The following is a 72,089-nucleotide window of genomic DNA, read 5'->3' as shown; positions in this document are numbered from 1 at the left end:
CGATCGCAGCTGGGGCTCACTACATCAGCATACCCGCCAGTGCCGCCCACACACTCAATATGTTGATGTCCCCTGGTGCGGGCGCGGGGCAATGGCATGCAGTTTCTTGGGCGTGGAGCCCTCGCCACCTAGCCATGCAACAGATGCAAGGGCAGTCATTATGAGCGTGCACCGCCGCCTCGTAATACCTCTCCGCCTTTACCACGATGCGTGTGTGGCAGGCTGCTGGTATCACAGAACTCCACAGGCCACCATTAATATCACAGGGACCTCAGCTGCAATGCATTCCTCACCTCAAGGGCATACAGGTATGGCAGGGAGCGGACAACCGTGACTCCTGATCCATCAGTGGGGGCCAACCACTTCAACCACGTTTCGTGGCCGGAACGTTTAGGCAGTGTACATCACTAGTCTACCGGCGAGGGGGGGGCACTTTCCCCGATCACACTGCATGGACAGCTGCAGCTCATGTTGGCCAAGCAGGGTCTGCTCACGTCGCGCTCTTCGGCCACCCTTTCAGTTGGTCACCGTGTTGTGCAATATCAGAGCCCGGATGTTCGTGGGCAGCACCGCGGGGGCCCCAGCCATTCTCGGGCCGCTGCCGCCAAGTAATCAGAAGAGCGTCCTGTAGGGGTGTGAGTGTCCGCAGCACCGCTTCAGCGGTCGAGAGCCGCCTACCATAGCTCCGCCACAGGGTGAATGGCCACACAAACCAGCCGGTATCCGCCACCGCACACAGCCCTCCTTTCTTGCAGCACAGCGAACAGCAGGCAGATCAGGTCTGCAGAGGGAGGGGCAGCGGGTAGCACGGCGGGGGCCTCACCCAACTCTCACCATCCATTGGCGGGCACCGAGACGTCAGCCGCAGTCCAAGCCAGCCACCGTTCGTTCACTGCAGCTGCACCATTTCTCGCGGCCTTTTGGGTGGGGCCAGACCCCGGGCTCACGTAGTTGATGTCAGCCTCACCAGGGTCATGTAGTAGGCAGCGTCTCCGGTCAGGGGTTTCACACTAGAGCCTGGGCGATCTCAAATTTACATTGTTGCTGCATGTGGATAGTGTCCTGCATTTGATCCTCTAGGTTGCTATCCCCAATAATGGCTGCATCCGGAGGTATTAGCCTGTCCAGGGGAGCCTTCCGCAGAGCTCTATCCAAATATGTCTGCCTCCATTTAGGCCGCAGCAGCCACGCCCCCCACCACGGTCATTTGTTATACAGTGCGCGTGATTCGTATTTGCAGTGTTCCTTTAGTAGCACAGTAGGCACTGCACCAATTCTTTGGCCACACATCAGTGATACACTGCTTTTTCAACCGCACAGGGGTGCTGCTGTGGAAAAACAGCTGTTGAGAGTCGATGCATGGAATTTCTAGTTTCTTAGCAGCCAAACCACCTCCAAATGGCCCAAAACGGGAATTGACACCCCTTGTCAGCTCCGAACTCCCAGCAGAGGAGCTCAGGGGCTACAAATGAAGACTTTTATGACCCTTAGACTTCTTAACAGGAGGCAAGCATGCATAAGCGTTTGGAGAACCTTGGGAAGTAGGATGTAGAAAGAAAATGTCCTCTTAGTCAAGAAGTGTTTTGAAGTTATGGTGTAACAGCTCCAGTTCTTATGCCAGTTTCTACCTTCGAAGTAGGCAAACTTCAACGGAAAGTCTTCGTTGAGCACAGGACCCTACCTTACTCTGACCTGGCTCCAGACACACTACAGGGCATTGGAGACAGCTTTGTATGAGAGCATTTACAGTCCTATTCAGGTGTCATTGACAACTCCTTCCACCACTATAGCTCAGGAAGACCGATCCGGCTGGTGATTGGCCATCAACATATGCATATGCAGGGCACACCTCAACTCCCTTTTTTGTGACTGGCTAGAATGAATGGGTAAACAGTCCAACTGTCACCCTTCCTCAGACGTGGATTCCACCCACAGGAAGAGCCACACAATGTTAAAGCAAGAAAATATCCACGTTCTAAAAAAGGCATTTTCAAACACACAATTTAAAACCAAGTTCACTAAAAGATGTGTTTTTAAATTGACCCCAAACTCCAAAACATGATCTACTTCCAATGGGAAGTTACACTTGTACGTGGGCAGAAGGCATCTTCAATAGTAACTTCTTTCACATACAGTCCTTGCAATAGTGAAAAAAGAAATAAGCAGTATTCACTATTGTGACAAGTAAAAAACTCAAATACATTTCCTACCTTTCATCTACACTGCACCCTGCTCATTGGGCTACCTCTGCCCTACCTTAGGGGTATCTTACATTTAGTAAAAGCAAAGGTTTGGCCCTGGCAAGTGGGTAATTGCCAGGTTGACATGGCAGTTCTAAATGGCATTCACAGACACTGCAGTGGCAGATCTGAGACATGGCTGAAGGCCTACACATATTGGTGGCACTATCATTGTTGCAGGCCCACTGGTAGCATTTAATTTACAGGTCCTGGACACACAAAGTGTACTTTACTGCGGAGGCCAGGTGTTTGACATCCGGGGCAACATATCCCCGCGTATTCGCTGGATCTTCCCCCCATAAATAGCACCTTCAAGCCTATATAATCAAAACCCCAGAAAAGCCAAAGTTTGACCTAAATGTGCATAAACAAGAAAAGAAAAAAGATAAAAGATAAACAAATAAAAAAAAAATAGCAACATTGTTAAGAACTACTTTCTGCGCAAATGCAACTGCATGGCTTTCCCTAAAGAGAGGATAGATGTCCTTAGTGTTTTTAAGAGCATCCTATTACTGCTACCATTATTTATTTCCAGAGACTTCCTATAAGTAATTTTCAGCCATTATCTCCGAAACAAAGCTGCGAGTGGACCCTTTATATACAATTTTAATTCTGGCAGGAATCTCAAGTTATACATCGGCTCTGAGCTTTTGAAAAGGAGCAAAGAGCTGCCTGAACCTCCATCTGCTTTCCACTGTGGCATGAGCAAAGTCAGGTCTAGTGAAAAAAGTTATTCCATCACAGGATCTTGGATTCGTGGGCCTTGCCAGATCATAAAGAGCTTGACGGAGGAGAAATTTGACAAAAAACAGTAGCATGGCACGAGGATGTTGCTGCGCTGATGGGTTACGCTTGCCAAGTGAAAGAGGAAATCTGTGCACTCTCTTAACTTCTTTGTCCCAATCCCAGGAATGTAGCTTTTGAAAAGCCCCTTTAAGGAATAAGATCATGAAGCTTCTGGTGTACTCTTTTTCCACTCCTTCAGGTGTCCCTAGGAAGCCGAGATTGTTGCACCGCTGCCTATTTTCCTGCTCCTCCATCTTCCACATGAGATCTTTGACCACACTCTCATGTTCTTCTCTTTGGGTTTTAAGGGTGGCTACATCTTTCTCTAAATGCTCTGTCTTTTCCTCCACAGAAGCCATCCGATCTGCAATTTCAGCGCAGGTTTTGCCAACCCTTCTGACAGCACCTTTTAGTTTCTTGGCGGCCAGGCGTGATCTACGCCTGTCATCCTTGGCTTCCTCCTGGAAGCTTTTGATAGATTGAAGAACAACCTCCAGCGCAGGGTCGCGCTTTGGTCCTCCACTATCTCCATTTAGGCTATCTGTTATAGTTCTATTACCACCTGAGGTGACCATAGAGTCAGATAATACTGTAAGCTGAGTATCAGAATGATTCTAACTCAGATCTGTACCTCTTTCTTTGTCTAGGATCTCATGTATCTTTTTTCGGTGATCCTTGTAAGAGCTGCTGTACCATTTGGGACCGTCCTCTCTGCTTGACACAGAGATGTTTGTGTCTGACAGCTCTGATTCATCTGTTAATGAATAGTATTTGTCTTTATTCTCCGGTGTTTTTAATGAGTGGATTAGAAGAGAGTTGCTTGCAGCTTGTCGAGTTACTGCGGGTTCTACAATTCCACCAGTGATATTTGCACAATCCTTTGAGCTACTTCTTTTACTGCCAGATCTTTCTACTTTGACCTACAAGCAACCCTCATCTGGCTATCTCACAGGTGTAGAATCGACCTCCGGGACTTTTTTCTCACACTGATCTATAGGGAGGGGAGTACCTGGTGGCCCTATTACATATAACGCAGATGGCAAATTTGAGTCAGTCAGTGCTCCTTCAATCTGCCCCAGCTTTTCTGTTGTCAAGCTTGGATCTTCTTCTACAGACCTTTGCAAAGTTCCACCCCCCCCCCCCATTGTACCAAAAGTGCTTGTAATCAGCATTTGAGAATAGCTGGTCACTCTGTGTGGTTTAGCAGTCTCGATATTTTCGGGCTTGTTTTCTAATGTTCTGTTTTTATCCACGCACTCACCCTTCTCCCCTTTCCCTCCCCTTGCTTATCTTCTCGCACTCCTTGTTTCCAACCTTTTTTGCCTGGTAGCTGACAGCGCTGTAATGGTATGTGAGGCTGCTTGTGACTGAGCACTGGGCGCAAAAACATTTTTCCCTTTGAAGTTTTTACTCCCCCTGCCAGCCAACCTTACTTGTCTGTGGTGGTTTTAGACAATGCAACAAAGTACCACAGTTTCGATTTCAGTTCTCAGAAGATTGTAGACCTGTCCCAAGCACTGTGTAATCTTTGTGGCTTCACGTTTAGCAGACAGCGCGCTGAATGTCCTCTCTGAGCTCCTGAATTCTGATCGCACCGATGGGAGATCACGCAGGTCAGGAGTAATCCGAGAATCCCAACCCGTGCAGGCGTCCCCAAGTTTTGGAGGAAGTTAGAGCGTGAGTCTCTGCATGAAAACTATGGAAAGTTTTACCATCCTTCGTTTATTTTTCAGGTGCATTATATTTGCATTCCATGATACTGCATAGTTATCTGAGGAGCGTAGAAGGTATTCAAGACTGGTTTAGCAGTGATAGGGGTTTGCAATCAGGTGAGCATCGCTGCGAGGATGTTTCTTGAGCACCATCTTGCCTCCAACTTGTGATATTTCAAGTCCACCCTCAAAACACTGTATGTTTAGTTCCAAATGAGTCTGTGCCCAGGTCGTCCACATCCTGCCATTTTGTGGCCAATCCTGGTTCACCTAATCCCTCTAATCTGTGTTTATCTGGGAGGAATAAACAAAATCCAGCTGCCAACAACACCCATTCACATGGCCCAAGAGCAGGCAGCAGGCATCAAATGCTGCAGAAAAATGTGTTTATTCTAAAAGTTAAAGACACAGAGATGACAGACGGATTGCAGAGCGATTCAAACATTCTACGCCATTCAATAGATCTATTGTGTCACCACAGTTTGGACACATCCAAAAGCAAATAAGTCTTCACCCTGTGCTTCATGTGAACAGTCCAACATGAACTGCCAAGGCAGGTCCTCCCTTGAACATGAACAAGCCTCCTGGGACTAGTTTCGTGGTTTCACCCCTCATCAGCTAGGCTAACTTGAAGCCAGTGGCCCAGTGAGCCCAGGACCCATGTCTGGGCATAGCCGGTGCACTTAGGGCGAGGCAAAAGACACACAGATCATGTCGAACTGACAGTAAATTGGCAAGGGTAGGAGGCCACGACCTCGAAACCTGTCGGATTTGTGCGGCACGTCCGTGGCCAAAGTGCTCTGCTTTGGTGTAGTCCTGACAACTGCGCAAAGGGAGGCACTCCGTTCTCGGATGCGGGTTGATGCTGTCACATGGCAAGGGCACAGTCTTGAGGCGATCCACAGTGCACTAGGCCCCTTGCCCCTGGACAGCACTGAAGTTGACATCGCGTGCAAGACTGGCAAGGCTATTTGTGTTCCTAAGCCCAGTATGGTTAACAAGGGCAGTTGACAAGCCCCAAGAAGTCACTCTGGAGGCAATCCTTTGTGCCTTGCTTGCAGGGCAGATGTCCGCTGGCATGAGGGCGGCTCCACAAAGCAGGACAACAGTTCCAGTCAATAGTCAGACACAGCAAAGAGGCAATCCTTCCAACTCAGCAGCCTTTAGGGTAGCAGAGTTTCATGCAGGTCCAGTTTTTTTCACACAGATGTGGGTTTTGGGCCCTATTAATATATCCTGGTGCCCAGGTACTAGAAGAGACCAGAAGCTATTGGAGAGGGCTTTGAGGTTTTGGGGCTCCCCTGTCTCACCTGACTTGTCTGCCCTGACAAAGCAAAGTTGTAAAGCCTATTGTGTGGTGGCCGGCTCAGGCTATTCAGATGTGAGTGTGAATCATTACTCCCTCCTCTCAGCCCAAGAAGGCCATCAGATTGTTGATGTGGCAGCCCTTCCTGTGTTTGGGAGAGTGTAGGTAGTATGCAAGTATAGGACTGCTACCCTGGGCCAGACGTGTATTAGGGCAGGCAGCAGGTACACAGAGTTTGTGGAAGGACAGAGAAATGTCCACTTTCTGAAAGTGTCATTTTTGCCAAGAAGGGTAAAACCCAATACACCAACAGGGAGGAATTCTCATGATGATTCTAACCATACCAAACATGATATATCTACACCTTACTATGCAGGATTTATCACTTTAAGGGATATAAAGGCATTTCTAAGGCTGGACTATGGAGGGGTCCGCCCCACTGCAATGGCAGAGGCCTGATGCAGGATGCAGATTTGCCAATATCACCATATTTTAGGGTAGAGTAACCGAACCTTAGCAGTTGTAAGGTGCCCAGAGTCCTAAGTCCAACAAAACAGTATAGTCTGAAGTTGGAAGTGGGCAAAAGTTAGTGGGAGACCAGCCTAAGGCTGATAGGTGAAACACATTTCTCAGACACAAAACATGAAAAGTATTATTCTTCCCATTTAAAAGTTAGCATTTATTACATGTAATAAGGCAACCCTATGTTATCCTTTACAAGAGGTATGCCTCACAGTAATGAAAATTGATTTTAGGAGTTTTGACGACAAGGACATGTAAAATGTAAAAGCACATGTCCAAACTATCAATTATAATGAACCCTTAACTATGTGCTAGCTAGGGTCTAATTTATGGGTTACTTATATACAATGAAAGTGGAGTTTAAGGGTAGACACAGCTTATAAAACTGCAATCAGGCTGCAATGGAAGGCCTGGGACAGGTTTAAGGAGGCTACTTAACTGACTGGCACACTAAGAGCTGCTGCATGTCCTTGTAGCTAGAATGTGTATTTAGCATAAAAAATAAAACACAAGAGGCATTTTGCAAAACTACAACAGTTGTTTTTATTAATCGCATCAACAAGAGAACAGCAGCAGATTTGCGGTCTGAATCCGTCTCAAAGTAAATTGGTGTTGGCTCTTATTTTATACATTTTACAACTTGTTACGAAGCAATTTGTACATTATTTTTTAACAGGAATTGCGGGAATATTCACAGGACTGTATATTTGATATCCTGATAAGGAGTCCAGCTGGGTGTTAACCTTGCGTGCACACAATTCGGGACAAAGGGTAACATGACCAGATGTCCGTCACGGTGAGCGCCTGTTTTCTGCTGGCAGTGTAAATATGGTGTTCTGATTGGCTGAGTGTTCCTAAATAAATGTGGCATTTATCTTCATGGTTGTTTTGGGAATGTGCATCCCTCTGGCCAAACAAATGTTGTTGGGGCCAATCTTCTCAGACCTTTGCAGTGTTGCTACCTTCTGGCAGACTGATCTAGATTGTCCCTGTTCAATCATTTGTCTATGGGCTACGTGTCACACCACTTGTGATCTGTTATTCAGTTGCTCCAGACCTTGGTATTTCTGACTCAGGGTTGATGGGTAGGTCATATTGGGTAGATTTGACTACAGCAATGGTTGTTATTCGTAAATATATCCTGGCGTACATTGGCATCATATTTTTCTTTATTAACAACATCCTAGTAGATGGGGGCATGGCTGACTGCAAAGCATGGCTGCCGCAATTTGAGCAAGCTCCGCGCCCAGATTTGAAGAATCCTGGATAATCCTGGTGGTATTGGCTTCTGATTGACTCCAACTCTAAATACAAGAGAACCTCCTTGGACCGGGCTGGCACTTACACAGTGAAATCGCCGCTGCGTGCTGCCGGTCACGCCTGGACAATGAGGTGGGCTTTATTTATTTATTTATTTAATTTCTTATATAGCGCCAGAATCGACCCCCGAAGGGGTATCTCCGCGCTTGCCTTGGGAACCCGTCCTGGTTTTTCCCCTGTGAGATAGTCCCTACAGGGCATCCCCAAGGTGAAAGCCAGGCATCCCGCCGCGGGGGGGCCGTTGTGGAGATTAAGCAAGCTTAATGCCCAGAGTTGCAGAGTGTGAACCCATGATTTGGTCAGGCACCAAAGCGAGAATTATCGAGTCCGTGGACATTTGAGCTCAACACCCTGCCGCGTCGGGAATCGAACCCTGGTCCCGGGTCTGACTCTGCTTCAGGGTCTGCCTGCTCTAACCAGTGAGCCACACTTCTCTTGGCTTCTGGGTGCGGGCTGCTGAGCCAGAGGCCTGTCTCCGGGATCGAGAAGGAGTGCCGGAGGCCAGGATTAGAGCTACTGTGACAACCTGCGCTCCCGCTGTTGCTGTGAACCCCCCCCCCCGGAATGAGGAAGAGGTGGCGACCGGGGTGGAGTGGACGGCGCTGAGGACAGGACGGGCCTGCATTCTGCTGATGCCTGTGCAATAGGCTACCCTGCCGAGCCTCCTCTTGGAGGACCCCATGGCTGCTTGTAGAGCATGTGCAGCCCTGTGCTGTGGTGTGTACTGCCACTGGCAGCGGTGCTGTGGATCCCGTTGGTGGTCTGGGAGGAGCGGTGCTGCGAATGTAGCCGCGGACATCTGCCAAAGAAACTAGGCTACCTTGTTTAAAATTGGGTGTAACCAGACAACTTGTAACATGTTCACAAATGTAGGTTGCAAGTGTAATACTAAATATAAAAATGATGAAAGACAACAAAAGATAAGCCATACTTAAAATCTGAAATAGTTGTCCATTTAACTGTGTCTTTTAGTAGAACATGAAATAAAAATGTTTGCATGGAAACATTAAAACGTAGGCAGCTTATCATATTGGAAAATGCTAATTTAAAACATCGATTTTGAATCAAAGTTTTGAAAATATAAAATAAGTGTACACACTTCACACCTGACAATAAATCCACCTTATTAATGTACATTACTGAAAAATGAAATAACAGAGGACTGTAATTCTTAATTTTCTTATTGCAGATGACAAAATTCTACAAAAACATGAAGAGTTAAATAGATATGAAGCAGAACTTGTACTGATGAGAGGGTACTTCCTAGACTCCAATGATGATGAAGTAGATGAAGTACAAACATTGAAAAAAGTGAAAATGGGCGCACGGAAATAACTTTTTTGAAAAATTGTCTTGTTCATTACATTGGAAAATTAAATTGTATGTTTATGTCAAATGGTGTTTAGTATTACATGTAACTTTACTAAAAGAATTGTGTGAAACCTATTTATTAACTAAAATATAATATGTATAACTGTTTACTGTGGTTGAATTAAAAATAAAAGCTAAATAAATGGAGATATTTTTAGTAATTAGATAAAAATACAATGAAGATATTCGTTGTAATGCCTATTTTGATTATGCTTCATTTCAACATAGAATATTATTAAACAATTCACACAAAAAAATTGTATTCAAAAACAATAAGAATAGTATTGCACATAATTTTTGGTTAGATGAACATACAAATCAAAATGACTACCATATAGTGCAATTTTAACATTCGGATTCTACATCAACTACAATTTCATGCTATTACTAATTGAAAATGCTATTAATATAAAATGCCCTTAATTGCTGTGTAGATTTTTTCAAAAGGCTGGAAAATAAACCTAATGTCTGTCAAAATTAAAAAGGACAAAAAATGTAGTGGACTTTATGGAAAGAAACAGTTCAGTTTAAGAAAAAGAACTTGATTTTATCTTCAGGAAATGAACATCTTTTGCATTACATATACCCAAAGTCTTACCATATCAGTTACAGCTGGGTGTACTACTCTCTATCCGTTAAACCTGCCTCCCAGTTGTGCTCCTCCTTTCAATATGATGAAATGAGTTCATTGTAATTTGGCATATTTAATCTTACGTCTAAGCCCCTAGTGTTGTGCACAAAGTGTACCTAAGGCCTCCAAGTTAAATGTCACTGCTGGACTGTAGCACCGAGTGTCCCATCCACTAACCTTATGGTGTAAAACAAAGCATTGGGACTACCTGTAGAAAAGTGCAATAGAAAATATTGTGGCTGGGGAGCCTTAGCTTGTAATGTTATATTTATACCCCAAAGATGATCCTTGAATTTACAGTAATACTTCTTTTTTTCGGTCCTAGTAAGTAGAGTGGCTAAAATAAATCAGGCTTAACTAGAGGAACATGTAATTAACACAATTTGTAAGAAATCCGACATCAATCTATATAAAGTAAGGGTAATATTATCTTAATGTAGAGACAAAAAGTAACAGAATAGGATACCTATAATAATAGTTACAGATTTTTAAAGCAATAGTGAATCAATGCTGGAAAAAACATAGACAAAATAACATTGAAGTAAATTGCAAAATCCTCTAGTGACAATAGGTCACTTGCAGGTCGAGTCTGCAGCGGCTCCTCAAGCAAAGTGGAACAGAGTCACCCCACTGCTGTTTGAGCAGCGCAAAAAAAAATAGTAATACCTCAATGTTATTATCAGTAATTTTTCAGTGTGAACTCAGAGCTAGGTTAGGGTGGGGTGGGGCTGGGCTATCTGAGCCAGTGGGAGGAGAAAATATGTCTTTCATTAGTGCACATGCCAGTTTGGCCTGCAAGCCAGGTGAAGAACTGTCCTAGGCTTCCAGGCACTGCCTGAGCAGACAAACAGGAAGCTCAGACTAATCTCAATACTGCTGTGTTGCTGGTGACAGCAGAGTTGTGATTGGCTTAGGGGAGTGTGGAAGCCTGAGTGTTTCTGTTCTATGAAGCCAATAAGACAAGAAGAGAAGAGGATGGAGGAGAGGCAATAGCCGTACACAGGTAAGTATTTTTTTCATCCCACAAAACCCCAGTTCTGCAGCAGCCGCCACTGGGTCTAATCCCTTGGAACAAAGTAAAATGTAAGAAGTATCGGGCCCCAGGACTGGGACCAGGCCATAACAGTCAAAAACTTTTTACATAGCCCCAGGTGCATATTTGTCCTGGCGCTTTCTGGATGCAGAACAGGACACACTGTGTTACCCCTGATTTTACCGCTCAAGCAGAGCGGCAAGAAGGAAAATGCGAAAGCACAACAGGCACACACAGCTGATGTTGGATGTTGGTTGCTCACCGTTCTCTGTAGATACAGCGTAAGCTTTGTGCGTTGATTTGCAGATTGGTGACTAACATGTGTTGGCTGCAGTAAACACAATGTAAAGCCTCTGGAACCTCATTGGGTCAGTAACATAATGGTTTGAAACTTTGGGGCAGGTGAGACTACATATCCCACTATGCACTGGACCACCTTGATTTGGGCAATCCTTCAGAAGGCCCAATAGCAAAGAATTATTTGGATTCAGTGATTGTTTTTAAATGCAGTTTGTAGGGGAGTAGTTTTTCTAATCCAGGGTAGACTGAGGGTGTGTCTGGCTTCACCTGGGGCACCCATTTTGAGGGGTGTTGCGTTCTAGCCAAGGACGGGGGTCTTCCAACAAGTTCAACGTTTTTTGCCATTTGATTTTGGCTGGTGGGCAGAGTTCTGTTATTGGCAACACAGGCCTCCTCTTGGACCCTTTTAAAAGAAATGTGTACAGATCCAAGATTCTGGTGTCATGGGGGTCCCTGGAATCCTAACTTTAGGGAATGTAGGGATGTGGGAGCTAGGAGCCAATGCGTTGCTAGCCTGTGCAGCTAGTCTGCCCTTGAAGTGACCTCATCTGGTGGTGGAGGCCACCTTTTCTACCCAGAAAACACTATTCCTGCCCACCTAAAGATAAAAGAATTTAATTATAGGGGGACAGAACAGCTTTCCCAAATTAGAGGTATGGCCAGCTTTCCTCTGTGTGAGTGATTCCTGCAGAGCTAATTTACAAGCTTTCCCCATTGCAAGTGCGCCTGGGGCATGGGGAGTGTTCTTTCCTCCCAGCTGCATATCAGAGGAGGGGCAGACTTTGAAGCTCACAGTTCTGATGTGCCAATTCACTAGGATGCTGGGGATGGGGGAGATGTCACCTCCTGTCTTGGCTACATCAGGCAGGGTAAGCCAAGCACATTAGAGCTATGGGTAAACTCTAAGGTGCAAAATAGGTGCTTGCCACATGACCCAGGGCACAAGAATTGTGTCCGCAGTGAGAAGGCACTTTGTTTGCTACCAAACATTACTTATTCTAGTGGCACAAATAATGGAACAGCCAATCTCGATAGTGTCCAGTTGGCAGCCCATGTTATGCTATTTACCGCTAACATATATACTAATTTACAATGGGGAATGCTACTATTGGGACATGTAGGCTTGCCCTTATTTGTTCACACCTTTAATGCAATGGACCCTGATGCCTGGCCTGAGGGGCCCTACATTAAGGAGTGTCTGTGATAAAGTAAAGGCTATGTAGGTGTCTGTGCCACACATTGTGAGGGCACAGAAGAATTTGTGTACTTTGTACTGCTTCTACAATAACAGGCCTGCTGTCTTTAGTTTACATAGGTCACCCAGGGTGGCATAAAATGTGCTGAAGACCTGGTGACACCTCTACTACCAATGCCCTGGGTACTCTGGGTACCATATGCTTCAAAGTCATAAGGTGGTAAAATGTTTTCCAATTTTGGATTACCAAGTGGAAGATAGCAGTTGTAGAAGAGAGGACATGCACTGGTGTATAGGCACCAGACTCATGTTCACTTGTCATATCCGTCAGCCTTTAGAGCAATGAGGTTGGGGTGACTATACAGAAAGCGGCACTTTCCTACACTAGGATTATAGCATGCGTATGGCAGTTTAAATATTACAATTCAAACTATCAAAGTAACCCCTTTTCAATGGTCAGAACTTTCTTTCTAAATATTAACACATCACGCCTATGAAAGGCCATTCTACCCATAAAGAAGAATACAATGTTTTTAAAAGTAGGACATTTCAAAGTATATTGGCAGATTTTCATAAAAAATGCACACAACATAATGCAGCAAGAGAAGTTGTTGTGCTGTGATACAAGAATGAAAAAGAACAGAACAGTGCCACCTTACAAACATATGGCGCATTTCAGCTCTACGCAGGTGAAGTTGCACCAAGTCATACAGACTTGCACCAGGATGCAAAGGTGAATATAATATGGGCAGTTATTGTTTTTCTATCGAAAGACATACACCCAGCAGAAAAAAAATACTTAGAGGCATATTCCTTGTAATATGTGTGGTACAGAATAAAGCACATATTCAAAAAGGAAGTAACAAAGCAACATAAAGCTTTTTCTCACTATTACTGCTCTACCTGGCAGGTGCACGATTGTCACATTAAAACAAGTTCACTACCTTCAATAATTTAGGAATGCATTAAAATACAAGGGTTGGTGTATGGGAATGCTCATGGTCCACCCATTGTAAGGTCAACCCTTCACAGTGTACCCAATGTTATTTTTTTGTGTTAATATACAGAGTCACACAAGGTGAGGCAAATTGGTCCTCAAGTGGCTTTCCAATCCTAAATTGGATTTTGAAGTCTGAACCTAAACTTCTAAATGCTGTCCGTGAGATCATGAGACACTTGGATGAATTCTACTTCAATCTCTGAAAAGTGTGTACAGAAAATGGCTTTGAACTTCCTGCCATAGGAGAACTAAGACCATTCCATCTGAGCCAATCCCACAATATTGCGTCTTGACTGGGCTGAAGAAAAAGGTTTCTTGTGCAAGGAGCTTCTCTGCAGCAGCAAATCTGTTTCAGCTGGTCCTCTGTGAGAAGCTATGCACGCCCCATGTGTCCAGACTCATCATCAGATAGAACCTTTAGCCTTGTCAGATGGATGATTGTGCCCTTTGAGAAAAAAAAGACTTATGGATGGTTTTGAGATTGGCACCACCGTGGCAATGCCAAAGGACCACCTGCCAGATACACAATAACTATTAATCTTGCGTGTGGCCGGCTGTAAGGTATGGCAGTGTGGGAGGGGGAGGAGGTGTGGTGTCGTGCTCTCACGCCATCAAACTCATAATCAGGCACTAAGTACAAACTTATAAATCTTGAACCACCTAACACAATTACTTTCTTGCACGCAAAATTCGAACAGCTCCTACCTGGGCCGTTTCCCTCCAAAACCAAGAGCTTCAGCAGGACGGCGTACTAAAAACAATCAGGCTTCAGGAAAACTTTATCAGGTATGGTCTGCAACCTTAACACAGACAAGGTTCTCCACTTTCATTTCTAAGTCGTAAGGTAAAACCTTCAACCTGACTTAACCTATTGATATATCTGACTGCATTTTATCTCAGTAAACCTCAAACTACACCTAGGTCCAGGTCCTCCAAGAACAGTGAATTATTCTTGACACACTTTCTTTTGAAAATATAATATCCCAGGTTCCCTTTATTGGTATTTCATTATTTGGAAGTAAATCTATTTTTTCAATTTTAAATTATTTTTTCAAATTGAAGTTTGTGTTGTGTTTTAAACGGGCATATTGCATTCCAAACTCCTCCATCAAAATGAGGCGAACGGAAAGAAATCGAACTGACCCATTATGATGCAGCTCGCCTTTCGAGCCATATCGTAATGTGCCCCTTAGTGTCATGACTATGGTGTTGTTGACCATCAGACTATATGCTAGTGAATAAAGTGACACATATTACATTGTGGAACTTGACACAAACTTGTGCACCCAAAACGTTTTGATAGCAGTGTCACCTAACTGGTGATGCATGTGATAGATGGGTGTGGGTGTCAATAAAGCCACTAAGGAACGGTAGCTAAATTCTGTGTTCAGCAGAACACTACAATAACAAAGATACTAATATGTGATTTATCCTGTCTCATTGGATAACCTACATTTCCAAGTCTACCATAGATGTTGTGAACCTTGTTGCAGTGTTTCTCACCCATAGACAGCCATGACAGGAGAGTTTGCAGTGGCTGAGGTGGTGTGCGGTATCGGAGGCCTAGTGGGCAAGATGCTAGTGGAGCCTTCTGGACAGCAGCCGGAGCAGAGAACGACGGGCGCGGCACCGCCACTGTGCTCCGAGGGCGGAAGCGCTGGCCGAGTGCAGAACTGACTCCTGGTCGATGGCCTGGCGTGCGTGTTGTGGCAGCAACGGTGTATATGTGACCGGGAGGTCCCCAGTGGTGACCCGATGATTGTTGTTGATCATCTCCCCTCCACCCAGCTTCTACATTGATTCTAGAGGTCAGATCAGGACGCAGGGATGTGGTGTACCGCAGACTAACCGGGGGTCGGAGTCAAGTGAATTGCCTGCTGGGGTCCGAACAGCCTGTGGGGGGCCATTGGGACTGCGCCGGCCCCAATTGTAGGGCTGTGGGCCGGCTCACGTTACTCTGCTTACCGGCGGATGTAGCATTGGGGCCTGTAGTATAGGGACTGGCACGGGAGGTGTTGGGATCCACAAGGCATATATATATACTCAGTGGAGGGACACTGTGACCCTTTTTATGTACAATAGTGTTACGGCTTGAGCTTTGGTATGTATTGCCCATGACTGCAGGGGAAGAGTGCCATTGGAAGCACTGGGGAGCGGAGCGGAGCACAGGGCCCTTAGCTGATGTGAGGTAAAAAGAGCCCTGTGCAGCAGTGAACAGCCCTACATGGACATTTGTGGTTCTTGTGGCAGTGGCAAATAGTGGACCTACGGCATGAAGGCCCGCTTCTGATTGCTGGACACCATATATGCTACTGACTTTTACCAAGCAAAGAGCCAGGCCTAGGCTTCATGCACAATGTGGAATCCAATGCGGGGTGTGAGATATACTGCCCAGGTCGGCTGGAGGCAGCGCTTGAGTTTGCAGGGTGAAACCGAGTAGGGGGGACACAACTATCTGCGGAAGCAGGCGGGTTAGCACTCACTGCGTGGGCTCAAATGTCATGCTTCTAAGAAAGGATCTGTGGAATGCGGTGGAGCGCATTACTGAGACCGAGATCAGGGTCCAGAGAGTGGAGGATTTGATCGCTACCTTGCAGAAAAAAGTTGCGTCACGATCACCAGGGTTCTGCCCTCGTGGGTGAAAGACACGGAGGGCAGGGCTAGGAGTAAAAACCAACGCTTTGTGGGATTCCACGAAGAATGTGAATGGGGGACTCACCAAGCCAGCTCGCCGCTGCCGTGAGGGAAACGGCTTTATTCATTGCACCCTGCTCGCCGGACCCCCGCTGTTGCCATCATCAAAAAGGGAGCCGGCCGTCACCAGGACTACTGCTCACAGGGTGCCCTGCTGGTAGCTGTTTGAGCGCGTCAGCAGAGGGCGCCGAAGGGGCTGAAAGCCAACGTTGCTCTCCCGCAGGGCGGGCCTGTCTGCGCCCATTCGAGCCAGGAAGAGGCAGGGCTGGGCCTGGTCCCTTTCATCTTTCGTTATATGTTATAATATGTTATGTTATAAAAGGTCTCTTCTATAGCGCACGGCTACTCCACGGAGTGTCCCGGCGCTTTGGCAAAGAGAACTGAAAGGAAAAGAGCACACCACAACACCAACAACGGGCCGACAAAGAATTACTGGGAGAAAAGCCAGGTCTTAAGTTCCTTTCTAAAGGAAAGCAAACTGTTGGCTGTTCTCAAAGAAAAGGGAAGCTCATTCCAACAACGCGTTGCCAGGTACCGGAAGGAACGACCTCCGATGCGAGCACGTTTGATGTTAGGGACAGCGGCTTTCACCAGCATAGCAGACCTTAAAGTCCTCCTGGGGGCATAGAAGGCCATACGCTTCCCAAGATAATTTGGGCCGATAGAATGGAGGGCCTTAAAGGCCAGGGTCAGGACTTTAAAAGTAATTCTTTTAGAGACTGGCAGCCAGTGCAGTCTCTTGAGCAGCTCCGAAGCTCCTGCCCTTCGATTCAATCCAAAAATTGCTCTGGCAGCCGAATTCTGCATGACCTGCAGGCGTGCAATCAGGTATTTGGGGAGGCCAAGGTAGAGGGTGTTCGCGTAGTCAAGGCGCGAGCCTATCAACGCCTGGACCGTAATTTTTTTATGTTGCAGAGACAGTAGAGGAAGAAACTTCCGCAACATTTTCAGGACGCCAAAGCATTTCCCTGTCAGCCCTATGATCTGGGGTCTAAAGGAAAGATCATCGTCACACAGGATACCCAGATTTTTGGCTTTTGACGAGGCAGCATCAGGCGGGAACATATCACGAGGCCACCAAGTCTTCCAACAGGGATCAGACAGGCATCCGAAGAAAAGCAGCTCCGATTTATCGGAGTTGCACTTCAGACTATGCCTCTGAAACCATTCAAATACAGCGCCCACGCATTCCTTAATCCGTCCGCCATCAAAATCCTCACCCTTGTTACACGTAAAAAGGAGCTGGGTGCAGGGCCGGACTGGGAACTGAAAGCAGCCCTGGCAAATTTTGCCAGACCAGCCTCCGTCCGGCACGTAGCGAGCCGACCAAAATTGTTAATTTTACAACACTTTTTTCATTACATATTCAAATTGTATCAACTTTCAAAGCACAGTAAATAGTAGATGATGACCTTAAAGAACATTAGGTTACCCACCCAGTCATATGTACCCATAGCCATTCTTTCAGAGAGCGCTAAAAATAGACACAAGTAGTGAATCAGAGAGAACAAAGTAAAAGTGAAACCAGCCCCCACATGGTGTGTAGCGAGCAAGCGAAGTGAGCAACCACTACTAGCTGGGAGCATGAACAAGCACTGACTGCGGCAATAGGTCTGGCTCTGTTTTAACGTGGGGAGGAGAGGGAGACAGAAGAAGTGAAAGGGAGAAGTAGCGGGAGTAGAAGAGGAAGAGAATGAGAGAGAAGGAGTGAAATGATGGAAAGATGGGGAGAGGGATGGAAAGAGAGAGAGAGGGAGGGGGAGATAGAGGGAGAGAAAGGAGAGGGGGAGAGAGGGAAGGGAGGAAATAGAAGGAGAGAGATGAGAGATAGAGAGAGGGGAGAGAGAGCACGTGAGGGAGCGAGAGAGAGGGAAGGAGAAATAGAGAAGGGGATGGAGGGAGTGAGAGTGGGAGAGAGAGAGAGGGGTAGGTATAGAGAGAGTGAGAGGGATAGAGAGTGCCTGAGGGAGTGAGAGAGAGGGATTGAGAAATAAAGAGAGAGGGAGGAAGGGAGGGAGGGAGAGAGAGAGAAAGGGAGTGAGGGGCGAGAGAAAGAAAGTGGGAGAGAGGGAGAGAGATAGGAGAAATAGGGAGAGGGAGAGAAATGGGGAGAGAAATACAGGGATAGAAAAGAGAGGGAGGGATAGAGAGAGGGAGAAAGAAAAAAATTATAGAGAGAGAGAGAGAGAGAGAGAGAGAGAGAGGAACCGAGAGAGATATGGGGATAGAGGGAGAGTGAGAGAGGGATAGAGAGAGAGAGAGAGAGAGAGAGCAAGAGAGGGAGCGAGAAAGGAAGAGAGAGAAGGAGAAGGAGGGCGAACGAGAGGGGGCGAGAGAGAGAGAGAGAGATATCACACTGTTCCCTTTTCTGTCCGCATTTGTCTTTTCTTCTTCCTTTTATCTCTACACCCACGACTGGCTCTGCTTCAGCCACCTATGGGGCAACACAACATGCATGCTAGACAGAGCACGACTGTGCTACCTGTACCTCCCAATATTGACAGCAGGCAACAATTAAACCAAAAGCTCCATAGTCAAAGAGACGTTTTAAGGTAATGGACATGAGATAAAGGCACATCCACTGAGTCTGAAATGGAACACATTACACAGTCTGTGCTTATCCGAACACCAGCCAAGGATCCAGCCTTCCTGGACCAAACTTGGGCGCCTCTGAGTCAGCATTTCAAAACTTGTAAACTGCAGCACATCCAAAGGAAGAGACAACATTTTTTACATCACGTTTGTCAGCCTAACTTTCCTTTGCTCCTCAAAGTGCAAACAAATGTGTGATCATACGATTATCTCCAAGGTTTAAACACAACTGGGTTTTTAGTCAAAAATAAGTAGATTTCACTGTTAGGAGTAATCACTAAGGCGCATGATATGGAAATTGTTGATTACTAATATTAATCCAACCCATGTCTAGCCCGTGATTAAAGTAGGAAAACGAACAAAGCAGCCAGCCAGCCTGCTGCATTGCCTTACTTCAGTTCTCCTACTTTAATTGCGGCCTGCCGGCCTGGCCGCCCACTCCAATCGATTGGAGTACTTGCTGTTTTATGTACTATTTTAAAACTTTACATTTTGTTATTTTTATTATGTGTGTACCTGCCCTTCCTTCATTATTCGTGTTGACCTCCCACCCGCCCTCTGTCCACTGCCTATGTTGCCCTAACCCGCTCGCCCGCCAATGTCCTAGTTCACCCCACCTGCTCTCCCTTCATTGTCCAAGTTGCACCAATCCACCCTCCCTCAGTTGTCTCAGTCTGTGTTGCCCTCCACCCACCACCCCCTTGTTCTCCGTATTGACCCCCAACACACCCTCCACTCTGATGGTTGTGTTGCCTATCCATTTTCTGTGTTGTCACTGCACTCTATTGTCCATGTCTCAACCCCTCACCTGCCCTCTCTCTGACTGTTGCACATGTTAGCCATAACCCGCTCTACCTCCATTGTCAATGTTGTGCCTGCTCCACCGTTGTCTGTTTTGCTCCTCCACCCACAATAACAACAAAATGCACTATAACGCTGGCGCTGCTGCCCGCATCATAATTTTTTTCTCACACACTGCATTGTCTGTGCTGCCCTCCATGCTCATCCTTCCTCCCTCGTGGTCTCTCTTACTGCCCTATCTCTCACAAAAATAAAAGTACAATGTCCTATTGCTTTTCTTTCTTTTTACTTTCAGTCAAGCTGCCCTGCAGCCCCGCTGCTGTGTGACATGGCTAAACAACGTTGACAAAGCCAATACCTCTCACAGGCGAGATTGTCTCTATATTTTTCCATCTTAGAGATACGTTTAGTGAAGATGTAGATAGTATCACTTAAATTGCCAGGTGACGAGTCAGGTATCATCAAGGGAGGTCAAGGCAGCAGCCTTGTCGGAATTATGATAATTTCCATATCATTAACAGACTGGTTGATGTAGTGACGACAGCTGATGTAAGTCAGATAGGTAGCATGAGCCCTGACAAGAAGCGATCTATAGTTCTCCATGATCAATAACACTAGTTCTTCAACAGAATAATACTGTGCCAGCCCATTCGGGTCTCCAGCTGCAGGTGCATTGAGCCGCCGATCTACCTTACCAGCATACACGCTCACACGTTTATGAAGGGCGGGTGAGAGACTTCACTTCCCCGATGGCGGCCGTTACATTTGCCCCCTCACTCCTCCTAGTTTTGTATGCACCGTAGCTGGGGTAGGTAGGCATGCTCCCGCAGTCAGCACTGAGGCTGGGTGTACGCGAGACATGGCCAATCACTGTGTTACTTCATGTTCTTCCCATCACACACAGCACCAGTGATGGCCTTGCTTGTGAAGTTGAAGAGAGCAGTTGTTTTGTCTCTGCCACCCCAGCACAGGACGCGTGCTTCCAGGTCCTGCACGAGTGGCTGTTTTTTGTTTCTCTTTCTCTCTGATTCTCTCTCTCTCCGACCCACGCACACATTTGCGCTCTTGTTTCTCACTTTTCTGTCTCTCAGCCCCTGGCCTCATTCCCTATTTTTTTCCAATACTGAAAAAGCACCGTTGACAAGGCAGCAACGGTTTCTGTTAAAGAATTCATGGCCATTTGGGGAAAGTCACGCTCCCAAAAATCAAAACTCAACCTATAACAAACTATTAGGGATGGACAGGCTGGTGGCATTTAAAAGCAAACCGGGAAATGTTCCAGTGCGAGTTCACATAGAAATAGTAGTGGCTGTTGTTGACCCTGTTCTGTGGCCTTTCTCCCAAGAATAGTGAGACGTCACGCCATCCATTTTACGGCGCAGTTTTACAAATTCATCTGTTCTTAGTGTACAATGCATGCTTTGCAGTGATATGTGTTTCGCCACCTAGTCACATGCTTGGAAACCCACAGGGCCCATTCAGTCTTTCATCCCACCGAGGTCTAAAGAATGAGTAACCGCGCATTTTTTTTTTTCCTTTGGGTGAGGGCTTGTAAAGTCCTTAGGATTTAGGAGAGCACTTTAAGAACCGATTTGGGGCGATGTGAGTGACTTACGGGCACCGTGACCCGGTTACTGTTTCCGGAGCGGAGATTAGAACCATGCTTCATCACTCAGGCTGGGTAAAGACCAGGGCTGCCCGGCGAAGACAATAGGAGCATTGCCTGATCAAGAGAATGTGGGTAACTTTAGCTACTTGAAGAAGCAAGGAAGGCTGAACAAGGGCAGGCTCTAGCTGGCGAGCGGCATACCATACAGAGCTGTGCATATACGGTCAGTGCTGGTAACTGTCGGATTGAACTCTCCAGACCAGAGACCACCACCACTATGCAACGCCCGGCAACTGTTTGTGAATGTGAAGGCAAACATTCATCATGTCATGATTAATTGATTTGGTGCCGGGGCCAGCCCAGGGCGGAAACACTTAGTCAAGTCAAGTCAATTGATTTATATAGCGCGCTACATACCCAGAGGGTCTCAAGGCGCTTGAAGAAGGGTGGGGAATTACTTGTCGAATATCCAGGTTTAAAGTTGCTTTCTGAATGCTAGGTGGTTCTGAGTGAGGCGAAAGTGAATGGGAAGTGAGTTCCAGGTTTTAGCCGCCAGGTAGGAGAAGGATCTTCCTCCCATGGTGGTTTTGTTGATGCGAGGAACAGCAGCAAGGGCTTGGTTGGAAGAGCGTAGCTGGCGGGAGGGGGTGTAGAAGGAAAGTCATGTGTTGAGGCATTCGGGTCCAAGTTCGTAAAGTGCTTTGTGTGCGTGGGTGAGGAGGCGGAATGTTATCCTCCTATTGACGGGGAGCCAGTGGAGGTTTTTCAGGTGACCAGAAATGTGGTCTTTACGCGGGATGTCTAGTATGAGTCTGGCTGATGCGTTCTGGATGCGTTGGAGTTTTTCTGAAGTTTTGCGGTGGTACCGGCGTATAGGGTGTTTCCGTAGTCCAGGCGGCTTGTAACCAGTGCGTGGGTGACCGTTTTTCTAGTTTCGGTGGGGAACCAGCGGAATGTTTTTTTGAGCATGCGAAGAATGTTGAAGCAAGATGATGAAAAGGCGTTGACTTGTCTGGTCATCGAGAGTGAGGAGTCCAGGATGAGGCCCAGGTTCCGTGCGTGGTCCGTCGGGATGGGTGCTTTTCCAAGGGCCTCTGGCCACCAAGAGTCGTCCCAGGCGGAGGGGGAGGTACCTAAGATAAGGACTTCTGTTTTGTCTGAATTCAGTTTCAGACGGCTGTGCTTCATCCACTCGGCTACTTCTTTCATTCCTTCATGTAGGTTGGTTTTGGAGGTGTTAGGGTCTTTGGTGAGTGAGAGGATCAGTTGAGTGTCATCAGCGTAGGAGATGATGTTGAGGTTGTGTTGGCGTGCGATGGCCGCGAGGGGGCTCATGTATACATTGAAGAGGGTGGGGCTGAGTGAAGATCCTTGTGGCACGCCCCAAATGACTTCAGTGGCCTCTGACTTGAATGGTGGGAGGAGGACTCTCTGAGTTCTTCCGGCAGGTAACAAGGTGATCCATTCCAGTGCTTTTCCTTGGATTTCGATGTTTCTGAGGCGTTGTAACAGGGTGCTATGACAGACTGTGTCGAAGGCTGCGGAGAGGTCGAGGAGGATGAGGGCGACTGGGTCTTCATTGTCCAGTAGAGTTCGAATGTCGTCTGTTGCTGCGATGAGTGCGGTCTCAGTGCTGTGTTTGGCTCGGAAGCCGGACTGTGAGGAGTCGAGGGATTTGTTGGTTTCGAGGAAGGCGGCGAGCTGGTTGTTGACAGCTTTCTCGATGACTTTGGCCGGGAATGGAAGGAGCGAGATGGGGCGGTAGTTTTTGAGTTCGGTGGGGTCAGCTGTGGGTTTTTTCAGAAGGGCGCTGAGTTCGGCGTGTTTCCAGCTTTCCGGGAAGGTGGCGGAGTTGAGGGAGCAGTTGATGACGTCTCGGAGGTGTGGTGCTATGATGGAGTCTGCTTTGTTGAAGATGTGGTGAGGGCATGGGTCTGTGGGGGATCCTGAGTGGATGGAGTTCATCAGGCGGATGGTGTCCTCAGTTGAGATTCGGTTCCAGTCATTAAGGATGTTCAAGGGGTAGTGAAGGTACGGCAGAAGGTTGGGTGGGTTGGTCTCTGGATTGGTTGTCGAAGCTGTTGTGGATGTCTGCGATTTTGTCATGGAAGAACGAAGCTAGGGAGTCGCAAAGGGTTTGAGAGGGAGTGATGTCGTTGGAGTTGGCAGTGGGGTTGGTAAACTCTTTGACGATGTTGAATAATTCCTTGCTGTTGTGGGCGTTGTTGTCTAGTCGGTCTTTGAATGCGGCTTTCTTGGCAGTCCGGATCAGTTGGTGGTGTATGCGGGTGGCGTTTTTGAAGGCGTCCCTGGTGCTGGTGTTTGGGTCTTTTTTCCAGGCCTTCTCAAAGGAGCGACAGAATTTCTTGGATTTCTTAAGATCATCGTTAAACCAGGGGGCGTTTTTGCTGCCTAGTTTGATTTTACGTTTTTTCAAAGGTGCTAGGTTGTCGGTGCTGTTGGTTAGCCATTGAGTGAGGTTAATGGCTGCTTGGTTGGGGTTCGATGAGTGGGCAGGGGGGTTTTGAAGAAGCGATGAGGAGATCTGGTCGATGGTGATTTTGTTCCAGTTTCTTCGCAGAGTAGGTTGAGGATGATTGTGGGTTGTGGTCTTTTTGTAGACAAAGTGAACGCAGCTGTGGTCCGTCCAATGGAGAACTGTGGCATGACTGAAGGAGATATGTTTGCTGGAGGTGAAGATAGGGTCGAGTGTGTGACCTGCGTAGTGTGTGGGGGTATTAACAAGTTGTTTGGGTCCGAGGTTGGCGAGATTGTCCAGAAGGGTGGTGGTGTTGCTGTTGTTGCTCTTTTCCAGGTGAAAATTGAGGTCTCCCAATAGAATGTAGTCCTCAGAGGGGAGGGCGTGTGGGGTGATAAAGTCAGTGATGTCTTCACTGAATTGTGCACGGGGTCCTGGTGGCCTGTAGAGGAGGGTGCCTCTGAGTGTGGTCTTGGGGTCGGTGTGGATCTGGAAGTGAAGGTGTTCGGCGCTAGCGAGGTTGAGGTCTGAGCTGGTTGAGATGCAGATGGAATTCTTATGGACGATAGCGATGCCTCCTCCTGTTTGGTAGGTGCGGTCTTTTCAGATGATCTTGTAGCCTTCCCGGATGGCAATGGTGAAGTCTGGGGCTGAGGAGGCGTTCATCCATGTTTCTGTTAGGAAGGCGACGTCCGGAGAGATGGTGTCTAGTAGATTTCAAAGGTCGATGGCGTGTCTGTGGACCGAGCGGGTGTTGAGCAGGATGCCGTCTTGGTGCCGTCATACTTGCAGGAGTTGCATGTGAAGGGTCCATGGGTGTGTCCAGGTGCGGCTTGGGCGCAGTTGGGGAGTCGGCCGGGGTTTAGGGCTAAGAGGGTGGAGGCGTCGTATGTAGCGTGGGAGGGGCAGCTGGAAGGCGGGAGCGAGGTGGGGGGAAGGTGTGTGTGGACGGCCAAACAAACGAGATCAAAATGGCAGCAACAAAGCAAATGCTGCAGGGTAGGACGGGGTAATGCCGCTTGTGGGGTGGGAATAATGCAGCAGAGGTTTGCGAAAATAAAGCGCAATGGAGGACTCACGAGCGCTAGGATGATTGGCACTATTTTCAAAGCAAAGTTCCCTTAAGCGATCGGATTGTGCAGCCACGCAGTCGGGTCAAGAGGCGCTACAAAGATGGGTCAAGAAGCGCTACAAATACAGTTAAATACAATACAGTAAATGGCACACAGGCAGTGAGAACTCAGGAAGCGCTACAAAGTCGGGTCAAGAAGCGCTACAAATGCCGGAGATTCGCAGGTACGATACCAAGTCAGGGAGGAGGTGGTGGGAGCGACCGCTTCTGCCCAGGACAGGACGGTCACAGCTCTCACGAGGGCTCGGACGCCCTGTAGTTTCTGTGGATGGGAGGGGCAGCTGGGAGGCGGGAGCGAGGTGGGGGGAAGGTGTGTGTGGACGGCCAAACAAACGAGATCAAAATGGCAGCAACAAAACAAATGCTGCAGGGTAGGACGGGGTAATGCCGCTTGTGGGGTGGGAATAATGCAGCAGAGGTTTGCGAAAATAAAGCGCAATGGAGGGCTCACGAGCGCTAGGATGATTGGCACTATTTTCAAAGCAAAGTTCCCTTAAGCGATCGGATTGTGCAGCCACGCAGTCGGGTCAAGAGGCGCTACAAAGATGGGTCAAGAAGCACTACAAATACAGTTAAATACAATACAGTAAATGGCACACAAGCAGTGAGAACTCAGGAAGCGCTACAAAGTCGGGTCAAGAAGCGCTACAAATGCCGGAGATTCGCAGGTACGATACCAAGTCAGGGAGGAGGTGGTGGGAGCGACCGCTTCTGCCCAGGACAGGACGGTCCTTACCTCCTGCTGTTGGTGGCAGAGGCATAAAACAGGCTAGCCAATTAAATTATGGCCGCTCCGGTCTGCTTCTCTCGCCACTTGTGATGCTGCAGCCTGTAGGGCGCCAGTCACGCGCAGTTTTAATTGCCCAATGCGCAATCGCGCATGCGGGAATTACTTCAGCCGCACCCTAGAGTGGCGCGTAGATGCGCCGGAGGAGGAGATAGGGCATAATTCTGCGCGCTGCGCACAGACACCTCCTCCGAGCGAAGAGGAAGAGTTCTCCCAGTTAATTTTAGGTCCAGAGGGGGGAGATAAAAGTAAACTGAACAAGGGGGCTCCTCTAAAGACCTATATTTCTTTTACAAGGAATGAATCCTAATAAAGTTCACAGTAGGAGGATGCCAAAGAGCGAAACCGGAACCTTAGAGTATTATCAAAACATATATATATATTTTTTTTATATATATAAAAATTAATTTGAAAATATTTGTACATTTATACATTTCATTTGATCATATAACGTAATTAACAAAAGTTCATCAAACATTCATAATACAGTTTGTATAATAAGAAAAAAGTGCAGGTTAAGAAAACGAGAAAAAAGATGAGAGAAAAGATACCCCTAACAATCTAGTGTGTTCCTACCATACATACATCCATTCTTACATACCAGTCATACCTTTGCAATAGTATAAACACATACCCAACAACATAGATACAAGAACTGAACACAATAAGACAAAAACCCACAGGTGTACTTGATGGTTTTACAATAAGAACCTAGATTTAACAGTTCTGCCAATTAGTGATTGGTCTGAGTGTCATTGACCAATCTATATCCAGATTGTGGATGTACGGCCGACGTACGTTTCGGTGATGATGTCATCTTCCTCAGGGCCAGGAAAAAACATATAATAAACTAACATATACACATAATCTGTACACGAGTTAAAAGAGCAGGGGCATTGCAAGGAATTTTTTCTGAAAATGAAAAAAACATCTGTAAGTATTTAATCATTTAGTCAAATTTACATCAACATTAATAAGCTTTGGCATCCTATATACACAGGGCCTACATTAGACCAGTATATTTTCACAAACTTTACACAGACTGCTCTGGAGTAGCACCTATAGCCTTTTTATATAGGGTCTTAGTAGGGGAAGACTTAAAAGCAGAGCAGAGAAAATATGAAGTTAAGCCACGAAGGAAAAGACATAAAGATTTCACCCAGTGTGGTCTTTCTACTAATACCAAATAGTGCTCTGTTACCCAACGGTATAGAACAAAGGACTTACGTAGTAGGAACAAGGGGGCATTTTTACCTATTTGGGATTTTTTAGAGACACATGGTTTGGATATATGTGGAGAGCCGGTCATTGGATACTGCTACTAGCAGCCGGCAGCAGTGAAATTTTCTGAAAAGAATAATGGGACTGTAAGTAGATGTAAGGGATAAGACTGGGACTGTGAGTCAAAGTAATGATGCAGAGTGTTACCTTAGAAGCACGTAGTGCTTTCTGTGACATGATCCACAGGATGATAGCAAATAGTTTGCTCCCGATTGTGATGGTAAAAGATGTAAGGCGCTTGTATATCGATTATATGTAGCGTATAATAAATCTGCATAGATGAAAAAAAGGGGGTGCAAATAAGGACTCATATACCGTCAACAAATGAAAAATAATACAGAAGAGCGGAAAGTAGGATATACCTGGTTATTTGAATTGTTCGAATTTCATGGGTGGCAGCCACTACATCTGCAATACAATAATACACTCCAAGAAATCAATGATGAGATAGAATGATGAGATAGAAGAATTTGACACGTACCTCACCAAAAAGAAAATGGACAAACTGAAAAAAGATGTCCGATGGTTCTCACAGGAGAAAACTTATCCATACCTAAAACCGGACTTTTTTACCCAACAGCAAGAAGATACTACTGGAGGAAACAGATTGTATGACCAGACTCACTATAACCCAAGATACAACAAAAGAGTCAGAATTCAAAACTTCTCAGAAACAAACTCCTCAGACTCAGACCAAGAAGGACATATGGCAGAGGACGACTATGATTATGGCTACTCCAACAATAACCAAAGAGGCCACTTTTCTGGAAGATCCAATAGAGGCCCACGTCAACCTTTTTTATCGAGGGGCGGAGGACGAGGAAGACCCCGTTATCCAACGATGAACCCGAACCAATACCAACAGCCAAACCCTCCACATCCTCAACCATATGTACAAACGAGAAGACAGCAATACTGGAAACAATGAAAAACCATAACAACACCTCCATACCTATCTTCAATTTATCCTCACATACACTATCTACAGAGGAAATCAGAGTTTTAAGTAAAGGACTCTCCTATGTCCCCAGTACTGGAGCAAATGGGTTCCAAATCCATCAGGACATGTTCTTCTTCTTCAGAAAGATCAGATTGAAGAAATATTTTGCCCAGATTGAGGAAAATGATGAAGAAGAAAACCAATCAGGATGTAAACCTCCATCCACGTTCACCCCAACACGAGACATGCTTGGTCCAGAGGTAGCAATCTTTGAGAAGAGTGTACTTAAGGAACTAGACAGAGTGTTGAAGTACATCCCAAAACCCAACACTAATCTAGAAACAAACGAACAACTGGCTTTGAAAACAGTACAAAATAATAAAGACATTACAATTAAACCTTGCGACAAAGCGGGAGGAATTGTCATCATGAACACCAACCACTTCACGGACAAAATTAACCAGATGTTAAGAATAGAAGAGCACTATAAAAAAACAAACAGACGAGCTCTAACTGTCCTAGCAGAAGAAATAAAGGAAACAGTTTCTAAAGCCTACAGTGAAGGATACATCTGTCAGAAAGAAATGGACTACCTTATCAACACCAATCCAGTGGTCCCTGCTATCTATGGTGTGAGAAGTTGGCCTGGTATATAATGCTCACTAATTCTAGTGATCACTTTGTACCATGCCAAGCAACCCTTATGATGATGGTTGTAATTCAACCTTGTAGACCAGTTATCCTAGTGGTAACGTGGACAAAGCAGTCTTAGGCTAAACTCTGAAAGGCATGTGAAGCCAGCTGTTATACCATACACAATCCCCTTGAATACCAAATGAAAGGGACACCACACAGATATATATTGAAAATATATATTGATTTATTAACTATTAAAATCCCCTGGACTCTTTATGAGCACAGAAGCACAAGCGTTAAATCACAAGACAGTTTAAAATACACAAAAGTTGCACAATATGGATGAGCCCTAGGGGCCACCTAAACCATATACTAAATAAGTGGTATAAGAGATACCTAAAGGAAAGTGAAGAGGCCTAGGGCCTTGGGAATCGCTGGAGCTATTCGAGACTGGAGTTAACTAAGTCGGGAAAGGCCCACGGGACTCGGGTGCAGTGTTCAAAGTGCACGCACTTCTCAATACAAAGTCTATGGTGCGTAAAAAGCACAAAGTTAGAAAGTTAGGAACCTTCCGAGTGACCTACGGAGCTGAAACTTAAAACACAGGCCCTTGGGATGTGTACCAGTGCAGGAGCACCGGCGGAGCTGAGTTACCTCACCCACAGGAAGCGGGTGCACAGGGTCGAAGATGTGTCGGGTTTCGTCACGCTGGTCGATGGTGCTTGGAGCTGAAGATGCTGCAGGCGGCTCGATAAGAAGAGTTCCGGTGGATCCAAGGGTGGATCAGAAGAGTTGAAGACCTGAAAGCAGAGGGGACAGTGTTCAAAGTCACTAGCCAGTGACTGCCCTGGAACCAGAGTGGAACCAGGCGATGTCGGGTGCAAACAGGCGTTGTCGGGTAGCTTCTTTCTGCAGCCACGTGGATACCCGGGGTCGAGGACGTCCAGGAGTCGGTCACGAGCTGTCCCACGTAGGCTTCTCGCTGTTGGCGGTGTCGGCGACCTGATCGGAGCAAACAGGCCTTGGCAAATGCAAGCCACGCAGAAGTTGAAAGATGCTGTTCACTCGGACCAGCAAGGTCAGAGCGAGGGCTCCTTTTCACAGGAGCTTGGGTAGGTCTGGAGCAACCAGACCTGCTGTTTAAATCTTCGGGTTCGTCGCCAAGATGGCCGCTGACCACGTGGCTAGTGGCCGGGATGGCGCGTCGAGTGGCACAGTGCAAAAGGGCCCCACGCAGATCGTGGAGATGCTGGGGGGCTGATCTTCGGTGCAAGGGCTGCTCGGTGGTGGGGGTTCTCAATCCCCAAAGCACAACGTCGAGGATGCCTCAGAAGCTGCGCAGTCAGCTTTACGAGTGTCTTCCAAGAGGTCCGGTCCCACGTCACTCGGTGCCTCCACGGGTCCCTTCTTCGCAGGGACTGTGGATCGGGCTCTGAGAGGTCTGGGAGTCTGGTTCTTGTCGGGCTCTGGGCTCGGTCTCCGGCGGGAGGCGGCGGCAAAGCAGACGTCGAGTTGCTGGTTGGTACCTGTGTTCACAGGGTGGTCACTCCTTGGCCACAAGGGAGATTCTTCTTCAGTCTTCTGTGCAGCAGAATGTCGAAGTCCAGTCTTCTTCTTAGTTTTAAGTTGATTTCGGGATGATCTGCTGTGCAATGGCACTGCTCCCCCTCTTATTCCCAAACTGGGGGTGGATCACCTACTAGGTCCCTCCTCTGGGTGGAACCAGGAAGGGGGGCGGTTACACCCCCTTTCCTTTGTCCAGCTCCGCGCCAGGACTGGGGCTGGAAGGCCCCAGAACCGGTTTGGACTGGCCTATGCACGGGGACACCTTGTGTGCCCCGGGCATGTCTGATTCTTTTCAGCCCTGTCCTACCTAATACACAAAATCCTGTCTGGGGTGGTGCTCGCACCTCCCAAGGCAGGAAACCCTTTGTCCAGGCCACCATCTGCCGAGTTTCGGTCAGCAGCAGGAGGCCAGACTTGTGTCTGTGGTGGCAGCGTCCATTTTGTGAAGCTGAGGCTCTGTTTAACTTTAACCGGGGTTAAGGCTACGCACATGTCGTGTCCCTCTAGAAGGGTGGAATGCTATCCCCGTCGCCAGAATTGGCGAGGGGATAGTATTCCAATTCGTATGACACCTTACTCGACATGTTTTGATAAAGCCAAACCAAAGATAGCATTTAACCGCGAGGATTATAATGCACTTAAGAGTATATGGTATGGCAATATCCCGGAACGGCTTAGGGAGTTGTTCCCGACAGCTGCAGACAGGCTCAGCTCATGCCAGAGCACCATCTCACATATTTCCAAGCACTCTGCCTCCAGGATTGATGAGGCCTTCCATAGGAGTGGCTGATAGGAACATATGTGTCCAGTTTAGGGTTAGGCACAGACATACTGTACCTAAGTAAGAGGTGGTTACACCGACTTACCCCAGCTGAGTGATCAGCCAGTTGTGTCAAATATGGAGGCCAGGCCAGGGGTGGCACAATACGTGCTGCAGCCCCTGGTAGGCCTTGGATACACCTATGCCCTGGGCACCTATGGTACACTGTTACAGGGGCCTATAAGGTGAACCAATTCCAATTGTGTTATGCACCTAAGGTACATGGAGTCCATTTTAAGGAGAGAGCAATCAGCCTGGGGCCCTGAATAGCAGGATCCCAGGCCAACTAAGTCAAAAACCAGCTAAACACCAGGCAAAAAGTTTGGGGGTAACCATAGTCAGATATCCACCTTCCTACATAACCCCCCCCCAAACGAAAGGAGATAAGGCTATCCTTGACCAGGTAAGCCTATATTGCCTAAGTGGCCATATAAGGAAGTACCAGCTCTGGCTTGGTAACCCCCTGTCTCATGGTCCACTAAGCAACCCCTCACCCTAAGGGTATCGGAGGGTCTCCACCATAGGGAATCTCTACCTGTAGTGTGTCTTTGCAAAGTCAAAGGCTGGTGTTGAGATGGAGTACTGAAGTGAGTTTCCTCTGTAGGGCTCAGCTTCCTCCAATCACTCTCCACCATGTGTGCCTTTCTTTCTCTGACTGAGTTGCACTGTGCTCTCAGGGTCAACCTCTGGCTACCTAAAGCTGGAGGCTGGGTCCCTCTGTTTGGCTTACTGGAGGGACAGGTCAGGTTTGGGCCCTTAGGGTCCCAGGTTTGGCTGTGCCCAACAATATCCATCTGGGGGAGGTCCCTAACTACTTTTAAGGGGGATCCCTCAGGAGTTTTTAAAGCTTGCACCTCACTAGGGCTACTAGTTTCGGTGCCCCTAATCTGCTGATGGGGGTGCTTTATTTGACAGGGGGCCCTTTGGGTCTCACTGTCCTTCTTGTCCTCTGCAGCCCTGGGCTGAGTAAGGCAAGGTAGAGAGGGGCAGGTTACCTGCTCCAGACTGGGTCCCTCCTGAGAAGGGTCCACTGCCATCAGAGGCTCTGTCAGGCCAGGCCTAACAACCTCTGGGACAGTTCCTTCATCAGGGGTAAGATCAGTTCCCTGAGGAGGCTGATCCTTTCCTAAAGTCTGGTGGGAGGGAGATTTCTCTTCCTCCTCAATGCTCTCTGTTTGGGTGGAGTGATCCATCATTTCAGGCTTCACTACCCAGGTATCGGTTTGAGTTTGGGCTGTGGCCATCACAGCCCCACCAACCTTTTCAGGAGGAGACTCAGTTTGGGTATGGGCTGTTACTAGTACAGCCCTGCTACTCTTTCCAGGAGGGAAGTTATCTAAAGATGGGGCTGAGGTTTGCTCAGCCCTCCCAACCTTTTCAGGAAGGACATCTTGAATTGGGGCTGTAGCCATTACAGCCCCACTAACCTTTCCATGGAGATTTACCATTCTAGAATGGGTTTGCTGTTCAACCTCAGCCCAGGCTGAGATTTCCAAATCATTACCCAGTAGGCAATCTACAGGCAAGTTTGCTGACACTGCCACTCTCTTTGGGCCAGTGACACCTCCCCAGCTAAGATTGACTACTGCCATGGGATGATTGGATTCTATGCCATCAATGTTTGTCACCTGATATTTGGCATCAGGTAAAAGTTGCCTTGAGGGGACTAGACATTCAGCCACCATGGTGATGCTAGCCCCTGTGTCTCTGAAGGCCTCAACTTTCAAGCCATTGATGAGGGGCTCCTGTCTATACTTGCTCAAAGTGTTTGGGCAAGCTGTGAAATTGGCAAACCCCATGCCAGTCTCATAGACAAGAGTATCTGAGTTAGGGGACCTGGATAGGCCAGAGTCCACCTGTCCTCCAAAAGTAAACCCACCCAAATTCTTGGGGGTGCTCCCACCACCTGGGGGACCACTGCTAACAGTGACAGGAGGTGTTGGAGCCTTACCTGGAGGTATATTCTCCTTATTGCCATTCTTGGGACAACAGCTATCTGTTTTGTAATGCCCCACCTGTTTACAGGTATGACAATAAGGCTTTTTCTGGGATGTAGAAGTGTCTTGGGACCCACCCCCATTCTTGGAGTTTTGGGGCCCTGGGGAAGTCTTTTCCTTACTTTTATCCCCACCCTTCTCTTGAGGCTTGGTAGTCTCTTTCTTTTGGTCACCACCCTGGTTCTTAGGCCTGATCCTGGTTCTGACCCATTTGTCTGCCCTCCTACCCAATTCTTGTGGGGAGGTCAGATCAGAGTCAACCAGGTGCTGATGTAGAAGCTGATTTTGACAATTACTTAAGATTTGCTCTCTCATAATTAAATTATACAATCCTGTATAGTCAGTAACCTTACTTCCCAGCAACCAACCCTCCAGAGCCTTAGTGGCACACTCAACAAATTCAGACCAGTCCTGAGTCTGTGTCTTCTGGGTATCTCTGAACATTAACCTGTACTGTTCAGTGGTTAAGCCTAACCCATCAATCAGAGCACTCTTCAGGACCAGGTAGTTTCTAGAATCCCCATCACTAACTGTGAGGAGTCTGTCTCGGCCTCTACCTTCAAAGGAGAGCCACAAGATTGCTGCCCACTGCTCCTGAGGGATCTGCTGTACTCTGCAGGCTCTCTCCATTGCAGTAATCCATTTATGGATATCATCCCCAGCTTTGTAGGGGGGCACAATCTTACTCAGGTTTCTATTATCAAAAGACCTGTCTTTATCCTTGTGGATATTGCTGCCACCAGTGGGTTCTATTACCCCACTCTCTCTAGGCTGTCTTGCTCTAGCAAGTTTCTCCTTAGCCAGGGCAACCTCTAACTCTTGCCTCTGGATCCTAAGCTCAGCCTCTCTCATCTTGGCCTCATGTTCCCTTCTCTGAGGGCTAGTCATCTCCTTTCTGGAGTGACCATGAGAGCCTCTAGAGACATGGGAGGTATTGGATTCACCTGAGTGATGCCTCCTCCTCCTATGGCCCTGGTTAAGTCCACCTGAGGGTCTGAATGGGTTGTTACCTGATTCATTCCCAAGTTGACTTAAGTTAGCCTCGTTCAGTCTACTGACCAGCACCTGACTATCTCTGTCATCATCTGACTCACTGCTTTCCACCTCCTCCTCCTCTTCTTCCTCTTCCTCTACATCTACTTGAGGAGCTCCAGTGGTGGAGGCTTCCTCATCTACTAGGATGATAGGGGCAGGGGTGTCTACAGTGTCATCCTCTGAAGGATGGCCTCCTTCAGCATTCCCTGTGGGGTTTGCTTTAGAGGTCTTTAGAGCCTCAGACTGATCCAAGAGCTCTCTTAGGTGGTCTGTAGTAGGGGTAGGCCCTGTCTTCAGACCCCTTAAGACACAAAGCTGTCTTAATTCCTTAAAAGGAAAAATAGCAAACTGGGATGGTGCCCTTGGAGGGTCACTCTCAACAGGAGTAAGTCCACTGGACCCCTCTGTTCCAGACATTGCTCTAGTGTGGGTGGATGTGTTGCAATCTACCTACACTGGTGTTTACCTACTAAACCTATCTAGTAGTTGTAGCTAGGGTGTGCTACTCCCTTTACTCTACAACAACTAAGTTCAGTAGAACTTATGTATACTAGTCTTGTTTTATATGTACCTAGCAGGTACCTGTATGATCTTTCAAATGATAATCTCAAAGATTGTAATGGTAAAACAACAGCAAGCTCAGATCCCAATCCGCTGCTCACCAATGTGAGAAGTTGGCCTGGTATATAATGCTCACTAATTCTAGTGATCACTTTGTACCATGCCAAGCAACCCTTATGATGATGGTTGTAATTCAACCTTGTAGACCAGTTATCCTAGTGGTAACGTGGACAAAGCAGTCTTAGGCTAAACTCTGAAAGGCATGTGAAGCCAGCTGTTATACCATACACAATCCCCTTGAATACCAAATGAAAGGGACACCACACAGATATATATTGAAAATATATATTGATTTATTAACTATTAAAATCCCCTGGACTCTTTATGAGCACAGAAGCACAAGCGTTAAATCACAAGACAGTTTAAAATACACAAAAGTTGCACAATATGGATGAGCCCTAGGGGCCACCTAAACCATATACTAAATAAGTGGTATAAGAGATACCTAAAGGAAAGTGAAGAGGCCTAGGGCCTTGGGAATCGCTGGAGCTATTCGAGACTGGAGTTAACTAAGTCGGGAAAGGCCCACGGGACTCGGGTGCAGTGTTCAAAGTGCACGCACTTCTCAATACAAAGTCTATGGTGCGTAAAAAGCACAAAGTTAGAAAGTTAGGAACCTTCCGAGTGACCTACGGAGCTGAAACTTAAAACACAGGCCCTTGGGATGTGTACCAGTGCAGGAGCACCGGCGGAGCTGAGTTACCTCACCCACAGGAAGCGGGTGCACAGGGTCGAAGATGTGTCGGGTTTCGTCACGCTGGTCGATGGTGCTTGGAGCTGAAGATGCTGCAGGCGGCTCGATAAGAAGAGTTCCGGTGGATCCAAGGGTGGATCAGAAGAGTTGAAGACCTGAAAGCAGAGGGGACAGTGTTCAAAGTCACTAGCCAGTGACTGCCCTGGAACCAGAGTGGAACCAGGCGATGTCGGGTGCAAACAGGCGTTGTCGGGTAGCTTCTTTCTGCAGCCACGTGGATACCCGGGGTCGAGGACGTCCAGGAGTCGGTCACGAGCTGTCCCACGTAGGCTTCTCGCTGTTGGCGGTATCGGCGACCTGATCGGAGCAAACAGGCCTTGGCAAATGCAAGCCACGCAGAAGTTGAAAGATGCTGTTCACTCGGACCAGCAAGGTCAGAGCGAGGGCTCCTTTTCACAGGAGCTTGGGTAGGTCTGGAGCAACCAGACCTGCTGTTTAAATCTTCGGGTTCGTCGCCAAGATGGCCGCTGACCACGTGGCTAGTGGCCGGGATGGCGCGTCGAGTGGCACAGTGCAAAAGGGCCCCACGCAGATCGTGGAGATGCTGGGGGGCTGATCTTCGGTGCAAGGGCTGCTCGGTGGTGGGGGTTCTCAATCCCCAAAGCACAACGTCGAGGATGCCTCAGAAGCTGCGCAGTCAGCTTTACGAGTGTCTTCCAAGAGGTCCGGTCCCACGTCACTCGGTGCCTCCACGGGTCCCTTCTTCGCAGGGACTGTGGATCGGGCTCTGAGAGGTCTGGGAGTCTGGTTCTTGTCGGGCTCTGGGCTCGGTCTCCGGCGGGAGGCGGCGGCAAAGCAGACGTCGAGTTGCTGGTTGGTACCTGTGTTCACAGGGTGGTCACTCCTTGGCCACAAGGGAGATTCTTCTTCAGTCTTCTGTGCAGCAGAATGTCGAAGTCCAGTCTTCTTCTTAGTTTTAAGTTGATTTCGGGATGATCTGCTGTGCAATGGCACTGCTCCCCCTCTTATTCCCAAACTGGGGGTGGATCACCTACTAGGTCCCTCCTCTGGGTGGAACCAGGAAGGGGGGCGGTTACACCCCCTTTCCTTTGTCCAGCTCCGCGCCAGGACTGGGGCTGGAAGGCCCCAGAACCGGTTTGGACTGGCCTATGCACGGGGACACCTTGTGTGCCCCGGGCATGTCTGATTCTTTTCAGCCCTGTCCTACCTAATACACAAAATCCTGTCTGGGGTGGTGCTCGCACCTCCCAAGGCAGGAAACCCTTTGTCCAGGCCACCATCTGCCGAGTTTCGGTCAGCAGCAGGAGGCCAGACTTGTGTCTGTGGTGGCAGCGTCCATTTTGTGAAGCTGAGGCTCTGTTTAACTTTAACCGGGGTTAAGGCTACGCACATGTCGTGTCCCTCTAGAAGGGTGGAATGCTATCCCCGTCGCCAGAATTGGCGAGGGGATAGTATTCCAATTCGTATGACACCTTACTCGACATGTTTTGATAAAGCCAAACCAAAGATAGCATTTAACCGCGAGGATTATAATGCACTTAAGAGTATATGGTATGGCAATATCCCGGAACGGCTTAGGGAGTTGTTCCCGACAGCTGCAGACAGGCTCAGCTCATGCCAGAGCACCATCTCACATATTTCCAAGCACTCTGCCTCCAGGATTGATGAGGCCTTCCATAGGAGTGGCTGATAGGAACATATGTGTCCAGTTTAGGGTTAGGCACAGACATACTGTACCTAAGTAAGAGGTGGTTACACCGACTTACCCCAGCTGAGTGATCAGCCAGTTGTGTCAAATATGGAGGCCAGGCCAGGGGTGGCACAATACGTGCTGCAGCCCCTGGTAGGCCTTGGATACACCTATGCCCTGGGCACCTATGGTACACTGTTACAGGGGCCTATAAGGTGAACCAATTCCAATTGTGTTATGCACCTAAGGTACATGGAGTCCATTTTAAGGAGAGAGCAATCAGCCTGGGGCCCTGAATAGCAGGATCCCAGGCCAACTAAGTCAAAAACCAGCTAAACACCAGGCAAAAAGTTTGGGGGTAACCATAGTCAGATATCCACCTTCCTACATATGGTGTCCCAAAAACACACAAAAACACATCTGACCCCCCGCTAAGACCGATTATTGCCTCTATCAATTCCAGTACGGAACCTCTCTCTAAATACCTAGATTCTTTCCTATGTCCACTAACTACCACCTATGCATCTTATATCAAAGACACTGGACACATGATTAGGGTTCTAGAGCATTCTCCTTTCAACAATGTCACACAGTTGCTTGTCACATGTGACATTGAATCGTTATATACGAACATCCCACAGGACAAAGCTATAGAGGCGGTAGCAGCACTTCTAACAAAAACACCAGGATCCAGACCTAATATATTCATACTGGAATGTCTCAGATTAGTCCTGCAAAACAATTTCTTTGAATTCAAAGAGGACTTATACCACCAGGTCAAAGGTGTCAGCATGGGGGCCTCTTGTGCCCCCAGCATAGCCAATATATACATGGGAGAATTCGAGCTAAAAAATATCTTCAATGAAATCGCACCATTCTTTGAAAACATCTCTAGATGGCACAGATTTATTGACGATATCTTTTTCATCTGGTCGGGTACACAGGATTTGCTAAAAGAATTCATTGAATGGCTTAATCTAGCAGACACAAATTTAAAATTCACTCACAACTTCTCACATGACAAGGTAGAATTCCTTGATATATGGATACGACATACAGAAGGAGAACTAACGGTCGATCTATATAGAAAACCGACAGCCAAAAACACCATCCTAGAACACGGAAGCTTTCACCCCAACTGTCAGAAGGATTCTATCCCGTTTGGGGAATTCTTACGGATAAAAAGAAATTGTACGACTATCAAAGATTTCACGACGCATGCAAGTAAATTAACAGAACGCCTACTTGCAAGAGGGTATCCCAAACGCTTGATACGCAATTCCATGAAGAGAGCAAAATATTACAACAGAGATACTCTGCTCAATCCAAAACCTAAGTCTCCAGACCAGAAGCTTGAATGTGTCTTAAATCACTCCACCATCAACAGCAAGATAAGAAAGGTGATTAACAACAACTGGAAGATACTCAACACCAATGACCAAGAAGAAGAACTATGCAAACCGACCATAGCATTCAGACGAAACCAAAATCTACGCGACAAATTGGTACACAGCAGATGGAAAATTAAAGACGCCAACAAACAGAGCACAATTGACGGGAACCCACTACCTAAAGGAAACCATAAATGTGGCAACTGCCACGCATGCGACCAGATAATTCCGGGTGACATATGGACATATGGCCAAAAAAAAGGTAATTTAAAAGAAATGACCAACTGCAGAACCGCAAATATCATATACCACATCAAGTGCCCATGTGAGATAGGGTACATAGGAGAAACGTCCAGAGAATTTCGCACGAGATTCTCCGAACACAAATCTGCAGTCAGAACTCAAAAAACAAATGCTCCTATGGTACCTCACTTTCTAAAATATGGCCACACAGAGAAAGATATGCGATGGCAGATTTTAGAACGTATCCATGTACCACCAGGCAAAGATTCGACGAGTGTCCGAAAAAAACGCGAGACATTCTGGATATACCATCTTGACACAGTACGATATGGACACAATGAAGAAATCTCCTGGATAGTAACCTTATAACAGCATGCATTACCCAGTGCCTATATCCATCTGCACATACCCAGGGAATTTCTATATATACCAATCCTTGTACAAGCATATCACCCACGCCTGCATGTTGAGTATCATTTCTAATGCTTATACCCATCTGTACACATCCAGGGCATCTTTGAAATATCATCCTCTGCCCAGGCATTGCGCCCTTGTTGGTATGTTGAGAATCCTTTCAGAGTGTTATAACTATGGACCTCCACAAAACTCAACTGGCTTCATATTTCAGTCGATCCTCTGTCAGAATTATCTGCTATTAAATAGTCAGCCTTTCTTTAAGTATACAATCTCAGATTTATCATATAATGATCATGTCTTTATCCTGCTTATTTATTTCATATTATCTTGGATTCTCACCCTCACTTCCACTCACAGAGCCACTACGAGGACTTTTTCTCCAAGGCTCCTACTATTTTATAGTCCTCTCACTATGTCCAGCCACAGTACTACCAGAGCTCCTATTATTTTGTAGTCCTTTCACTATGTCCAGCCACAGCACTACCAGAACTCAGGGGTTTCTTTCCTAGTCCTTCATCTCTGTTCACTTTATCTCAGCTGCAATTCATTGCTATTAACAACCGGTGCCATCTGCCTCATTTAAGACCGGCGTCCCCGCTCTCCCCAGCTATTCCATTTTTCGGACAGACCCAGGAACCCCAGGATACAGCGTCAGCTGGCTATCTAGAAGGTAAGACTAACTCCGAGCCCCGTAAGCGCCCCGAGCGTTAGACTTCTGCAGTACTTCTGCAGCTCTTCAACTTCTCGCAGCTCTCAGAGCCCTCTGCATTTGCCACTTAGAATCTTATGGCGATTGTTATTACTCGTAGCCTACAGAGCCCTCTGCATTTGCCACTTACATTCTCATGGCGACTTATTATGTGGTTAGTTAACACCTTGCCTTAATAGATAGAACTTTAGCAATAAAACTATGTACGAGTTAAACTTTTGCTGTACTACCTACCCTGACATCACGCATGCGCGTACAAACTACACACTAATCCCTGTATATGGGCTCCACGCCCGCTCGTAACGCAATCCTATAAGCGGATATGTGCCTATATTAAATACCGCTTCTACGCACTGGCAACCGCGTTAGCCAAGCCAAGCTACAATCATTAATCAGGCTGCGCTGCTTGATTCGGTCTCTGCAGCTTCTTACTGCATCCGGCCATGCCAACGTGTTAACGTGTTAACCCCCCCCCCTCTTTTTACTAAATGCTTGTAACAGTGCTCGATTTCTCTCAGCATTTCAATTTGTGTTACTGGCAGCCTCAGAAATCGTCATCTCGCTCTGCTTTATTTTCTATAAGCTCTATAGCTTTATATTATCAGGCGAGCAGAACGTTAGACCTTAATTTTAATGCTATTATAAAATACCTCTTTCCTCTTTTTAATTAAAAAAAAAATGCGTACCACGTAATACAGATAATTTATTACACCTCATTATTGTATTGCAGATGTAGTGGCTGCCACCCATGAAATTCGAACAATTCAAATAACCAGGTATATCCTACTTTCCGCTCTTCTGTATTATTTTTCATTTGTTGACGGTATATGAGTCCTTATTTTCACCCCCTTTTTTTCATCTATGCAGATTTATTATACACTACATATAATCGATATACAAGCGCCTTACATCTTTTACCATCACAATCGGGAGCAAACTATTTGCTATCATCCTGTGGATCATGTCACAGAAAGCACTACGTGCTTCTAAGGTAACACTCTGCATCATTACTTTGACTCACAGTCCCAGTCTTATCCCTTACATCTACTTACAGTCCCATTATTCTTTTCAGAAAATTTCACTGCTGCCAGCTGCTAGTAGCAGTATCCAATGACCGGCTCTCCACATATATCCAAACCATGTGTCTCTAAAAAATCCCAAATAGGTAAAAATGCCCCCTTGTTCCTACTACTTAAATCCTTTGTTCTATACCGTTGGGTAACAGAGCACTATTTGGTATTAGTAGAAAGACCACACTGGGTGAAATCTTTATGTCTTTTCCTTCGTGGCTTAACTTCCTATTTTCTCTGCTCTGCTTTCAAGTCTTCCCCTACTAAGACCCTATATAAAAAGGCTATAAGTGCTACTCCAGAGCAGTCTGTGTAAAGTTTGTGAAAATATACTGGTCTAATGTAGGCCCTGTGTATATAGGATGCCAAAGCTTATTAATGTTGATGTAAATTTGACTAAATGATTAAATACTTACAGATGTTTTTTTCATTTTCAGAAAAAATTCCTTGCAATGCCCCTGCTCTTTTAACTCGTGTACAGATTATGTGTATATGTTAGTTTATTATATGTTTTTTCCTGGCCCTGAGGAAGGTGACATCATCACCGAAATGAACGTCGGCCGTACATCCACAATCTGGATATAGATTGGTCAATGACACTCAGACCAATCACTAATTGGCAGAACTGTTAAATCTAGGTTCTAATTGTAAACCATCAAGTACACCTGTGGGTTTTTGTCTTATTGTGTTCAGTTCTTGTATCTATGTTGTTGGGTATGTTTTTATACTATTGCAAAGGTATGACTGGTATGTAAGAATGGATGTATGTATGGTAGGAACACACTAGATTGTTAGGGGTATCTTTTCTCTCATCTTTTTTCTCATTTTCTTAACCTGCACTTTTTTCTTAATATACAAACTGTATTATGAATGTATGATGAACTTTTGTTAATTACGTTATATGATCAAATGAAATGTATAAATGTACAAATATATTCAAATTAATTTCTATATATATAAAAAAAAATATATATATGTTTTGATAATACTCTAAGGTTCCGGTTTCGCTCTTTGGCATCCTCCTACTGTGAACTTTATTAGGATTCATTCCTTGTAAAAGAAATATAGGTCTTTAGAGGTACCCCCTTGTTCAGTTCACAGACACCTCCTCCTCCTGAAACATGTTTAGGTTGCACTGCAGTGCACACGGTCACGGGTCAATCAGGCTTGCTGCTGACGCGACGCTAGTATTATTTAGTATTCACTCAGGCCTGTGCACTGCAGCTTGGAACTTGGAACACTTGGAAAGCCTGAGACTGTGAGAGTCTCAGACACAAGTCACACGACACCTGGTGACTGACGTGAGTAACGCTGTGACGGTCGGACCGAAAATCGGCCCCCCAGCCACAAAACCGGCCCCCTATTTGAAAACCCGCCCCCACCCTTTCCAGCCGACCGGGGGATTGCCCGGTGCCCAAAAGCACCAGTTCGGCCCTGGCTGGGTGTCATCAGCATAGGATATGATCCGGGCACCAAAAGATTCCGCCACCGCCGCTAGAGGGGCCATATAGATATTAAAGAGGGTGGGGCTCAGAATGGACCCTTGAGGAACCCCTACCTCCAGAGGCGGCATTACGGCGGAAAACGGGGGTGCCCAGACCACTTGTCGGCGGTTGGTCAGAAAAGACTTAAACCAGTTCCACACCGTCCCACGAAAACCGATCTCCCAGAGTCTTAGAAGGAGACCATCGTGAGGGACGGTGTCGAAAGCCGCTGACAAATCCAACATGACCAAGATGGCTTTACCCCCACCGTCCAACGTCTCTCTAATGGCATCGGTGATCTCAAGAAGAGCTGTTTCCGTGCTGAAATTCGCACGGAAGCCTGATTGAGAGTCATGCAAGATGTTATTACTCTCAATAAAGTTGGAAATGGAGAGATGCCCATGCTTCTCAATCACCTTAGCCAGAGAGGGAAGGAGGGAGATTGGTCGGTAATTGGCGTGAACAAGGGGGTCTAAAGATAGTTTTTTAAGCAGCGGCAGAATCAAGGCGTGCTTCCAAGCCATCGGAACCTCTCCCGTTGTCAAGGAAGAATTAAGCAGTGGATTAATCAGCGCCACTCTACCTAGACATTTCGCTGGACAAGGGTCAAGCGGCAAGCCTGATTTAAGCCAAGACAAGAAGTTGAGAGATGCTGCAGGAGAGATGGAAGGGAAAACCGAAAGAAAAGGGCATTTCTCCTTCCGAGGTGGTGGTGCAGTGGTCAAAAGACCAGCATCTGGAATAGGGCCCGCATCAGGAAAGGAACCCTGAATAGCTTTGATTTTATTAATAAAAAACTCACTGAGCTGGCGAATCCAAACTTCAGTGTGAGAATGGATAGGGGAGCTGGAGGAAGGGGAGATGAACTCTTTTACAATTCTAAAAATTCCTTTGCTCGTATTTTCCGCTGCTTTGATTCTGCGTTCCAAGTAGACTTTCTTCCTTCCACAATATGTTTATGATACAGTCGAATTAGGTCCCTATATTTTATTTTGTCTTCCGGGTCGTACCCGCGCCGCCAAGCTCTTTCAGCCCTCTTGCAATCTTGGCGCATCTTACCAAGAAGAGGAGTAAACCACGGGGCCGAGGCATGACAACCCGTAGATTTGGCTGGCTTGCCAGGTGCTAGATCCTCAAATCTAATTGTAAACCACTTTTGAACCAAATCAAGATCATGTTCCAGGTTGCCAGATAACAAACAGGGATGTTGGTGGAGAGCATCAGAGAGCATTTCCACCGTTACACGGTGGAAAGGTCGAGAAATCCTTCTGGAATCTTTCGCCAGTCTTGTATCCGGCGTAGCTGCAAGCGGAATACAAAAATTTAATAAAAAGTGGTCCGACCACAGAACTGGAAGAGGTGGGGAAACATCAATTAGACTAGTAGAAAAAATCTGGTCAATAGTATGACCTTTAATATGAGTAGGGCTGGAAATGTAGGGAGTCAGCCCTAAAGAGGAAGCAATATCCAGCAGTTTACTAGTATCCGGGTCCACTATATTGACCATGTGAAGAATAAGATCTCCTAATAGGATACAATGCTCAGATCTTAGGCACAGAATCGAAAGTGCCGCCTGTAGTTTGTCAAAGAAGGAGCCAATCGTTCCCGGTGCCCTATAAATGATGATCCCAGCACAAGTTTGACGGGGAGATAGACTAAGAGTGAAACCTAAGGCTTCACAGCCTGTGATATTATCAACGGGGAAGGTTGAGCAAGGAAAACTCTTGTTAACAATTAGTGCCACACCTCCCCCCCAGCCCACCACTCTATCCTTTCTATAAATAGTGTAATCCAAAGGGATAGCCACTGCCAAATCCGGCCCAGAGCACTCACTCAGCCAGGTCTCAGTGAGAAACAGGCACAATGTTTTAGAGTCTGATAGCAAGTTCCAGACATCAGTGGAGTGTCTACTGAGAGATCTGGTGTTAAGGAGCTGACATTGGAAGGATAAGGGAGCGGACGCAGGCAGAAAGCTCCCCTGACTCGGCATGTGCCACCCACAGCCAGAACAACCCTTTCTAAGTGAGCGACCACCTGGGAAAACATGGTGGCAGGTAGAAATATGTACTCGTAGAGCCAGAAGCTCACAGGAGGAATAGGATAACATGGAGGCGAGAAGAGCGCACCCGTAACTTCGTGAAAAAACAGGAAATAAGAAAAAATAACCAGCTGGCCTACCTCACCGACCTCTGAGACGCGGACGAGCGCAGACGAGCAGGACTCCAGCACGACTCAGGCGCAGGGAAGGCGCTCCCGCTGCGCGTCACCGCTGCGCGCCATGAGGAGTCGTTTAAATAGGCAGTTCACACTGTCCACAAGCGCAGGAACGCTCAAAGATGGCAGCCACAATTCCCTTCCTGCTCTGAGATGGAGCTCCCCGCCCACAAACCTCCCCGGAACCGGTCCCGCAAAACAGCGGTGGTGATTCCAAGAAATTAAGTGCAGGTAAGAGGCCAGAAAGCAATGTGGCTAAAAACAGAGGATAATAAAAGTAAAACAACATAGATAGAGTAAAGGGCGATTAAAATACAGCAATAGCGCTAAAACAGCGAGTGCGACCAGCAGCGAGGTGCAGCTGGTTGGGGCATACGTTGAAAATCATCCATTTCGTTTGCCTTGGAGCACAACCCACGAGGTAATGTCTGTTTCAATCTAGTGACTGATATAAGTTCCTTGGTTGCCATCTATATTTGATTCGAAATGCTACCTTGCGCTTGTGCCACAGCGCTCTTTGACTTTTATTCTTAGTACATTGTGTGATAAAAAAAAACCTATAAGGTCTACCCAAACCAAAATTGGGCAAAAGGAAAGCAATGGAGGGAGCTGGGGATGTAATGGGATGCCAATAGAACAAAGGAAGAAAAAGAGACAGAGGAAACTCCTAATAAATGCTGGTGCTAACTGTGTGATGAATAGGATAGACAACTTAATACGAGAATGTGAAAAAATCCTAGTTAATGAGCCTAGTACTCCTGTCAATAAACACCCCCATTAAGAGCCCTGTAGTCCCCCCCCAAAAAGCGGTATTTCCATCAATTTTTAATACATCAAATCGGGGAAAAAAAGGGAGGCTTTGAGTCTGTCCCAGTCTAAAGCGAATCCCCCTGAGCATGAGTCTTTGATCGCCCAAGAGGAGAGTAGGCTGCCAAATCAGGTGGGCTTTATTGCCCAATGTTCCAACAGATTTGCCTCCCTTGATACGATAAGTGTACACTCTCACTCGATATTAACACCATTATTGCCTGATACACCCGAGAAGGTGCAAAGTTTCACATGTAATAAATATATTGGGGACCCAGTAGCAGTTATAAAGGCACTTGGAGGGGAGATCGAACAGATAAATAGATCCTATCTCCTAGTAAACAAACAAGTACCACCGGGCATACACAATAGAACTCATACTCTGTCAGTTCCTCTAACAAACTCAGGCCGTAGAAATTGTGAGAACCAAAACACACCTACAAATATATTTTTCATAGTTAATGTCCCCAAACTCACTGAGACTAGAAGCCCTAAAAATGGCGAATCACTGATTAATAAATCAATCCACTAGATTCGTCATGTACGAGGGTGCCGTTCCATCATTAGGGAGGACATAACTAAAGGAAGAAGATGTATAATCCCCAATACGACATTAGATAGTATTGAATTAACACTGGTAGATGCTAGTCTGGCTGAAAACATGGTAGCATTAGAGTATAGAACGTCCTCCCCTGATTCATCCCGTATACAATTAAGGCGCCGTCCCATTCTAACTGCAACTGTAAGTGGTGGGGTAAAGGAACATGCTGTAGGAATTGAAGGTCCTAGGTCAAACTTGGACGCTAATGATTGACTCTATCAGAATCCACCTGAAGAGGGGGAGAGGAGTCGCAAATTCTTCTGTCGCAGCACCCCTTCTCTGACCAACCAAGGGCTACCTTTGGCGCCTCCCATTCTTATTCCACAAGAAAATGTTACACATAAGGAAACCTCAAGGCTCACTTCCGTTGATCAAACCCACTTAAACCTCCTCTCCTGGAACATAGCTGGGTTAAAGAAAAATATGACAGTTCCCTTGTGGAACAAGTTTGTAGAAACTCATGGTATATGTTTATTCCAGGAGACCTGGAGTGTAACTGCACTGTATAAATCCGGCTACAGTACATTCCATATCCCGGCAGTGTCTACGGGAAAGGGCAGGCCTTCCGGAGGATTAACAGCTTGGATCAGATTAGATCTAGGCCTCTCAGCCCTCCTACATGACACTGGAAGTTCCGACATTATGTGGCTTACAAGGAGATCTAGATCTATTGGAGCTCTTTAATGTCTATATAAGAGGGACAGTAAATAAACAAGTGCCCCCCGTCTGCGAAAATCATTGTAGCCAGCGAGTTTAACTGCACATTCGAGCCGCTTAGCATTGAAGATCTACTGCATTTTACCACCAGTAAAAAGATGGTCTGAGATTGTAATCCAAGTTAGTGGTATAATACTAGAATATGGCATAAAAGCAACAAATGGCAGAACACTATCCGACATCAGGGGGAAAAATACTTACAATAAAATTACATGCCCTTACCGCAATGATTATATCTTGGTCGACTTGCGCCTCTGGGCCGATGTCATTGACATGGAAGTGGGCCTAACTATTCACAGTGACCACAACACTCTAATGTTAAAATTAAAGAATAAATGGGCCCCTCACAACAAAAAATATAATACCATTGGGAATTACCTCATCTCCACAAAGGAGTTAAATCTCTCTAATTGTGGTAGGCGTCGAAGATGGCCCAAGGTCGCAGAAGAGGACCAAAAACTAAAGAACATCTCCTCAATATTATTGTCAAAGACAGCCAAACTCGAGGCAGCTTCAGATAACGTCCTTGCATGTGGCTTTGAAAAATATAAGCACGCAATTGGCCAAAGGCGGGTGCATGTCCAACATTTTATGTAAATGTTCACTCCCACGGCATCCATCTGTCAGGAGCAAGCAGCGGCACGCAGGATACCAGCTGAATTTCTCGTCATTGGTCATTAAACATAGAACGGTCGAGTTCACTTTTGCAACGTGGCTTGTCTTGCATTGCTTCAAAAGCAGAACCAACCCCCAACAAAGCATCGAGCAGTGCTCATGACGCATCTTCATTTATTTATTATCAGGAACCACATGTTTTTTTATACACAGCATTGAGCAGTGCTTGCTGTGCGCCTTTATTTATTGACTGCGGTCATGGATGTGTGCCTGCAACAAATGCCTCCCTGTTCGCTGTGTGTGCTCTCCACTGTAAGCCACTATCATGATGTTCATTAAAAGCAAGGTGGCTGCACGCGCTACCAGCACCTGGATGGTGCTCAATCTTCCACAAACACAGGACAAGCTCTGTCTGAGCTCCAGCATCATTGTTTTTAACTGCTCTTTGGCTCAAAAGCAGACCTCTCCTACCTAATACACAACATCGAGCAGCGCTATTGTGCACCGTTATTTTATTAATGACGCCTGTATGTTAAATTTTTTTCATGACTTGCCTCCAAATCACACCTCTTTCACCTCCAACAGAGCATGGGCACGCACAGCTGCACTTTCACTTTGAATTTGACTACTTGCAATCAATCAATCAATCAGGGGTTTGTTAAAGCGCGACTACTCACCCGTAAGGGTCTCAAGGAGCTAGGGGTGGGAGGGGCGGTGCAGGTTCCATTCTATCAAGGAGTGGGTCTGTTGAAGAGCCAGGTTTTGAGGTTTATTGAGAAGATGGGGAGCGATGTTTTCTGTCTGAGGTGCAGCGGAAGGGCGTTCCATGCTTTGGCAGCGAGGAAGGAAAAGGAGCGGCCTCCCAATCTGGTCTTTCTGGTGTGGGGGACCACGGCGTAGGAGAGCTGGGCTGATCATAGGGTCCTTTGGGGTGCGTGGAATTTGAGTTGGCTGTTCAGGTATGCTGGTCCGGTGCTGTGGAGGGCCTTGTCTGCGTGGGTGAGCATCTTAAAGGTGATTCTCGCCTCGACGGGGAGCCAGTGGAGTGTGCGCAGGTGCTGGGAGATGTGGCAGTGTTTTGGCAGTGTTTTTTGTTGGATTTGCTCTATAGCAGACCCTTCCCATCTCCCGACAGAGCATGACAGCGTGCCTTTAATCACTTATGAACAGCCCATTTTTACTTTACATGTATATGTAAATACCTCAACTTGTTTTAGACGGGGGGCATGGGGAGAAAAGTGATTTTCTCAGAATCAAAGGTTGTTGAGCCAACGAGGTGGCTCGAACATCGTCACCTCCAGTCCAAAGTTGTCTGCTTTGGCCGTTATGCCACACCTTCTCCTTTGTCATATCGACTTTAAATAAAGAAAAAAAACTTGTACGGTTATTCAAAGATGTTAAGAGTGTGTGGGCATGCCAGTGAGGAATAATGTACTGCATTGATAAACACTTATAAGGTCCAAAAAGGCTAGACCTAATTGCTATGCCAGTGCTTGTTTTTAAATGGTGTCATTGGCGGGCCTGCTCTACCAATTGCAGAACCATCCATATAAGATACTCCCTATGTGGTTTTGCCAGGTGAAGGCAGCGTTGGGTCAATTTCTGTTGACAGGAGGGGCCTCCAGAGTGGCGCTGAGAACTTGATGTCAATCGACGTATTCGGGGCTGGCCATGTCGGATGTGCAATCGTACTATATGGCATTGCATCTTTTGGTGCCAAATGAATGGTGGTATGGGGACAGGAAGGGCACCACTCATGCAGTGGAGCGAAGGTGTATACAAGAGTCACCCTACATAGCAAACTGTATTTGGCGCCTCTACGCAATTCTTTAACACCGGCCACTCGGGTGATATTCTAGGTGTGGAAACAGTCTCTCCGCAGGATGGGGTGGTGGAATAAATTTACTGGGGAAACCCCACTGTGCCACAAAGATCATTTGCCGCAGCTAGCTGCATTATCCGGACATGGAGGGTGGGAAAATATAGGAGTCTACACATTAGGAGACGTATTGCGAAGCTTGGTTCTGAAATCATTCCAAGATCTTCAACAAGAGTACCACATGCCAAAAATTACATTTTATAAATCACTTCAATTTTAGCATTGCGATTTATCCTAGTATGTCAGGGTTAGAGGCTATTCACAAATTCAGTCTGATTGAAGCCAAGGTCTTCATGGGCCATTTGCAGAACCATAACATCTCGAAGATCTATCAGTCACTGGTGACGAATAGCTTCACTACATTGGATAAACTTAGAGAAGCAGGGCTGTTGATCTTCGATAAATAGACGGATATGATTGGATGGAAAGACTGTCCTTCCCTAGGAGAGCAGTGATAGCAATACCGTTGCGTATTAATCAATTTAAATACCTCCATGCGGGTGTAGTATACCAGGATCTGGATATGGAGGGCAGGCCTAGAGTCATCCCCTATATGCCGGTGGTGTGGTCAGGAGGAGGGGGTCCCTAATGCAGAAAATTTGGCATTGTGCAGTGCTCACAAAAGTTTGGAGACTGGTTCTGGCCAGTTTTGCAGAAGTGTTGGGGTGGGAGCTCCCCTCTTCAACAAGATTGGCAATTTTACATATCACGGAAGGCATAGGAGGTAAAGTATAGAAGAGGCACCTGTTATTGTTGGGGCTGACATTGGGTAAAAGGAATGTAGTAAGGCTGTGGAAGGCAACAGCCCCATGTTCTCTCTCGTCATGGAAAAATGGGCTGGACTTTTTGCATGGGGTTAGATATCCCAATATTCAAGGGCAGGGGTTGCCCCCAAAAGCACCCCAAAATCTGGAAAAGATGGGCAGACAGCCGAGGACGAAATTTGGACCCTGTGCCACCAGTGGATGCATATGTATCAATGTTGTTATACGGGTCTCTTAGTTAAGGGACCAGCTATATGGTGATGGAATCTATTTGTTTGGGTGGACGATGTGGTGGGAAATGAAAGGCAGTAGTGGTTCAATGCGTTATGTTATATTCAAATTCAATTCAATTAAAATAATCTTTTTTCGGATACTTAATATCAATAAATACACAGGTCACGTTAAAAACTTTTTCGATAAAAAAATCAATAAATGACAATAAATAACAAGGACTTGTGTATATAGCATAAACGGAATTATAAATATTCATATTATAAAAGAGCGGCAAATATATAAGACGACCACTCCTTAAAATTGGTCCGTTTTTCTTGACTATAGCAGCATAGAGTAATAAGTGCAAAAATGTGGGCAATCAGAAACAGACAAATAACATTTATTTATTTATTTATTTATTTATAAAATTTCTAGAGCGCACAAATACCTTTCGGTGTCTCGGCGCTAGAGTTCGTTAAGATTACAGGGGGCTCCTACAAAAGCTCACTGGTTAAAAAGCCAAGTTTTTATGTGCTTACGAAATATAAGTAAAGAAGAGCTAGATCTGATATTAAGGGGGAGCTGATTCCACAATTTAGAGGCAGCAACTGTGAAGCGTTTGTCACCCCATGTTGCTTTCCTCGTGCGTGGAATATCAAGTAGCTGAGATGCCGCAGAGCGTAAGGAGCGATTGGGTTTGTGGAAAGTGATGGATTTTTTTAGGAAGTCCGGTCCGGTATTGTGCAATGTTTTATAAACAATGCACAAAGCCTTAAACTTTGTGCGGCTTCTGACAGGCAGCCAATGAAGTTGGCGAATAATGGGTGAGATGGACGAAAATTTGGGTGTACCTGTTAGGATTCTTGCCGCAGCATTTTGCACTAATTGTAATTTGTTCATGACTTGTTCCTGTGCATTTAGCCATAGTCCATTGCAATAATCAATTTTTGAAAGGACTAGCGTAGACATTAGAGTTTTACCTGAGTTTGGAGGGAGAAACGGGAGAAGCTTCTTTACCATTCTCAAGGTATAAAAGGACGCTGAAACCACTGCGTTGGCATGGCTAAGGAAAGTAAGTCTATTATCAAATAGAACTCCGAGGTTCCTAACTTTAGGCACCGGAAGAGGTGGATCTCCCAGCTCTGCTGGCCACCAGGCTGGTGACCAAGACGGGGTCAAATTGCCAAAAAGCATGACTTCCGTCTTGTCGGAATTTAGCTTTAAGCAGTTCTGGTCCATCCAGGTGCAAATCGCTCTCATACCTTCCTGGAAATTAGCGGCCACTGCAGCTGCGTTCCTGTGAATAGCCAGGACTATTTGAGTGTCATCGGCGTATGATGTTATTCCTATGCCGAATGACTTGATCACCCTCGCTAAGTCCGATACATAGATATTAAAAAGCGTCGGACTTAGCGAGGAGCCCTGAGGAACTCCACAAGGCAGAGTGAAATCAGGCGAATAGTAGCTACCCAATTTCACAGACTGTTCTCTATCTGATAAAAAAGATTCCAGAAGAGTCTTAGCTTTGCCTTGGATGCCCCTGGCATCGACACGGTTGATCAAGATGTTATGATCGACCGTGTCGAAGGCAGCCGAAAGATCTAAAAGTATCAAAATTGCTGTGCCGCCTTGATCTAGAATTATTCTCACTTCTTCAGTTGCCTTTATCAGGGCGGTTTCGGTGCCGTGCCCCTTTCTAAACCCAAATTGGGTCTCATCTAGTAGGTTGTTGTTATCAACAAAGCTTGAAAGTTGTAAATTCATTGCTTTCTCAAATACCTTAGAAGGATAAGGAAGCGAGGCAATGGGTCGATAGCTTTTTAGCTCTGCTGGGTTTAGAGTTGATTTTTTTAGAAGAGGCTTCACAATGACTTTCTTCCAGACTTTTGGGTAATCTCCTGTCTGGAACATCGTGTTGCAGATGTGAGTAAGCACCGGGGCTACCTGATCAGATGCTAATTTAAGAATGCTTGGAGGGCACGAGTCCACAGGAGATCCTGATTTGACCGCATTCATAATTTCCTCTATAGATGCTTGAGAGAGTAAGGAGAATGATTCCAGGGTAGGTCTGGTAGGTATATAAGGAGCAGCTAGATCTGCTGTAGCATCAGAAGTTTTTTTTGTAAAATTATTAAAGATGTCTGTTACTTTTCCTTTAAAAAAATCCGCAATTTCATTACAAAAAGCTTGAGAAGGTTCTATGGAGTCAGGAACCATGGGGTTAGATAGCTTTTTTACCACCTGGAATAATTGTTTGCTCGAATTTTGAGCTGATTCTATTTGTTTGGTGTAAAAATTACATTTTTCCTTAGTAAGAAGTTTTTTGTAGTTTTGCATGGCTGTCTTATATCTCTCTTTATCGTTGTTGTCGTAGTTCCTACGCCAGCGTCTCTCTAGATTACAACACTTTTGTCTCTCGAGCCTTAGTAGTTCGGAGAACCAAGGAGCTGAAGGTTTGTTACGGTTAGGCTGCAGTTTTTTTACAGGTGCCACATAATCTAGTGCGTTGTTCAACCAGCGCACGTAGGTAAAAGAAGCTTCACCTGGGTCATTTGATTCTTTGCATTTAGTGGCTTTAAGTACATTATTAAAAACATGATGGTCAATATTTTTCCAGTCACGACATTTAATTTGTGAGCGTGTAGATGGTAAGCAGTGTTTACGTTTCCTAATTAATATAGAGAATATGACTGCCGAGTGATCTGTCCAGGTGAGTGGCATCACCATAGGTTGATTTATACATACGTTATTAGTGAATAATCCATCCAAGATGTCACCGGCTTGGTGGGTGGCTGAGGAGACTCGTTGTTCTAAGCCAACGGCTTGAAAATCAGAAATAATCTTAATGGAGTCTTTGTCGGTCTGATTTTCTAGATGAAAATTAAAATCACCCAGTATTGTGTAATCTGTATAGGCAGCTACTGGTTCTAATAGAGGGTTGAGGGCTTCCAGGAAAGATGTGCGTGAGGTGGGAGGTCGATAAAGTAATGTGCCTTTAAAAGTTTGAGTGGGAGAAAGAGTAAAGGTGAAACATAAGGCTTCCATAGAATCATGGATCATTGGTTCAGTTTTAAGAGCCAGGTTAGCACGATGTATGATAGCTAAGCCACCTCCTCACTGCGTAATATGTTAAAATACAGTCAGAAAATAGCAGCATGAATATATTATATTAAAGTGCATATAGGTATTAGCTATATTTGATAAACCATAATATGCGGGGCACAGATTTCTACAAGATGCCACATAACATTAGAAATTATGGTTCACAACATGTAACAGCTAAATGTAATCATGTGAAATCTGATGTTTTTAAGGAGTGCTCATTGACACGCGTGAGCGAAGTGCCACCTTCAGAAGAAAAACAATTATTCTAAAGGTTGAGACTACACTCTTAACATTAAGAATTTATAGGCACTTTCAGTAAAATAGATGGCTCATTGACAGATCATAGGGTCAGTGAGTGCTTTTTGACCAGGGTTCAAACCACAGCTAGGGAAAATTGTTTTAAAAAAAATAATGTATTTGTTTTCTAAATTCAACAAATGAAAGCTGTGCCTTTGTAAATCGCCCCCTAGCAGTGTATGGGAGAACTATGGCCTCCTTAGTCATAGTGCATGTCAGTCATTAATGGCATGCAGTGTGGCATGTGGAAGGGGGGCAGGTGTGCTATGAAAGAAATCACTTATTTAGTGGAATGAGAATTTGGGGATGATTGTGTAAAAATAAGAGATGCATGGGGCTAGTGGCAGACTAAAAAGGAAGGGCTATTTGTATTTAAAGCATATAAATTGAGAGAGGATTTGTGGCATCTAAATTCCAAACACCATTGAAATAGAGGAGGGACTGACATCATTTTTCCATGACAATTAGGATTTTGGCTGGGGGAAATTCCAGCAAAATAGATGGCTCACTGGTAGTTCATAGGGACTGTGAGTGCTTTTAGACCAGGGTTCAATCCCCAGCTGGGAAAAATCTTTTTTTTATTTTTTATTTTTTTATTTTCTAAATTCCACAAATGAAAGCTGTGGCTTTGTAAATCACCCCCTAGCAGTATCTGGGAGAACTATGGCCTCCTTAGTCATAGTGCATTTCCAGCATCTAAACAAAACACCATAGAAATAGAGAAGGGACTGACATCATTTTTTAATAACAATTAGGCTTTTGGCTGGGGAAAATTCCAGTTAAGTCGATGGCTCACTGGCAGTTCACACCAGCGGTCAGTGTTTTTAGATCAGGGTTCAATCCCCAGCTGGGGAAAATCGTTTTTTATTTTTTTTTTATTTATTTTCTAAATTCCACAAATGAAAGATTACCTTTTATAAATCACCCCTAGCAGTGTCTGTGAGATTTGTGTCCTTTTAAGTCAAGCCAGTGCATGTCAGAGATTTGTGACATGCACTGGCACATGGAAGGGGAGGCAGGTTTGCTATGAAATAAATCCCTTAATTTGTGGAATTAGACTTTAGGAATGGTTGTGTTAGAAAACTAAATGCATGGGCCAAGTGCCAGAATGGGAGGAAGGAAGGGCTCTTTGTTTATAAATAACGAAAATCAAGTGTACATTTGTGGCATGCTCTAAGAAAACCAGCATGGAAAGAGAAAAGGGACATCACCCTTTTTGAAAGACACAAAGGCTTAGGGCTGAGAAAAGCAATGTAGAACAGTTGGTACAGGGGCAGTTCACAGCCTCTATGAGTGCTTTTAGACCAGGGTTCAATCCCCAGCTAGGGAAAATCGTTTTTTATTTATTTATTTTATTTATTTTCTAAATTCCACAAATGAAAGATTACCTTTTGTAAATCACCCCTAGCAGTGTCTGTGAGATTTGTGTCCTTTTAAGTCAAGCCAGTGCATGTCAGAGATTTGTGACATGCACTGGCACGTGGAAGGGTGGGCAGGTTTGCTATGAAATAAATCCCTTAATTTGTGGAATGAGACTTTGGGAATGTTTGTGTAAGAAAACTAAATGCATGGGCCAAGTGCCAGAATGGGAGGAAGGAAGGGCTCTTTGTTTATAAATAACGAAAATCAAGTGTACATTTGTGGCATGCTCTAAGAAAACCAGCATGGAAAGAGAAAAGGGACATCACCCTTTTTGAAAGACACAAAGGCTTTGGGCTGAGTTAATGTATGCAGAACAGATTGTACAGGGTCTGTGAGTACTTTTTGACAAGGGTTCAAACCCCACCTGGGGAAGTCTATTTTTATATTGTTTTTCTTTTTTTAAACAATGTATTTATTTTAGCAGAGTGAAAGATAGTCATTTGGAAATCCTCAACTGATAATCATAAAAGACCATGTAAAAAATCTGCGGCATATGTCACATCAGCTGTGGCATATGCCACATGACAGAGTGGCACGTGTCACATGCCAGGAATGGGCTCCAACCCTCACTGGCTTTTGCTGAGCTTTTCTGCCCTCCATTTTAAATGAGGGAGCGACGTCCTAGAGCAGCGCCCTTCTTGTTTAAATAATCACCTGGCACAGAGCCCCCGCCAACCATGAGATCTCATTACCTATAAACTGGCGCTGCCTTTTGGAGTGAGGCTCGTGTGCAGCCACAAACTCCCTACAGCTCAGGACATCACTGTGCAGCTCGTGACTGGCCTGACGCCCCCATCCCAGCCCAGCACATGGACAGGGAGCACAGCACTGAGCAGAGCACAGTAAACATCGCTGCACCAGTGACAGCAAAACAGATGCATATAAACCGAGCATAAGCAGTGAAACAAAGAAATGTAGCATGGCTTACCTACTTTCTAGAAGGGATGAGTATTATGGTGGGGATGTAGAAATAGAGGAAGGCTTCAGAGACCTTGGGTCTTCAGGCGTGGGATAACTTCCTATCTAGGGTGGAAACCACCTCATAATGTTAGGTCTGGGACAAGGAGGGCACCGAACGAGGGGGTTATGTATTAACATTTAGGAGTAAGAGTAGGAATGAGTGGTAATACACAGAATTAAGAATAACCCTTAGTAGAATTAACATACTCGTAAATGAAATTAGGAGCAGCTACAAGCTCGAGTAAGATTCGGCCCACGTAGGATTAAGTGTATAAGTACAGAGAGAGTAGGTGTAAGAGTAATGAAAGAAAGAAAGAACGAAAGAAAGGAGAACAGAGAAGAGAATAATAGGCGATGAGCAGTATGAAGGGGAGCAAGAGAAGAGCAATGAAGCTAGAAGGAAAGGGAGAGTGACAGACCAGAAGAGAGAACTAAAGAGAACGTGCGGCAGAAAAAGAGAGTCAACTTGCAGGCACGACGAATTGCAGCGCTGTCCCAGAGCCTGGGCACTAGAAAACCTATCGGTATGGTATAAAGGAACTCATGCCACCTGTCTCTATATTATAGAGCCCAAACAAGTAAATGACGATTCATTACTAATATTAACTTGGAGAATTTGAAATATAAAGCATAACAGCAGTGCGCAGCACCTGAAAATAATGCAACCATTATTGTTTTTCTGATGTGAGGCATGGCTGGTATGTTTGATCATTTATAGGTTTACACATCATATTTTAAACAGAGGCTTTTGTCTTGAACATTCACGTTTTTGCATTAACAGATAGATGGACAATAGTGTAAGGTAAGGCCTCTTTTTGTATGGTCATCCACAAGTTTTAAAATGATGATGCAGGGTTTTTTTCGACTCTGAGAGAGCACTGGGGCCTCCTAAGCAGACCTCAGTGCCACTGCCCTTACCCTAAACTGTGAATGCTCAATTGGCTCGCCCCAATTGGATAAGCTATACTACCTGTAAGTCCCTAGTATGATACCCAGGTCATGTGCCTGTGAGAGGGAACCCCATGGATTGCAGCACTGGTTTTGCCACCCTGGGTATCCCCCAGTAAATTGAATTGCCCAGTCTGCCAATGCAGACTGGCAGTGCAGCTTTAATGTGTCGCCCTACTTTGCCATTTCAAGTCATGGCGAACCAAGACCTCATCTGTACCTACGTCTAAGTCACACCTATGGCAGGCCTGAGAAGTCCTATGGCTGGGTGCAAAATATCTTGTGGGCAGAACATGGATTTTACAAAAATGTAAAACTGCAGTTTTTACTGTGGAAGTACTTGGTCACCAAATTGATGACTACATGATTACATCGTGATATTTCAGCTGTGCTAACTCCTGAACAGTGTGACCAATGTTGATGCTCCAAGGTATCAAGCAACTTGTTATATTACAAGCAAATTGACTCTCTAATAGAAATAATTGTAACTTGTTGCATTGTGCAGCTTTTGCAAGCTTCCACGTTGTTGCCTTGGTCTCCTGTGCCTTCCAGTGCATACATGGAGTCAAATATTTGAGATAGCTTTCTGTTCTCCTATGGAGAGATATGTCAATGATTCCCAGAAAGGGAAACAAGGAGATGTTGCAGGATAGGGAGATGTTTTCTCCCTCGTGCAGGAAGCGACACTGCTGTAAGCCCCAATAGTCAAGCTTTAAAACAGAAGTAGCCTTTAAGGGCAGATGGAAAACAGTAGGGTGAAGGGCTTCTCCATTATTCAGGTCGACAGGCTGGTAGAGGGAGAAGAGAAGGGAAACAGATGCCCCTCTCTTCCTCAGGTGCCTGAAACCCTGAGGTAGCCACACCCCTGGCATGGGCCAGAGGGATCGGCACACTGAGAGATCGGTCTTACCATGTTTGGAGTGGACAGAATGATGCATCTCGGGATAGCCAGATGCCACCCTCCACAGGAAGTTGTCACCAGATGCGAAGGAAGCAAGTAGCCATTGGCTACAAACCACATCCTACCCTGGGGCCATTTTTGGAGCATAAATACTGCATGCCTGGCATCCCAACCTCAGGTCTCGACTGGGCTGGAAGAAGGTCTGAAGGAGGACTGCCCTGGCAAAGAAAGCTGCACTGTCATGGACTGCACCTGCATCACATGGCGGCCAGCGAAGAGAGGGACTGCAACCGTTGTGTCTTGCTCAGTAGTCTCCAATGCCAAGCCAAAGCCAGAGACCCCCAGCTGACTGGTCTCTTGCTCACATCAATGGGGCACAATGGCTGAGGGAGGCTAATGGGGCCACACTGATATCAGAAGGTCTTTAAGCTGATCCCTGCCACCACTGTGCACCTCCAGGGACAAGGACCTGATGCACAAAGTTGCACCCGACTTTGCTGAACCCAGTATTGCAATTGGACTGTTGCTGGTACCCCCAGGGGATAAATGATTGGGACAGGAGGGATAGGCCTATGACCGCGACAATGGGTGAATCGTAGACCAGCGGCTATTGGACTTCAGCCAGACAGGAGAGGAACTTTTGGGACCTCGAACTATGCACACAGGGCCCCCACACCACCCTTGTGGACCAGAAGAGCCAGCAGGAAGACCCTAGTCATCAGTATCTCATCCATGGCATCTTCAGCATCCTTGATCATTGCATCAGGACCACTTCCATTGGAAAGCCTGCAAACAGATTAAAGGACCTGACATTGACTGATGATTGCTTCATCTGCCAAGGAAACTGATTCTGAGGACTTTGCTTGGCCTCCTGACTAGCTCCCAGCTGGAATTGGTCACTGACATTGACTTTAAGTGATTGCATTAAAACTAGTTCAAACATTTCTGTAGAAGCTTTCTGTGCCAAATACTATAAATTTGCCAGTGCTTATTTGCAGTTGAATGAAATGCCTTGATTTACTATACCTTGCAAATCATATATCTCCGAAACCCTCTTGTGGATCTTTTTCGTTTTGGTGTCTAAATTTCTTTAACATTCTTGAATTTCTTCGATTTCTTCTGCAATTGTTTTGGTGTTGTTTGACTGCTTTACACTACCTCCTCTGTGTAACAGGATCAGCCACCAGCTCACCACCATCCTAGATAACTCCATCATCACAGCCACCTTAACCAATTCCTGGGAACACACAGAGGTCTGTTCCCTCCTCAAGAAACCATCGTCAGACCCCAGCAGACTCCAGAATTACCATCCCATCTCTCTGCTCCTGTTTCCTGCCAAAGTCCTGGAGGAGACCATCAACATCCAACTCACTGAACACCTGGAGAGAAACAATGTGCTGGACCCTTCCCAATCAAGATTCTGAGCCAAGCATAGCACGAGGCAGCACTGATCACCACAACAAATGACATCTGTACCCTACTGGACAGAGGAGAATCAGCCCCACTCATCGCATTTTTTGACACCGTCTCCCACTTTTCACGAATTACTCCACTACGACAGATTGGAATTACAGATGAGGTATTCAAATGGTTGGTCTCCTTTCTCATAGGAGCACCCAGAGAATATGTCTCCCTCCTTCCACCTCTCAACCCAAGCACACCATCTGCCGGGTCCCTCAAGGCTCTTCCATCAGCCCAACCCTCTTCAATATCTACATGACACCACTCTCAGACATAGTCAGAGCCCATGACATCAACATGATCTCCTCTGCCAACAAAACACAGATTATCCTCTCACTCTTAGAGGACCCCACTATCATGAAGATCAACTTTCACAACTGCATGTGCAATGTCTCAGTCTGGATGAGGAACAATTGTCTGAAGCTCAACTCAGACAAGTGCCGATCTTCAGCAGACAAACCTCCCTCCGGATTGACTACTTATGGCCATTGGAACTCAGACCCACTCCCACTCCAAAAGACCATGCCTATAACCTTAGCATTATCCTAAACAGTAAACTCCCCATGAAACACCAGATGAACTCTTTCTCTTCAGCCTGATTCCACACTAAGCACATGCTCCACAAAGACTTCAAGTGGATCCCCATCAACACCAGGTAACTGGTGACCCAGGCAGTCATCTCCAGCAGACTGGACTATGGCAATGCACTCTATGCAGACTCCACCAAGAAAATCTTTAGGAGACTCCAGATGATCTAGAACACAGCAGACAGAATCAACCTCAACCTGCCAAAGAAAATCCACATCACACAGCCTCTGAAGGTCCTCTACTGGCACCCCATCCAGAAAAGATGGCAATTCAAGGGCCTGACTCAATGTTACAAAACCCGGGGGCGGAGCTAGCGAGATGGCCGCTGCTTAAGCGAGGTCCTCCGCTCCGCCCATTTAATCCTTCAAAAAACATCCTTTTAATCATATATACCCGCACTATTACAGACCGGGGGTTGGGAGCGTTGAGGCATCGAGCGACTGGATACTGGAGGACGAACGCGGCCCCAGAGCCCTGTGACACTGGCCGGAAGACGGGGGCCTAGGAGCACCGGAGCGTGAGAGAAGCCTCGGCCTCGAGACGCGGGTCACGTACGGCGGCTGTGACAGATGGCGAGTCCCACCTGCTGCCTAGTGGACTCGTGCCACACTGTCCCACATCAAGGTAGGAGCAGGGAGCCCGGGGAGGTGGTGTATCGCCCTATGCAACGGCGGCAAACTCAGGAAGAGCGCGGGCTATGTGGACGGCCTGAGAAGGTGGCTGCATCGTGGTGGCCTGCAGGGAACGGACGTCGACAGTGGGCCTGGTGTGGATTGCGGATGATGCAGCGCCCCCCCTCCCGGTTAACACCTGGCCAGTTGAGAGCTAGAGGCGGACCCAGCGGCAAATTGGGGCTACAGTTGGGCTCGGTCCCCGGGGCCTATATGGTGGGCTGCAGCCTCATACACGGCTGCAGGGATGGCTGGTGAAGAGTGAGGTGAGGCGGCCCTGCCGCCACAGCGCAGAGGGGTGGATATCCGATGCAAGTGGTGAGCATGAGGCACCCCATGTCTTAATATTCAAACACCGGTGGGATGGAACGCGGCGGCAGTGTACTGTGTATAGCGACGAACTCCCGGGCTGCCCTGCCCAACTGGCACTAACGCTGATAATGTGCAATACTGCCGCATTCGCCTGAATCTACTGCAGACCATCAACTGTGCGGTGCCGAATCTGCTTCCGGGACCACACGGACAGAACACACGAAAAAGATAGTCGGCGCCTACCGGGACATGGGGCGGCGTGGCGGACCCGAAAGAATACCATGTGGCTGGGGTGTGAAAGACTGCGGATTGGTGCTGGAACAGAGGGCGAGACACCACTACCACTAGGTTGCACTGCATACCCTACACACTAGTGGCACTGCCCCGAAACAGGGCCCATACATAGTTTCAAACGGGGATTTCACTCCTTCAGTGCCTTCCTGTATATCGACCTTCTGAACCAGACTTTTATAAAAAACTAGCAGCCCGTCCCGACGTTGTCCGGGTAGGAGTTGCTGCCGGCCAGTAGTATATTGTTTCGTAGGATTTCGTTTTGATAGCATTTCTTATCTGTGACAGGCCTGTGAAATGCTCCGATTCACAGTGCACTGCTGATGCACTGAAGAGTGCGCGTTCAGTAGTGTGTGAACTCGAGTTTCCCTACTTTAGTTTCCTTGCAATATTATATAGCGCGAACTCGACAACATGGCATGAGCACAATTTACATTACAGAAGAACACATTCATTTGTGGTAGGCACGGGGAAACAAAACGATTTGCCTGGAATCACAGGATGTTGAGCTGATGCCGAGATTCGAACGTAGCTCCCCATCTCTAAAGTTCGTAATTCCAGAACTTGTGGTGGGAGGTGTGTCTAAAAGTGAATGTCGGTGCTGTGCATCAATGAGAGAGACCTGTGCATTTTTCCAATCGGTGGTGAAAAAATATGAGTATGTTGCTGGAGATGTGAGCCGCCGTGCCACCAATGTACTTACGGGGGAGGGTAAACACCCATTATTCCGCAACTTTCTTTCCGCATACCATCACTCCGCATACTTTCATTACGAAAGTACCATGACTCCGCAATGCCATTAAAACGCATGGCATTACATTTTATATGCTTTTACCACACATACATTCACAACGAAATTCGTTGTAAATGCATGAATGATAAAAGCATGTTTTTTTTTAAATGTTTGGATAAGGCAAGTATGGGTATAGGGGTATATGTTTTGGGGTACTGAGGTATATGTTTTGGGGTGTTTGGGTATTTTGAGGGTTCAGATATAGTTTTGGGTTCTAGGGTACAGGGGTATTTTTAGGGTTCAGCGCTAGGTTTAGGTTTTGGGGTAAAGGGGTGTTTTTAGGGTTCAGGGGTAGGTTTGGGTTTTGGGGTACAGGGGTATTTTAAGGGTTCAGGGCTAGGTTTGGGTTTTGGGGTACAGGGGTATTTTTAGGGTTCAGGGCTAGGTTTGGGTTTTGGGATGCAGGGGTCTTTTAGGGTTCTGCACTAGGTTTGGGTTTTGGGGTACTGGGGTATTTTTAGGGTTCAGGGGTAGGTTTGGGTTTGGGGTACAGGGGTATTTTAAGGGTTATGGGCTAGGTTCGGGTTTTGGGGTACAGTGGTACTTTAGGGTTCAGGGGTAGGTTTGCGTTTTGGGGTACAGGGGTATTTTTAGGGTTCAGGGGTAGGTTTGGGTTTTGAGGTACAGGGGTATTTATAGGGTTTAGGGATAGGTTTGGGTTTTGGGGTACAGGGTATATTTATAGGGTTAAGGTGGGTTAGTGTTTAAGGGTGTTGTGGTATTTTATAGAGTAAGGGTGGGTTTTTATTATGGGGTGCAGGGGTATTTAAAGTAGGGATGGGCGGAATTGGCGCGAACTTGGTACAATAAATCCGCAATATTTCGTTCTGTCTGATTTCCAATTATTAAAACAGAAACCTCATATATTCAAGGTGAAATAACAAGTATTTCTACATGCTAAAATGCATACAGTCATTTCACAAAAATGAAATTAGCTTCCAGCAAGCAGTGAGAGAGGTGATGATTTTGAGATCAAGCCCCTGCAAAGCATCATGGGACGAGATTAGCAGTGGGAAGTGAATATTATAGTATCCTAATAATTCTACAAAGAGCTGCAGTTCACCTCATTGTCCCTGATGAGGCAAATGCAATAGCAATTAAAATATTATACATCAAGCTGCAGTTCACCTCGTGGTCCCTAGATGTCCCTGATGAGGCAAATGCAATAACATTTAAAATATTACACATCAAGCTGCAGTTCACCTCGTCGTCCCTAGATGTCCCTAATGAGGCAAATGCAATAAGCATCTAAAATATCATACATCAAGCTGCAGTTCACCTCGCCGTCCCTGGATTTCCCTGATGAGGCAAATGCAATAGCATTGAAAATATTATACATCAATCTGCAGTTCACCTCATCGTCCCAAGATGTCCCTGATGAGTAAAATTCAAAAACATTGAAACCCTTTTATGAATGCTAAAAGTTATGCTAATCTTATCCCATAATGCTTTGCAGGGCCTTTTAGTTGTATTTTTGCCCATAACTGTGCTTGGGGTGGTTCTTAGAGAATGGGACCTCCACTGAATTACTATTTAAAGGGAGCAGGAATGTATAGAACCTGGGAAGAAAAAACAACACTCGTGACGGACTGCCCCCAGCGATTGTCACGCCCCTAGCACACACCCACAGCACAATGCAGACACGCCCACAAGGGACTACTTTGCTGGCACGGTTCTTTTACCTTTTAAATGTATATGGTGGGCGTCTGCATAGCCTATGTCCTTCTGCTGCAACTGCCCTTTCCAACGCTGTATTGGGTGTGTGGATTGGCGCTGTAGTTCCAGAGTTTACCTTGCCAAAAGGTGTCTGTTCTCTCTTTATAATAGTAGTATAGATAACTGCCACAGGATTGGGAAGCTGGACCGCATTCAACTGAAGATAACCTTCGACCAGGCCAAGAAACAACAGGACAACACCACAGAGGCACAAAATCCGCTCCCGCTCACACCAACAGATACTGGAGTGATTACGAATCACGCCATACAATCCATGTTCCACACCATACAAACTTCACTTACGAACATAAACTGAAAAATTGATTTGCTAGCCTACAGGGTGGACAGAATGTCAGAACGCTTAGATAAGCACACCGAACGTTTGGATATGGCAGAACGGCGGCTCTCAGAGGCCGAAGACTCTCAGGTATAATTGGAAGGGAGACAAACGAAGATAGAAAAACAGCTAGCGGCAATGGTGTCAAAGACGGAAGATTTGGAAGCCAGGTCCAGGAGAAGTAATATCCATCTGATGGGCGTTTTGGAAATGACAAATACAGGCCCAATGGAGCACTATGTTGAGAAACTGCTGATCTCCATGCTGGGAAGAGACACTTTTTCGGAAGTGTTCATTGTCGAAAGAGCACATAGATCACTGGCTCTGAAACCTCCGACCAGGTCCAGACCGAGGCCCATTATAGCCAAACTAATAAATTACAGAGATTGCGACGCGGCGCTGCGGAAGGCCAGAGAACTGGGGATGCTAACCCATGAAGAAATTGCGGGAGCTTAACATACCGTACGCAATGCTATATCCGGCAAGACTCAAAATCACTATTGAGGGCAAAACGCGGATCTTCAACGACTCAGCAGAGGTGCAGAAATTCCTAAAACAAAAAGGGAAACCAGGAGCGCGGAGAAGATCACCACGAAGCGAACAAGGCAAACAGCCCACAATGTCTGAAGTGGAATGATTTGGTTTCAGGACTACACATTTTCTGCTGGAGTGCTGTGGCTGCGGGTGTGACCCGGGGATCATTAGGTGATGAACACTGGAGATGTATACATATGCTTGCCGCAGACCACGACTCCAGATAAGTGGACAAATGCTAAAGTATTTTATGGGACATGTTTGTTATGTGAGGATATGAAATGGCCGATACTAGGCCCGTAGAGATGTTAAATGATGCTACCCGAACGGTCTCATATATGGGGAAGGGCGCTAATGGGTGTGGGTATGATGAGGCTATGTTGCAGTGGGCTCAAACTCATGTAACTTAGGTTACAGGTAAAGGGTAGACAGCTCTGACCCCCGCGCGTAAACCGCACAGTTTATTGTACTATACTTTTTCTTTGTTCCTTGGTACGTTGTTTGTTGTGGGGCAAGATGGGTACTGGTGAAAAGGATGTCTCCACTTGGTATAGGGTAGTGGAGTGGGTGGTGTGGTTCTGGGTAAATGGGAAAATCTGACCAGCAGCGGGACGACTGAAATACTAGAGACTGACACTCTTCGACAGCACGTACATATGGGGGTGATACCTGACTTCGCCACACACTATGGTTGATTACCTTACAGATCGAAGACCACTGACTCTCCTCTCATGGAATGTACGAGGCCTACACAACCCACAGAAAATACGCAAGGTGGTGGCATACCTATACAGACACAAAATTTAAGTAGCTTGCCTACAGGAAACACATTTTTCTGATCTTAAGGCATAACATATTGGAATACGGTGGGCATCCTTTCGACTGACGTCCTCTTATTCGTCATACGCTAGAGGTGTCTTAATATGGGTAAAGCGCACTGTACCCTTCACTCACCTTAAATCAGTGCAAGACGACCAGGGACACTTCGTGATTCTGCAGGGTAACTATGGGGGTTTCATCTTAACTATAGTGAACGTCTATGGCCCGAATACAGACAACCCTTCATTTTATGCCAAAATCTGGTCAATACTGAGGGACATGCAAGCGGGCACCATCATTTGGGGGGGACTTCAACACATGTTTGGACCCTGCAATAGATAGGTCAACCGGACTGGATAGTTATCGTAAACGTTCGGCCAAAGTCCTGCGGGATGAGAAGTCTGATTGGAACTTAGTGGATATATGGAGGCAGAGGAACCCAGATAAACGGGAGGGAACGTGCTTTTCGTCAACACATCTCACATGGTCCAGACTCGATTACTGGTTCGTAACACAAGATGTATGTACATGGACTATAGAGATATCACACATGCCTAAGACACTATCTGACCATGCACCGGTCAAACTAAGACTAGAAATACCAATGCATACTCCACGACAATTCACATGGAGACTGAGGCAAACAGCATTACAGGCTCAGGTATTCAGAGAGGGACTGCGTCAGGCCATATTGAACTTTTTCGAACACAATACTGGCTCTGTCCAGAGAACAAGAACCCTTTGGGAGGCATTTAAGGTTACTATACGTGGTCACTGTATAGGTACACACGTGGGTATATTGCGGGACATACAGGAACAATTGGCGAAAATTGAAAGAGACATTCTGGCAGGTATGAGGAGAACCCATCTGACTCCTTACTGGCTGATATAAGGAAACATATTGACTCATATGACGAATATGCAGCTGACGTGGTCAAATACATGTCACGCAAATATTTAGCACGGAACTATGGCAAGGGAGGCATACCTGGTAGGGCACTGTCATACAAAGTTAGACCTGCACACTCCACGACACATATTACCGAAAAAAAAAACGCTCAGAATGTTGCTGTGTATGACACGCCGGCCATACTAAACTGCTTTACTGAATTCTATACTCAATTGTATACGGCCCGCGTAACACCCCCCACTCCGGACATATGGCAATACCAAGACGATATAGGACTTGCATGGCTGTCCGATACTCATAGACAATATTTCTGTCTCCCAATCTCTAAGGATGAAATAATAGAGGCCTTTAACTCCCTACCCAATAATAAGGCTCCTGGTCTGGATGGGCTCCCGGGAGAGTTCTATAAAGAATATGAGATATACTTGTGCCACACTTTGCAGAAATGCTGGAAGAAGCGTATGAGGAAGGTACACTACCTACCACTCTCATTTAAGTGTTACTGATAACACTACCAAAGCCGGGTAAAGATCCCCAACGATGTGACTCCTATAGGACTTTATCCTTAATTAACATAGAAGATTTTGGCAAAAATAACAGCGAACAGGATACAACCACTTCTTTGGAACTTAATCCTACCGGACCAAGCAGGCTTCATGCTGACGCGGTCTACTGCCCTAAAATTTGCGCTCTATATTTTCCCTCTATCATCAATTGGACCCAGAGGAGCTAGCGGCTGCTGCCCTGCTGGACGCCGCTAAGGCGTTTGACTCTGTGGAATGGAAGTTCATGTTTGTGACTCTGCGCAAAATGGGGTTCCCTGAACCTTTTTTGAAGTGGATTTCATTAATATACACGACAACCCTAGGCACGAGTACGACTAAACGGCTTAACATCTGACCCTATATTAATTACAAGAGGCACAAGACAAGGGTGCCCACTGTCACCAATGCTTTTTGCCTTGATACTTGAGCCGCTAGCTTGCAAAATTCGTCAACAACATTCCACCACGGCTTTATAGTTCAGTCTCCAAGCAATTGGCATTTCACTATATGCTGATGACATGGTCCTCTACACTACGCATCCGGAAAAGAGAGTATGTTCAATACGAACACTACTCCGGCCTCTGCATAAATTGGGACCAATCAGTAGTGATCCCACTCACCACAGTTACAGAGGAGCCAGAGTTAGACTACCCCTAAGATGGTGCACTGACCCGATCAAATATCTGGGGATATGGATACACAGAGATCCAGAGATAGTCATTAGGGAAAACTATGGCAAGGCAATGTCTAGATTGGAGGATCAGGTCGACAGGTGGATAAAAATGCCCATTTCAATGGCGGACAGGATAGCCCTTCAAAAGATGCTCATATTACCCAGATTCCTGTATCTGTTCCGAAATGTTCCAATTTGGCTGACAAACGCTTTTTTGGACAGATTACATTCTACACTCCAGAAACTAACATGGACCGGAAAACAGGCTGGAATAAGCTGGAGAGCCCTTACCCAACCATACCACCTAGGCGGCTTTGAGGTGCCTGATTTTCAGTTATACTATCTTTGCGTAAAAGCTCAACACGCACATTATTGGACGAGGCTCCATGCATATATACCACACGTTGCGGTGGAGAGCGACAGCGTCTCTCCTGTGCCGCTGATGGCGCTACTAGCCAACTCCATACGGTATACACAAAATTATATGATACATACCGCCAAGAACACTTCGAGAGCATGGCACGCATTGGTGCGTAGAGCAAACAAATTGCCGGTATATGCACGAGCTCTGCCAACAACAAAACACCCCCACCTCACAGTGACCCAAGAACCCGAAATGCAGAAGCTTCTTGAGGATATGGGTTTCCGGACTTTGGGTCAAGCATTCCCTCACAACACATTTCTCAAATGGTCGGATCCCGCCCTATGCGCTCATCAGACCGCAATGAAAAATGTTGTATACCTGCGCTTCCGTGTGGTTATGAGGGCACTATATAATACGTTCCCTGCTGAACCTGAGCAGCTATCATCATTGCAAGTGCTGTTAATGGCCCCAACTCGCCAGAACTTAGTAACACGACTATACGCTGCAGCTCAAAGTGAACAGGCTGACGGTACCATGGTAGCAAAGGGCAGATGGGAGAGGTCACTGGGCATACCAGTTGATGAACAAGATTGGCAATAAAGTTGTACGCCACTCACACTTCTTACATCCAACTGTAACCTGCGCATTATACATTTTAAATTCCTTCATCAGATATATAATATGTAAGATATCATATATTACACGCCAGCAAAATTACACAAACTAGGGCTTAGGGACCCTGACTCTTGCTACCGATGCAATGCAGCAGGTGCAGATTTCTTACACGTAGCATAGTCCTGCCCTGGCTTACATACCTACTGGAATGCAGTTACCAATGCGTTAAGCATCATGCTATTGGAAACTATCCCGAATACCCCTCTGACATGCCTATTGGGAATCAAAAAACTCAAATACGCTAGACGTAGGAAGTTCTTGGCAGTGGCACTACTTCTTGCGAAACGACGAGTAGCGATCAGATGGGGCAGCAAGAGACCACCTAGACTAAAAGACTGGATCAAAGATATGACCTATTGCAAGACGACACTAGAAGACATACCATTGGCGTCCAGACCCAGAGACTTCTGGGAGCCAATTGTGCAATACTTGCAGGACGCTTCAGACTAAATGTTCCGTACAAATGTAGATTTATTACCCTAGAGAGGTGGTATTTGTAGTAAAAGAGGCATGTTGAGGACCGGACGAGATGTGGGACTGGGCGGGAAGTTTAGATGGGGGGCTTCAGGAATAAGAGGATTATGATTATTGATGTTCAACGCACTTCATAGTGTAAAGAATGACTGCTTATGTGTAACCTACAATGTAATCCAAGAGTGCCAATTGTTTTTTTGAAAATGACTGTTATATGATGAAACATGCTGTGTAGTTGCTGGTCAGGAGAAAAAATAAAATACAAAAAAAAAGTCACAAAGCCCTCCATGACCAAGGACCTGCCTACATGAACTGTTGTTTGAACTTCTACCTTCCTTCTAGGAACCTCCAATCAGCTAATCTCACACTTGCACATATACTACGCATCCGACGATGCAGCACCAGAGGATGCTCATTCTCCCACCTTACCAGCAAGACCTGGAACTCCCTTCCAATCCACCTCTGCACTTCTCCCTTACTGACCCACTTCAGGAAGGGTCTCAAAACCCTGGCTTTTTAACTGACTCTGCAGCATTGCGCCTGGACACCCTCTCAGGTGAGAAGTGTTACTTTATGAATATTTGATTGATTGTAAGCCTCGCTGCTCAGAGCCGAAGCTACCCAGGGTCAAGCTAAAAGGTGAAACATCAAAACTTACTGGCCTTAAAGGGGTTGATAAGTGTGTTACTGTGGCGGTTCAGAAGGATGGACTCGGATAACAGAGCTAGGTAAGTGTGTTTTTATTTTTATAAACGTTTTTTTCTTTCTTTGAGTCTGTCTTTCACGTGCTAACGTGGCAGGGTCCAAGGTGTCAGTGAGGGTGCGGAATCTACGAGGACTGGTCTGCCTTCTCTCTTCCTCTGGGTTTTCCAGGCTTCTATCTCGGCCGGGTCCCAGCGCCACATACGGGAGAGAAAGAAAGGCTTTAGCGCTCTGCTCTACGGTTTTACGATTCCCCCTTGGGACCCTCGGGAAGAACAGACACCGGTGACTTTGGTGCTCGATACTTTAGTTTGTGTAGGGTAGGTGAAGGAAAAACGTGGTGAGGATCGGAGGATAGGGGGGGTTTGTGGGAGAGACAGGGACGGAAAGAAGGGTCGGTATTTACAGTATTTACACGGCGTTACCACGCCGACCCAGCCAACCCGATACTCGGTCACGCACCTGTGTGAGCCACACTCCTCCGTGGGTGTGGCAGGGCGGTGCTTGGGAACGGTGGCCTCCAGACATAGCTACTCCCGCTCTCCGCTCCTCCGCAACGTCCTCGCTCAAACCTTCTCTGTCCTCGGTAGTCTCCCTTCGCTCTCCTCTCTTCCTCCAGGTGTCGAGACACACCTCCTTCTTTACTTCCTGCTTTTTGTTCACTCCTCCGGTCGAGTCGTCAGATAAGGGCGTGTACGGCTTCTCCAATGGGCTTGCTTGGCATATCAGCGCGTCATAAGGGGGAGTGCTTTCTCTTTCATCCTCAGCGCCCTTAAAGGTACTGTTCTCCTTGGGTGCTTGTACTTGACTCAACCACTCTTCGGACTCCGTTTCTCAGGTGTCCTGAAGCGATGAAAGAGAGGGATTATCATTGTCAACTGACCACCAGTTAGTATCGTCCCTGCCACCCTGCTACAGTTACACAGTGAGGTCACACAAACACATCATATAATGTCCTGTGGTGAGGGTAGGGTGCTGGGAGGTGGTGGGTGGGGCTAGGTAGGAGTAAGGAAAATGGGCAGGCGAGCGTAGCAAATGACGAAAAAAACAAGGAGAAGCCGTGAAAAACAAAGGAAAGCAGGAGAAAGACCTCAGAAAAATAGGGAAAAAGGAAGGAGAAAGCATTGAAAAACGAGGCAAAATCAGGAGAAAATAATCCAGCAAATGGGGGAGAGGATGGAGAAAACAGTAAAAATCAAGGGAAAAGCAGGAGAAAGCACTCAGAAAAACATAGGGCAAGGAAGCAGAAAGTAGTTTTCACAGGTACACATAAACCCACCACATGTACATCCCACATGCACTATGCAGCATACACACTAAACAGATGTAAGTCTGAAGTTGTCCGACAGCCTTCTGGCAATTATTGTTTAGTTTTGTCATGGTTTTGCAAAACTTTAATGCCAGGCCCTCATCAATCTTAAACAAAAATTGCTGCAGGCAAAAAAAAAATTCAGGTCTTAGAAAAACCTGACATTGTTATAGTACTCCCTGGCACTGAATGCCTCTACTTTGTGTGTGAATGGTGTGAAAGGGGGGCATGCTCTAACTCATAGTGCAGTAAGCCAATGGCTGATATGGGCTGATGCATTGATTCTTAATGCATGCCTGAAGAGGGTGGAATAAAAATGAGAAGAGAAGAAAGAAAGGAGTCAGATAAGCACAACACTCCAAAACGAAATTACAACAACATTGGCAGGAGATGGGATCTGATCAAGATCGAATTTGCCCCGTGTTCACCTCTCCTCTGGCCTACTATCACATCAGGCTCCAAACGTAAAGGCAACATTAAACTAATAATAAAGTAAAAAGGGAACTATATATGAAGGAGCATAATGCAGTCACTGAAAGTGAATTTAGCCAGCAGTTTAAGAAGGCTGAACCACTGCCCCATGCCATTCAAAATTTGAAAGACACCATAGTAGACCAATGGATGAAGAGGTGTGGCTGAAAGCCCCTCTATGTAAGTATAATATACATATTTTCGCAAAATCTGAAGTTCATGTCTGACGCCAGACCTAAAAATGACATGTGCACTCCTACTGATCGCTACACGGTATGCTGCCACCAACGCACTCATGCTGCTTAACTCTTGGTAGAAATAGTAGCCTTTCACCACTATTAGGGAACTATCTCTGTCCAAGAAGCCTGCAATCCATTAGAAAGTCATAAGTCATGGTGCACATGCATGATCCGTGTTTGCTTTTGACAACAAAAATCAGCGTTACGGATCCAGACATCAGTACAGTTGGGACACTCAGTACAGGCTGTGTGTCCATTACCATGTGGGGACATTTTTCTTCCCAACAAACTGTAAGAAATGCAGATAGGTGAGATGTGATGAGAAAAAGGGCATACATATGTAACCTATAGTGTACATACCAGGAGGGATTTATCCCCTCTTAAGACCATACAACTTCCACAAGCCTAAGTAATGTTTAATTTACAGTCTAAATTTCAGAATTGAAACATTTTCATTATCACTTGCAACAAAATGATTGTTATTACTGATTTTTCTTAAACAGCTAACAACCGTTGATACAGCAAATAGCCCTGGTTGGTATTAGATGTGTGGTAGATGCTGTGTCATATCTCTGGATTCAATAACAGAAAGCTGAAAGAGGAACAAATAGGCTGCATTGCTTTTGCTCCACGCAAC

This window comes from Lissotriton vulgaris, chromosome 3_1 (assembly GCF_964263255.1).
Source record: "Lissotriton vulgaris chromosome 3_1, aLisVul1.2, whole genome shotgun sequence".
Lineage (NCBI taxonomy): Eukaryota > Metazoa > Chordata > Amphibia > Caudata > Salamandridae > Lissotriton > Lissotriton vulgaris.
This window is presented reverse-complemented; position numbering follows the sequence as displayed.